At 35.6% G+C, this 63,542-nt stretch overlaps 9 protein-coding genes, 1 non-coding gene and 1 pseudogene across 20 annotated transcripts; 8 read left to right on the top strand and 3 right to left on the bottom strand.

Moving 5' to 3' along the window:
* The first annotated feature begins 7,690 nt into the window (after positions 1 to 7,690).
* On the top strand, positions 7,691 to 10,238 carry LOC102622181 (probable aquaporin PIP2-5). The gene is made up of 3 exons (XM_006485624.4): positions 7,691 to 8,133; positions 8,249 to 8,544; positions 9,632 to 10,238. Exons 1-3 carry the CDS (start codon positions 7,827 to 7,829, stop codon positions 9,890 to 9,892), a joined length of 864 nt encoding a protein of 287 aa, XP_006485687.1. The 5' UTR covers positions 7,691 to 7,826; the 3' UTR covers positions 9,893 to 10,238.
* Positions 10,239 to 14,908: 4,670 nt separating this feature from the next.
* Positions 14,909 to 17,511, top strand: LOC102621893 (uncharacterized). Its single transcript, XM_006485623.4, has 2 exons — positions 14,909 to 15,264; positions 17,164 to 17,511. The coding sequence occupies exons 1-2, from the start codon at positions 14,988 to 14,990 to the stop codon at positions 17,187 to 17,189; spliced, it is 303 nt and encodes a 100-aa protein (XP_006485686.1). The 5' UTR covers positions 14,909 to 14,987; the 3' UTR covers positions 17,190 to 17,511.
* An 843-nt stretch (positions 17,512 to 18,354) lies between these two features.
* On the top strand, positions 18,355 to 35,397 carry LOC102620744 (caffeoylshikimate esterase-like). 2 transcript variants are annotated; one of them, XM_052439267.1, is made up of 2 exons: positions 18,355 to 19,518; positions 35,277 to 35,397. In XM_052439267.1, exon 1 carries the CDS (start codon positions 18,504 to 18,506, stop codon positions 19,512 to 19,514), a length of 1,011 nt encoding a protein of 336 aa, XP_052295227.1. In that variant the 5' UTR covers positions 18,355 to 18,503; the 3' UTR covers positions 19,515 to 19,518; positions 35,277 to 35,397. The 2 variants fall into 2 exon arrangements, with proteins under 2 accessions (XP_052295227.1, XP_052295226.1); XM_052439266.1 differs by lacking the exon at positions 35,277 to 35,397 and adding an exon at positions 20,187 to 20,335.
* Positions 20,195 to 24,020, top strand: LOC102621037 (WPP domain-associated protein). Of its 6 annotated transcripts, none has more exons than XR_008054012.1 (5): positions 20,195 to 22,653; positions 22,815 to 22,941; positions 23,124 to 23,237; positions 23,392 to 23,522; positions 23,873 to 24,020. XR_008054012.1 is itself a non-coding variant. In XM_052439256.1 (5 exons), exons 1-5 carry the CDS (start codon positions 20,195 to 20,197, stop codon positions 23,915 to 23,917), a joined length of 2,910 nt encoding a protein of 969 aa, XP_052295216.1. In that variant the 3' UTR covers positions 23,918 to 24,020. The 6 variants fall into 6 exon arrangements, 5 of the variants coding, with proteins under 5 accessions (XP_052295216.1, XP_052295218.1, XP_052295215.1 ...); XM_052439256.1 differs by having other exon boundaries at positions 23,124 to 23,271; XM_052439258.1 differs by lacking the exon at positions 23,873 to 24,020 and having other exon boundaries at positions 20,195 to 22,406; positions 22,494 to 22,653; positions 23,124 to 23,271; positions 23,392 to 23,641.
* On the top strand, positions 23,983 to 52,547 carry LOC102619136 (protein disulfide isomerase-like 1-4). 5 transcript variants are annotated; one of them, XR_008054014.1, is made up of 7 exons: positions 23,983 to 24,500; positions 24,660 to 25,036; positions 25,129 to 25,244; positions 25,325 to 25,402; positions 25,557 to 25,640; positions 25,749 to 25,823; positions 25,922 to 25,994. XR_008054014.1 is itself a non-coding variant. In XM_052439263.1 (6 exons), the coding sequence occupies exons 1-5, from the start codon at positions 23,983 to 23,985 to the stop codon at positions 25,592 to 25,594; spliced, it is 1,128 nt and encodes a 375-aa protein (XP_052295223.1). In that variant the 3' UTR covers positions 25,595 to 25,640; positions 52,048 to 52,547. The 5 variants fall into 5 exon arrangements, 3 of the variants coding, with proteins under 3 accessions (XP_052295223.1, XP_052295222.1, XP_052295221.1); XR_008054013.1 differs by having other exon boundaries at positions 25,129 to 25,402; XM_052439263.1 differs by lacking the exons at positions 25,749 to 25,823; positions 25,922 to 25,994 and adding an exon at positions 52,048 to 52,547 and having other exon boundaries at positions 25,325 to 25,401; positions 25,555 to 25,640.
* LOC102610871 (caffeic acid 3-O-methyltransferase-like) lies at positions 30,200 to 33,794 on the top strand. Its single transcript, XM_052439264.1, has 4 exons — positions 30,200 to 30,627; positions 30,749 to 31,059; positions 32,938 to 33,002; positions 33,100 to 33,794. Exons 1-4 carry the CDS (start codon positions 30,239 to 30,241, stop codon positions 33,394 to 33,396), a joined length of 1,062 nt encoding a protein of 353 aa, XP_052295224.1. The 5' UTR covers positions 30,200 to 30,238; the 3' UTR covers positions 33,397 to 33,794.
* Positions 34,634 to 35,272, top strand: LOC102618835 (caffeoylshikimate esterase-like; annotated as a pseudogene).
* LOC127901816 (uncharacterized) lies at positions 36,193 to 37,278 on the top strand. Its single transcript, XM_052439817.1, has one exon. It carries the CDS (start codon positions 36,193 to 36,195, stop codon positions 37,276 to 37,278), a length of 1,086 nt encoding a protein of 361 aa, XP_052295777.1.
* Positions 50,335 to 50,471, bottom strand: LOC112499075 (small nucleolar RNA Z247). The gene has a single exon (XR_003066602.1). It is a non-coding gene; the product is annotated as a small nucleolar RNA Z247 (small nucleolar RNA).
* LOC127901774 (uncharacterized) lies at positions 50,379 to 50,975 on the bottom strand. The gene is made up of 2 exons (XM_052439439.1): positions 50,631 to 50,975; positions 50,379 to 50,588 (listed from the first exon to the last, which is right to left on the bottom strand). The coding sequence occupies exons 1-2, from the start codon at positions 50,973 to 50,975 to the stop codon at positions 50,379 to 50,381; spliced, it is 555 nt and encodes a 184-aa protein (XP_052295399.1).
* A 5,828-nt stretch (positions 52,548 to 58,375) lies between the features above and the next one.
* On the bottom strand, positions 58,376 to 59,268 carry LOC127901773 (secreted RxLR effector protein 161-like). Its single transcript, XM_052439438.1, has 2 exons — positions 59,205 to 59,268; positions 58,376 to 59,094 (listed from the first exon to the last, which is right to left on the bottom strand). The coding sequence occupies exons 1-2, from the start codon at positions 59,266 to 59,268 to the stop codon at positions 58,376 to 58,378; spliced, it is 783 nt and encodes a 260-aa protein (XP_052295398.1).
* Between the last annotated feature and the right edge of the window lie 4,274 nt (positions 59,269 to 63,542).

Below are 63,542 nucleotides of genomic sequence, written 5' to 3'. Positions count from 1 at the left end.
TGTTTAAACAAATGAAAGTTGTTAAGACAATCTCACCTAATAATTAAGCTAATCTTTCGAGTCGATAACAAACGAATGGCTCGTGACAAGTGAAATACTATGTATCTTTGGTGATTGTCCATTTGATTCATTCGGCTGCGTGGCGTGCATTTTCATTTGAGATAGCTTTTTATTTTTTTAAACCAAAAACTAGTGAAAGTTGGAACCCACACCCACTGTCAAAGCTCTCTCAATGTAAAAGGAAAATATGGGTGCCAAAGAATTTGACAACTGATCTTTAAAAATTTTGTAAGTGGTCCTATATAGAAGAAACTGAAGTTGATGTTTGTTTACTTTGTGATGGGAATTTGAGTGTCGAACTTTGCTTCTTTTTTTTTTTTTTTTTTTTTTTTTTTTTTCTGTTGTGGACATTTATTCATTAGCATCTTCATTTCTTGCCCTACCATGAATTGTAAAAAATTTATCAGGACCTTATAACGTGGGAGTTGGGGCCCTGTTTATGAGCTTGATTTGAAATTGCCTATTCGGCTTTGTCTTTGTTGTTTTCAAGTTAGGTCTCTTGTGTCCCAAACTCACTCAGAATCCTTTTTTTCTTTTTCTTTTTTTTTTTGGGGTCTTCCTACTAGTTTCAACATTCTAAAGTTTCATCGTCTTCCATTTTAATTTTCTGTAGTTAATTTCGCAGGAGGCGACACCTGCTTTTGGGAATATATTGAAAGTGACAATACCCCTCACAAAAATGCAAGCACTATCGACATTTGTAACAAATAATTTTATTCAATCGAAACCAAATATTGTTAAATTCAATTCTCACTGATACAAATCTTTTCTAAAGTAATATATTACAACAAAAAAGGCTATGGTAAGTTTAAAAGATTTGTATAATTATAACATAATCTGAGATCTTAATGAGCATAGTTTAAAAAAATCTACTACGAGAAAGGCAAAATCTACTCTCAATGTTAGAAGGCAAAGAACTCCAATCAGTCGGGTCACTGGTGATTAAACTGTTGTTGTATTTGAATTCCTTCCTGTTTGATTGTGAAAGTTAACCTATTACAATTATTAATGCCATCATTTTCCTCCAAAAAATCCGATTTCGACTCCGTAGTCCAAGCAACTTTGCATCAAAAAGGACAAGAATAAAACGACAATAACTCAAGCATCTCTCATTTAAGATTCATTTGGACACTAACTAGTAACTAGCAACTAGCATGTTCCATGTCCACCTCACGACACATTTCGTTTAGACAGTCAACAATGGAGGCAGCCGACCATTTTACCGACTTAACTTTCGTTTGGTAATATTTTCTTTAGCTATTTATTGTTTTACATTTTTCCTGAATAAAACTGATGAGCGTAGAGGTCTCGACTCAGATATTGGTACATATTTTTGTTTTTTTTGTTTTTAATTTCTATATATTTATCAAAGTTTTGGGTTATATTTATCAAAGTTTTTTTAATTTCTATATATTTATCAAAGTTTTGATAGATTGCAATTAAGAATAAAATTGATGAAAAAAAATTAATGTAATTGGTTGAATTTCAAAGTAATAATGAACAAAATGAAAAATTTCTTTTCGTTCTTCTATCTTTTATACAAAATTTTGATATTATACATATATATAATTTCCATTTTTCTATTTTTCCTTTAAAATACTGCGACCTTGCAATATATTAATATTTAGAATTTTAAAAAAAAAATTCAAAAACATGCTTAGATGATAGCCTGTGCTTTATTCTAGATGTTCTGAATCAACGCTTTTCTCCTTACCTCTTACTGTGCAAGAACGGCTCGAACTTTAACTAATGGGTGTTTTCCAATTTAGATGCATTTTTTTATTTTTAGAAACATTATTTAATGTCATCAAATTCATTCTCTGAGCTTTAAAAAACTCAAATTTTGTTCCGACATTAACAAAATTTGCTTACTTTGAGATCAAGTGAATGTGAGGACCAAATCTAGCTGATGCGAAATGTTTGGACAAGTGGCAAAATCATAGCCATTACTGCAAAAAATGTGCAAAAATGGGATTGCGGCTGTTCAAAGTCGGTGACACTGATCGTGAGCCGTCCAGTGATTCACTGTCTGTGGGGTCCGATGAATACGTGGCATGCCCCAATTGGTTGGGTGACTCGGGAGTGAGAATTGGGTCGGTGGTCGGTTCGGCTACTTTCACTATCGTTTTGTGCTCCGGCTTTCCAAGATAAGGCGTTTTACAATCCAAAGCGATGCAAAGACTGTTGTGTTCATTGAATTAAATATATAGTGTTTTAAAAAAGAAAAAAACCTCATGCGTAAAGTGGATTCAAGAATAAATTGATAAATAGATTTAGGGCTTGTTTGTGTTGTGCAGATAAAATAAGTCGTTGACTAAAAAAGTAATTTGACGTTTGGTAAACTGTGCAGTTGCAGTTGCTGTGAGTTTGAAAAGTAGAGTGTATGTGTTTGGTAAATTTTATTACAAAAATATTATTTTATTATATAATGACCAAAATAGGTATAAGTTTTAATTACTTTTTATTTTTAGAATATGTTTAATAAAATTGTTTAGACATATCTTTTTTTCTTAAATATGTAAAATTACATTAAAAAAACTCAATTAAAAAACTAAAGAACTTTATAATATGTTACATAAAATATAATAAAGATAAATGTATGATTTATATATCAGGGTTTACGGATAAATAAGATATAATTATTTTTTATTAAAATCTAGGGTTATAATAGGAATTTTTAAAAAATATGGTAGTTTATTAAATAAGCTGCTTATGAAAAGCAACTCCCTACTTGTTTTTTTTTAACTGTTGATAAAATGAAAATAATTATGAAATAAGTTGCTTTTACAAAATGTATCAAACAATATTTTTATCGAAAATTATGAAATAAGCCGCTTATTGAATTTCAACCACAATTCCAAACGGGCCCTTAATTTGATACCATATAAATTCAATATATTAAATTAGTTGATATAATCAATAAAATCTTGAGTTGATATAAAGATTTGATTTTCAGTAATGCTCCGTTAAATATGTATTCGCAAATCAAATTTTTGTGCATTTAAATTTTATTAACCGTTAAAAAAAGAACTTTATTTAAATAAAATGTATAATTTAATTGAATCTGAGTATGTTTCGAATCTATCAAACAAGGTAGAGTTGATTTTTTTTTCTTTTTTTCTTTTCACTAACGTGTGTACTTTATCAAAAAAATTTACTTTCCAAATGTCATCAAATCTATCATTGACATTATTGTTAATTTCAATAATATTTAAAATGTGCGTGATGTTTTTAGTGCGACCAACCCAAGACCTCAAGTAATTTTCCACAAGCTTAGGGTCAAAAGCCACCACCCCATTATCTTCTCCATCTCATTCATTTACAGATTGGCAAGATGGCAGGAAACTTGGTCACTAATCAACGATTGAATTATTGCCAACAGATCAAAGTTGTTCAAGGAAAATTATTGGGATAATCGTGCAATAATTAAAATTTCCAATTAGAAAGATTTTCTTCTTCTTATTGCCTCTAATTAAATCATTGGCATGTTGTCTTCGTTATTCTAAAATGCATATTCTCTCTAAACAGCCTTTTATTCCAATTAGTCCATGTTATGCTATCATATTTTGCTTGTGAAAAAAACTAAATGCAATTATTGACAAAAATTTATTAGATGGCTTACATTAATCATCTAGAAATTACAAAAAAAAAAAAATGATCAAATGAAACTTTAGTGAAATTGGAATATATACATCATGTTGTCGGCCGGTTACAGTAGTTGGTGGCGACAGAAACATGCCTTAACTAATGGGATTAGTATGATTATACAGCAAAGAAAACTATGAAGATAAAAAACCCTTTTATATAAAATAAAATAATAATAATAATAATATGTGGTTCAAGTTATGACCTAAAGAGCCAAGCCAACATCTATCAAATAAGTCACTTGTCTAATAGGGCATAAATGGAGTGTATGATATATATATATATATCATTATAATGAATGATGTTACATTGTAATCTCATGTGTATTTAAAACACACTCTTAATCTCATGTGTATTATAATCTCACGTGTTATTTTGCATAAACAATATCACGACGTGATATCGTATAACATTATATTTACGTGAACAAATACTTTTTAACGTGTATTCCTTTTTATTCAAATACGGTTTTGAAAAAGACTTACCAACCATTTAGAATTTCCAACTTTCAAACTTGGGGTTATGAGGTTACCGTTGCTCGTGAAAGTGAAAGACAACAACAAAAGAAGAAGACCGATGCTTAAATAAAGATCCCATTGGAATCAGTAAAAGGCATGGCCAAATTAAAGAATTATCTAACCACTTTTTTACATTAGAGCTTTTTCTTTTAATCAATTTAACCAACTCGCTCTTTATGCCACAAAAAGAAGGGCAAAAGTATTAGATTGGATTCCCTTTCCCTACGTTAACTTTATGGTTGGCTGAACTGCTAATTGCTGCTTAAATTAGTCATTATCCACTAATTAAGTACGCTTGTTGACAAATTGTGTAACGACTAGCGCTGACTAGACAATTTCCAATGTTAATTCCCCTTTTATGATTGAAACACAAACAAACTCTCGTGACTCGTATAAAAAAAACATTCATATATATATATATATATATGGAAATTATTGACTAATTTAGAAACTACAAAGGTTTTCGGACAATTTTTTTTGAAAAAATTCATATGACTATTTGAATGGGAAAGACTTTAAACTTAGAATTAGACCCATAATTTGTTACTTTCATGACAAGAGACTAAACGACTGTTTTGAGATAATATTGAATTTATATGAATTCTATTGCATGTGCATTATTATAAGTACAAATGAAGTTTAACCATAATTAAACAATTAATCTTTCTCTTTTCGGCAAAATGATCCAAACAGAACGCGGTGGTGGATTGGATTCCCTCCTCTTTTTGTTCAGTTTGTTTATCTTTAACGTTCAAAAATTAAAAAATTAAATAGGTGGCTTCATAAATTTGTCATAATTAGCTGCCACCAGTAAAGAAGAAGAAGAAGAAGCCTAACGACAAACTGTGTAAAACTGTAACGTCTCTCTGATGTGGGTCACCAATTGTGGGCTCCCACGTGCTCGATGCCGTTGCTTCGCTGGCTGACCGACCAATCACCATCGGTCTCCACTGGCGGGACCCTGACGACTCTCTTTTATATTGACTATCAACTGTTAGGGTTCGGCTTAGTTGTGATTAAAACATTCTAATGTAACTAATATTATTATGTACGGTTAATGACGTAATTAGGGTATGTTTTAAAAAAAAAAATGATTTAAATAGGGAAGGCCGGTTAAATTGGATCATGTGAAAAGAGAGTGGGAATTGTTTAGTCAACTTTATGAAGCTATGATGATGCACGATTATTTAGAATTTAAAAAAAAAAAATTAAAATAGCTGTTCCTTCTATTAATTTTGAATTAATAATCTTATTCATCCATTATCCGAACATCAGTCTTGCTTCGATAATCGTAGAACTCATTCACTGACATTTCTCATGTACAAAAATACTTATCAAATCTAAGATTTATTTATTTTATTTTATTTTATAGTTTTTTTATCATAACTATTAATCTTGTTTAATCACTTAGGCTTAGCCCAAGTGGCTAGAGCCACTCTCTCACAAATATGAGGGAGCGGGTTCGAGCCTCCGCAGACGTATTGCAGGGGTTTAATTTAAAATGTTCTTCCTTTGAGCCCAGAGTTTGAGTGAAAACAGCATTTCTCTCAGAATGAGAGTTTGACGTCCTCGAATATTTGAGAGGGTTAAAAAATTTAAGCATTGCCATATTAAAAAATCTGAGCAGTGCCATATCAGCATTAATGTCAACATAACTCAGTATATATATATATATATATATATATATATATATATATATATATATATATATATATAATTTTATATATCAGTTATACTCTCATATAATATGAATTATAATTTAAATTATAATTTGAGCAATAGTATCATGCCATAAAAAAAAAACTTATTAATCTTGTTTTATCATGTGCATATTAATTTTAATCATGTTGACAATAATTTTTTTTTTTAATCCGGAATTGTGTCGCTCCTAATTTCCCACTATGGCGTTTGGTAGGACGTAACACGTGGTTTAATCCTTATTTCTGACCATTATAAAAGCCACCTTTAACAACTCTCTCTCTCTCTCTTTCACTTTCACAGCACGGTGAAGTATCAAATAACGACAATCAAAATTATCAAAATCCAAGATTTTTACTATTTACAGTAATAACGACAATTCGTGATCAGAGTCTTTAATGGCCCCCCAGTCGCTGACGTCATCTCGTTATCCTTCCCATCCAACCAGAAACCAGTGACTACAGCACAGCCGGACCCCACAAACCGAACCGGACAAGACGTACCAGACCACAGGTCTTCGCCACGTGTGGTAGTGTACATACTCCAGAGCAGAGAAACAAACCCCAAAGCCGAGAAACTAGTGAACGGAAATTAGCCACGTGTATGTTTCTTGGAACTCGGGATTTGGTTCCGTTGTGTAGTGTAAAGTAGGGGCTCTATTTTGGGTAAATTTTCGTACTCCATGGTCTTGACTCTTTTCCGTAACCCGGGGGTTAAAAAGGAGGCGAAACGTCAGCGGCTCAGCGGTTTGGCGAAAACGGAAGAACAGTGGGGTGCCACCTGCACCGCCATTTTGACGCGTGTGCTTTGGTTCGCCCAGCCAGCCGCTGACCTAATTCTTCACGTGCTCTAGCCTTCTAGGCACGGCACGGTGCTGTACAGTCTTTTTTCTTTTTCTTTTTTTTTTCCTGATGAATATTTTGCGGTCACAAAATTGACTGACAATACAATATAAAAACACGATAATTTCCTTTGTATAATACCCCTCAAAATTTTATTTTAAGCACATGAAGATATAAAATTATAACAAATAGTTTATAACACTACGTTAGTCAAATTTAGGGTACAAAAGGTTTCCTGTTATTTTTTAGTTATCTTTTCTTACAAAATTAATTTTGATATTGGTTTGATTTAAGATCACTGTTTAAGATTTTTTATTATTTAAATTTTTTTGAGTAAAATTCATATGAATAATTGGTTGTTAATAGATAAATAATATAAAAATATTCAAATCTCAACTATACAAACAATCATTGATGAGTGTATAGGGAGATCGCAAATCGCATTGTATGAGGATTTTCATTCGAATATCACACGTATAATTTATTAAAGAGAGACTTGAAGTAGCTTACAAAGATGGATTTTAAAGATTTAACGCTTAGAAGCAAACGAAAAATTAACTAGTTGGAATCGAAATTTATGTATTTGAAGTAAAGAAAACAAAAGCGAGTAATCTTTAAGAAAAAGTGACAAAAACACAAAGATGAGTAAGTGGCATGCAAATGACTCGCCCAGTAAAATATAGCACAAAAGACATACAGCAAGCCAGCAGAGAATTAGTAAGTGGGCAGGTGGTGGTGGGGAGGTAGTGTCAAGTAGGGTCGGTTGATAGAGAAGCCTAGCCAAATTAACATAGTAATATTTCCTTAATCAACCGCTATTACAAAATCTTAATTATTTTTTTAAATATTAAAAAAAGTAAAAAGAAAAAAGAAACCCCTAGTTAGGGCTAGTATCATCCATTTCTTTGCAATATATATACCCCCAGTTGCATTCATTTCTCATACCAAAAACAACCAAAAAAAAAAAAGAAAAAGAAAAAGGCTTCTCTCTCGTTGTGCTTGTGGCTTTGCAGTGCTCTCAGTTTTCTCTGTTTCTCTCCAAATCATTGTTACTGGTTTTCCAATGGCGAAGGACACTGGGGTGGCAGAGCACGGCTCATATTCAGCCAAGGACTACACGGACCCACCGCCGGAGCCGCTATTCGACGCCGTGGAGCTGACCAAATGGTCATTCTACAGAGCCTTGATAGCTGAGTTCATAGCAACCCTGCTCTTTCTTTACGTCACTGTCTTGACTGTCATTGGCTACAAAAGCCAGACCGATCCCGCCAAGAACGTCGACGGCTGTGCCGGCGTCGGCATCCTCGGTATCGCCTGGGCCTTCGGTGGCATGATCTTTGTCCTCGTTTACTGCACCGCCGGTATCTCAGGTATACCATAAATAAAATATTACAGTCCGTTCAAAAATTAAGCAGAAGCATAACAGCCACAACATTTTTTTTTTTTTAAAATTGTTTATATTTTTTGTTTGATTGCGTACTGCAGGTGGTCACATTAACCCGGCAGTGACGTTCGGACTATTCTTGGCCCGCAAGGTGTCGTTGGTCCGTGCTGTGATGTACATGGTGGCGCAGTGCCTTGGTGCAATCTCCGGTGTTGGGTTGGTCAAGGCTTTCCAAAAATCTTACTACACAAGGTACGGAGGTGGGGCCAACGAGCTGGCCGATGGGTACAGCACAGGCGTTGGATTGGCCGCCGAGATCATCGGCACCTTTGTGTTGGTTTACACTGTCTTCTCGGCCACTGATCCCAAGAGAAGCGCCAGAGACTCCCATGTCCCCGTAAGCCTAACTAATTAGTTAATTAATTAATTAATTAACAACCTTTGACAAAATTATTTATTTATTTATTATTATTATTATTATTATTATAATATCTATTTAAGCTTCAAGTTATGATCTGTTGTTGTTAGTTACCATACACATAACACGTGCCATGATTCATGAATATCTCTTTAAATATTTTTGTGATATTGTGTCTTGTCTTTTCCTTTGAAAAACGGAAATTTGCCACGCTGAATCTTGCATTGATTATGCACCAATCCATTATTAATTACGCACCAATCCATTATTAATTACGTGGGCTATTTTTCCTTGTTCAATTTATTGATCACTTGACTTCATTCATAGGTGGTAGAAATACTAAAAAAGACTTCTATTATTATCATGTCATGTTTGGTTGGTAGTCAGTACTAACACATTAATTTTTAATGAGGTGAGAAAGTGAAATTAAAAATAAGTTTAGGATAGTGGAAAGTGGAATTTATTTCCCTTTTTTCTAACAGATAGACCCGTCAGATAAAAATATGTAGTTTGGTAACGATGTTATGAACAGGAAGGTCCATCAATTTGTGGCCATAAGTAAAGAGCTACAGAGATATAACACGTGCATGGGGGCATGGGGGGCCAAAACTAAAAATTAATTTTGTTGTTTTGCTTCTTCTCAGAAAATCAACAAGTAGATTCTTCTTTTTGAAGTGTCTCTTTTGCTTTTGCGTTTTCCCTTCACTGATAAGATTCTTCAGCTAATAAATAAGCTTTTTTGAGTCCTGGGCGGATGCTGTGGCTGTGATGTGGGTTTATTATTTTGTATTTGACTAAAAGGCGAAACACCTTTTATGTGTCAACAAGGATGCTGCTGTCCTTTTCTTCTTTTTTGGGAAACTCCGTGAAGAATCTAGCTTGCTTCTTTCTTTCTTTCTTTTCTTCATTTTAATTCATTTTTTTTTTCCATTTTTAATAACTTTTTTGAGATTGAATTATGGGCTTCACGTGTGTAGAATGAATGGGGGGTATTTGGTATGTCACAAGTGCATAGTTATTTATTTATTTATTCTGATTTTCTTGTTGTTGGAATTATTTTCTCAAGGTTTTGGCACCGCTCCCCATTGGATTTGCTGTGTTCATGGTACACTTGGCCACAATCCCAATCACTGGCACTGGCATTAACCCAGCAAGGAGTCTCGGGGCCGCTGTTATTTACAACAAGGACAAGGCTTGGGATGATCAATGGCTCTTCTGGGTTGGACCCTTCATCGGTGCAGCAATTGCGGCTTTCTACCACCAATTCATCTTGAGAGCTGGAGCTGTCAAGGCTCTTGGTTCATTCAGGAGCCAATCCCGTGTCTGATTTTAGTTTCGACAAGTGGATTATCCACATCTTCATGGGGTTAATGATTTAAAATTGGAAAGAAAAAACTGGGAAGGAGTAGAGGTGTGTTAAGTTTCAAAAAGTGAATAATGAGGGGGGGTGTGATTTGTGCTTTCAAGGAGTTGTAGGCAAAAAGTCTCTTAGACAATGAGGGGGCTTGCTTTTTTGTAATCCCCTCTGTTGTTTTCAAGCACTTTCCTTAGAATTCACTTCTTCAATGTTTCTGTCTCTTTCTACTTTGTATTATTTTCTCCGTATGTGATTATTATTATTATTGTTGTGCTTTAAGGAAAAAAAAAAAATTATTAGCTATGTTGTCATTTTACTACCTGTTTCTACTAGCACTCATGCCTCGAAGATAAATGCTGCTACCATGGTAAAAGCAATATGGCACGCCAATAAAGTAAATGAGCAAATGCATGAATGATTGTTAAGAGAATAAAAAGTTTTCAAGTTGTAGAAGGTACTACTACTAGATCATCTTCTCTCTGAAAATAATCAAACTGTGGAAAGATTGGATGGAGATTGTGATGGTGGTTGCGGTGGGCTCAGTGTAGGTTGTGCTTTGTGCAGCCAATTAACTTTTCCCATTGCTTCAAAGCCACATTATGGCATTAACCATCAACCAACGATCACATAACCTCCTAGATCGATTTTGTGGTGACAAAAAGACTTACCCCACATGGATAGGATTAGCAGCCGTTAGCAGCTTGTCTTGTGAGAAATGATATCAAGCGCAAATGGCGATCGTAGTGTGGTACAAACAACACCTCCGTGGTGTCGTTCTGTCGCCTCTGTTTCTTTCTTTTTTTTTATTCAATTTAACTTGGCGTCAAAATGGCACCATATAATACCATTTTATGTCGTCTATATGACACGTTTGGGCTTAATGCCATTTTATGACCTCTGTTTCCTTTTTTTTTTTTTTCAATTTTTTTTCCTTAACTGAGGTTATATTTGTTTTTGTAGTAAATACTGATGAAATTAATAGTGAATGAATGTTGAGCTCTCTCGGCAGATGGAACATATTTCTTTCTCCTATGATCGTAGAGCAGATTTTGAAAAAGTGGTCCAGATTGGACCAGGAAAGGCAACATATAAAATTTTCACAAAATGGTCCCTCTGATCGTGGACCTGACCTTAACCTTGAGGGCCGTTAAAACTCGCCCCACAATCCACCCTTCATTCCTGGAAATTCTATTAGACCATTGACCATTCTTTCTTTCGTTAAGCCAAAGCTGAAAAATTAAAGAAATTACACACTTCAATTCATACACATTTGTTACTCAAATCTTTTCCTTCATGAACTCCAACCTTGAACCAAAAACTTTCATGTGAAAACATCATTCTATTATTCTTTCTCGCACACCCAGAACGTCTGAGCCCTGAGGAACTTCAATTTGTTCTCTCTGTGTCAAGCTTCTATGAATGATAACATCGCATGGTCAAAATTTAATGGTTTATTCTGTTAAAAAAAAGTTCATTAGAAGAGAATCTGCTAAAATAATGTAAATAATTGCCAAAAATGCATGCCTACTAACTAGGCTTTGTCTTGATGAGTCCACATTTTATGTAACGTCAATTGAGAGGCTTTTTAAAATGGATTCAAAGGCAAAAAGTATGCACGCCCAGGCCCATGACCCAAGCTAAGGATGCAGATATCGCAACCACTAAAGTTTCCTTCTATTTGAAGGAGAAGATAGGCCTAATCCATTGTATTACTAGAGCATATGGTTACATTCAGGACTAATTAGATAATAGATACAGATAATTAGTAGTAAAACCAGCTTGCTTAAATTGAAACAAACACTCTAAAAAAGGAACCTTGTAGCTTGCTTCCTGCCTTTGAGGAGAATCATGGAACCACCCTTTTGTCTTTTTTTTTGTTAATGTCAAAGCTCGTGTACTCTCTCTCTCACAAGTTACGTTTCAGATAAATGCAACATCTGGGTTTGCAAAACTGAATCCCAAAGGTGAGAACATGAGAGAGTCATCAGAAGCAAAAATGTGTAAAGTCAAAACCCAAGGGCTTGATGTGAGAAAACACAAGGAAGAGAGAAGGAAGAAGAGAGTAGTGATTGGAGCCATATTTTTTCCCCCCCAGCTTGTGGCTGTTATTATGTGTTTTTTTTTTTTTTTTAAATTTTTTAATTAACTAAGCTCTTTGTTTGCTTCTATATATAATAAATGAGCTAAAGGATTATAGCGAGAGCTAGTTGCTTGAGTTTGAAGCCTTGAGGCATGTAATAATAACGTTGTGGACAAAATGATGGGACCTGTCAAGCGTGCACGCTAGTTGTTGCTTGTCACAACTCACAATGATTCAAAATTAATAATAGCTTCCCAAGATTTTCAATATTTGTGATTTTATTTCATCTAAATTGAACGCTTCAGATAAATTAATTATCCTCAAATCCTGATCAAATTATCTTGAAAGGATCTTCAAGGATTGAAATATCTGACCTCCTGATGGGGCATCAATTTTGTCCCCTATCTTGGGCTATAGAGTTTCATGCCCCATACATGCGTGTATAAACACTAGTAGAGGCCCAAGCTCATTCTAAGGAAAGCATAAGAGTTGGGCTTAGTCTTTCATTTTTTAAATTTTTTGTAATTATTATAAATTTGAAATGAGTTAATAATCAATGAGTTACTATAATCAATGTTGAATTAAAAATAAATATTTCAAATAAAGTAATAAATAAAGAAAATGAAGCAAATAAAAGTTGAAAGATTTAATTTTTTAATACGGAACTCTCTAATTCAAGCACCCTCTTAAGTAATTAATGCTTAATATAGTGTTTAGTCTTATAATGAATTAGAAATTTAATTTTTTTCTATTATTTTTTATTTTAATTTATTACTTTAATTTATTAATTTTTTTTTTTTAAACATAGAAGATCAGACTTGTTCCAGACTTCTTTTCTTACACGTTTATCCAGTTCTCGCCCAAAACTCACAGGCCTGGGCCAACCTAGCCGGGCTTTTTTGACCACCATGAAACATGCTATTTTAGTTTAAAAAAATCTCGCAACAATTTACCATGCATACAAGGTGTAGGCGATGACTACCAAGAACACATAATTAAATGACAAAAGGCTGTATATACCTTCTTGGTAGGGAAAAAAATGTAGGTCGCACTTGCATTCGACCCATTAATTCAACTAATAATTTTAGCAATTAGCATTACTATCACCCCATAAAACTAAAAGGAAATTACGCTTTTAAGTAAAAAAGATTAAGATAGTAGAAGAGCTGAAATATTGAAAAAGAAGTAATATACAATAGTAGAATATTGATAAATTAATATACTTAAGACCATGGAAAGTCTATTAATTGAGTGAATATTACCATGGAAAGTCTATTAATTGAGTGAATATTACTATCTCAATAGACAATAATTAATTTATCTATGAAGTAATAATTTATTAATTTATAAAGATAATATCATGTTCGTAATAAGAGCTTTTATAAAGTGTAGAGATAATATAATTAGACAATGCAGTGATTTTGTCAAGTTATATGATATGATTCCAATTTGATCTTGATTGAATGAATCATTCACTTAATAATCTTTTGGCCAGATTACATTGCAGTAATACCATTATATTGTAACACATCATAGAAGACTTTTTGGGGTAGTATATTAAGCCGATCTCTCTCTTATTTTTCTTAATATGGCAATTTACATATTGATTGGACCCTAAAAAATAATATTTTTCAAAAATATATTGTCTAATAAATTTATCGAATTATTAATATACTATATTAACTTTAAGTTGGGACCGATAAAAATCATTATTTAGTCGAATATTAATTTATTGAGTGATTAATTTGTTGAGGTTGTATTTTATATGGAGGGTTGTAAGACAAATATATAAATGATCCTAATAATTTTCTCTATGTGCTCAGATTTTTGTCACTGAGGCTCTTATCCGGTTCAATTATATGCACTGTGACAATTAGGGGTGAGCACGGTTCGGTTCGGATCGAAATTAAGTAAAATCGATTTAAATCGGTTATTTTATAAAAAGAACCAAAACTCAATAAAAACCGAACATAAACGGATCTTTTCGGATCGATTTGGTTCAGTTCGGTTTTTTCAGTTTTGGGCCTATTGGACCTATTTTGAATTTTTAAATTTTTAGCCCATTAGGCCTCATGAATGTAATAATTTTTTTTCAATAATTAATTTATCCTAATTTCATTACAAATATTAACAATAAATACAAAGTATTCAAAACACATTTTATCACTAATATCTTACTAACTACTAATAAGGTACTTACAAAATATGAAATACTAAGATTTCAAAATACATAATCAAACTCTAATATTCCATCTACATAAACATAATGTTGTAGAGATAAATAAAAATAACAACAATTAAAACTTACAACACAAAATAAAAAGAAAATTTGGAAACAAAAACCAACAACAATTTTTAAATATATATATACCCGTAATCGTGTGTGTGCATGCCTATTTTAGTTATCTTACGCAACTAATTAAAATTTAACACGTATCTATTTAAATAAAATTTCAAGAATAATCCGGTTTTTCGGTTCAGCTGAGTGAACCGAATACCGAACCTGCATTTCGGTTTTTTTTACAAACCATATATTTCGGTTTTTTTAAAAATTAAAACCGATCCGAACGGAACGGTTCGCATCGGTTCGGTTTGGTTTTCTCTAGTGCACGATTTTTTTGCCCACCCCTAGTGACAATAAGCATGGCTCCATTCACAAATCTATTGAAACCTGGAACAAAATGGGCGTAGATCTATGTAATGGAAACTGGGGATCCAGTGTACTCAAGAAGTATATATTGAGTATGACAACATAATTTGTGTATGGGTAGTGATTAATTAAATATTGCAATCACAATTAATTCTACTCTCTCAAGCAACAATGCCTGGTAACAATTTTTTCTATAATAAACTATATATATATATAACGACGTCGTTGCACGCTCTGCGTTACGTCCTAAGATTATCTTGTCTATTTGCCAGCATCTGAAACATTATTTATAACCAAACAGTCTCCTCTCTGCAAATATTCTGCGTCACACAGAGATGCATCTATGGCCATCAATGAGAATAAGGGACTCATTCAAAATATCATATCTAAAGAAACTGGAATGGAATCTCAGCAGAATGAACAGCGAGAAGAAGCAGCAGTCTCAAAGCAACGATCAGCAGCAGACTCTCTTGGTCGATGATAATAACCAAAGAAATGATATTTCAGAGACACCCAGTTCAAAAAAATCTCATTTTGGATCTGGGTTTGTTGCTGTTTGTGGAGAGATACTCATGGTTCTTTCTTGCTGTTACTGTTGTTTCTGCTGTGGAGGTACTTTTGATTTCTTTTACTAAAACTTAAAATATTTATGGGTTGGTTGTCAATTTGTGTTAAATTTGAAGTTTTGACGAAATGGAATTATATTAAAGGTGACATTATTTTGTTGAGTGATCTTATTTTGTGTAGTTTTTGTTTCATCTTTACAAGCATGTCGATTTGGTGATTCAAAATTTACTCATCTTTTACAAAATAAACTTAATTAGTAGCTAAACTTGAAACTAATAATAGTCATGAAATGAATTGGGAATTGGATGGTGTTGGGGCGTTACATATATTGCTAATACCAGCTTCAGCCAGGGTCTAGATTTTAATTTTGGTTGACTAAAGATTTTGAACTCCTAATTTGGGGCATCGCTAGTGTGAAACCTTAGACTTTTGTAGCCCAAGCGGAAAAAAAACGTACATTTGATGTAATGCTTGCTTCTTAGGATTTTTGGATAAAGAACTGGTAAATTAGCATATGGAGCCTTTCCAAAAGGGCAAGAGATCGAGTACTGTGACTTTCCAAGTACATAATCGAAGACAAGGGCACAGGGTCTACTCAGGAGGTGTTATATGTTGTTTTTTTTTTTTAAAATCTCAAATCTGATTCTTAATGTTCTTAGAGCTGTTGTACTTGCTTTTAATTTATCATAGGTTTGGGTTTAGGCAAGACTTGAATTTAACACCAAGCCAACGTGATGCAATACCTCGCTACCTAATCCCCAACCCAACGTGTGCTATTGAGGATAATACAAGTGATTGAGAATTGATATTTTACATGAAATGCTTTCATTTCTTTCTGGATATGGAAAATGAAGTTATTGTTTGTTTTCATCATTGCTTTATCTTGCATGTAGTAATTTGAACTGCTTCTATTATACCTTACAGAAAATATAAAAAATTCTCACTTACTAAGCTAGATATACGGCTTGCATAAGTTCTAATGATATGGTTTATGGTTGAGTACAACGTCTCAGTTAGAGCTGGCAAAATAGGTCACTGGATTGTGTCAGCATCTTGTCAGCTTCGTGTCATGTCAAATTTAGGTCGACCAAATTACGACCCATTTAATAATCGTGTCAAAATATTGAGACCTAACCCGACACGAAAAATAAACACCCAATAACCCACTTAATATCTGTATATATAGATATATGTATACATATAGGTATAGATATATGTATACGTGTATAAATATATACACACACACACACACGTATATACACCAAAATATTACACATTTACGTTATTGAAGTTCTAAATTTATATAAAATTATAAATAAAATATTGTGTATATATCCATCCTTAAAAAAAAAAAAAAAGAGAGAATCATGTCCAATATTTGAGTTTTAATGACAAGAACCTAGAAATTAATTTAAAATAGAAAATATAATCGTGTCATTGGTCGGGTGAATGGGTCAAGAACTTTAACCCTAGCCCGGCATGAAAAAAAATTGTGTCGACTTGGACCCAACCATTTAATAATCGTGTCAAATTTGTGTCGTGTTCGTGTCGGGTAATCGGGTCGTGTCAAATTTGTGTCGTGTTCGTGTCGGGTAATCGGGTCGTGTCAAATTTTGTCAGCTCTAGTCCCATTAATTGAGAATTTAGGTATGTTTATGCTCTGTTGTTAATTGAAGATGATGTCATGAAGTTCTTAAATGGTGTTCTGAGTAAAGTTCTGATATTTTGGTTAGGTTTGTGATGAATACCATTCATGTGCTCATATTAACATCAAGCAAATTTCTTCTGGATTACATGACTTTCAATTTGTATACATGCACATTCTTTCTTTCTTAACACTGAACCCAAGCCATGCTACCATCGAGTGTGAACAATCATACAGAAAGCATTAAAATGACTAGTGGTGGATTTTGTCATCTGATACGATATACTTTATCCTTTCAGCTTGCATTGATCATGAAGAGAACTGAGGCAGTGTCTGTTGGGGCGTGTGATCAGTACAACAATGTGTACACATGACAAGATTGTACATATCGAAGGAATATCAAAGCCTTAAGGTTTAAGTGTTGAGAAGAAGAAAGTGAGAGAAGAAATGTGCTAGCTAAAGTAATAGTTCCAGCTAGTGGTGTGTTTGTTAGACTGATTTGCTTTAGTTTCCAATGTACACAGTATGTATTTGATCTAATAGGTAAGAGAAAACCATTCGTAGTATTTCATATCTCTGCGATATATATCCTGATGGCTATTTTCTTCATCAGCTTTTTTGGCAATAGATCCTTATTGTATAAGTTTGCCCACTCTTTGTATTTCTTATGCGTTTGGGCTCATTTTGGGTTGGGCTTGCATCCGAATGTGGATAGTGGTTTTGACTCTTGAAAATGGAATAACATGCTCAACCAATTCCTATGCCCCACAGCAAATACTAATAAAAAGTATGACGTGCCCTTGCGGGAATGACTACATCTCAAAGATATGGTTGATTGAGTTAGCTTTATCCGTGAGTCTTCTTGTTTTAATTTGAATCATATGTTCATATATGATAGTCACAGATAATAAGAGATTCTACAGTACGTATGTGTTTGGTACTTATTGGACAATACAATGCACAGCTAGATTAATTTGGAAACCAATTTGGTGGGGGGAAAGCAGAAAATATCCAATTCTACCAATTCGCTGGTTGGTACTGATCGACTATGCCAACGACCTCCTTTATCCCCCAACCTCCTTATTTATTTTCAAGGACATCTCTATTCACTGATTCACTCATACATGACCGAGCAGCTCGCTACATGATGGGTTCCACCCCCACTCTATTCTTTGGTTTCTTCTTAGTTCTTACCAGAAAATAATGGCACTGCATTTATTGAGCATTTAGTGTTACATTAACATGAAAACGAAAAAGAAAGCGAAAAAGAAAACGATTAATTTTTAATTAACTTTTTAAGTAAATTATTCGAGTTGAAATAGAGACTAATTAGTGTATTACCAAATAATTTTAAAAACATTTTTTGTTTTAACTCATCATTAGAATTCAAAATCAATTTAAGTTTTACCCAAGCCATTATATATTTTAATGAAAAAAAAGGGAAAAAAGAATTACATTAATTGGCCACCCATTACCCATATAATGCCGCACCATAGAGAACGCAATCCCAGAAACATCAGAATCCTGCCTGCCTAGACCAATTGAGTACTGAAACCGGTCGCTCAACAGAAACTAACCTACTAACTGAAACTGAAAGCTTGTCTTCTCAGTTCTCAAAGGCAAAAATCAAATTTCAAAAATGCCCATACACCCGGTTGCCGAAGCCAACGAGCAGAGCCTATTCGGCTCATTGACTCCGGACGAGTTCTACGCCCGCCACTCAGTGAGTCACTCCTCCGAGTACATCACCAACTCGCGCGGCCTCAGGCTCTTCACCCAGTGGTGGACCCCACTCCCTCCCGCCAAAACCCTCGGCGTCCTCTGCGTCGTCCACGGCTTCACCGGCGAGACCAGCTGGATTGTCCAGCTCACCGCCGTCCTCTTCGCCAAATCGGGCTTCGCCACGTGCGCTATCGATCACCAGGGCCACGGCTTCTCTGATGGACTTGTCGCTCACATTCCCGACCTCAACCCCGTCGTCGAAGACGCGATTTCCTTCTTCGATTCATTCCGTGCGAGACACGCGCCGGATTTGCCCGCGTTTTTGTACTCCGAGTCCTTAGGTGGGGCCATTGCTCTTTACATCACGCTCCGTCAGAAGGGCGCGTGGGATGGTTTGATTTTGAATGGGGCCATGTGCGGGATTAGCCAGAAATTCAAGCCGCCGTGGCCCTTGGAGCACCTTCTTTTCACAGTCGCGTGGCTGGTGCCTACCTGGCGCGTGGTTCCCACCCGCGGTTCGCTCCCGATGGTCTCGTTCAAGGAGGAGTGGAAGAGGAAGCTGGCGCTGTCGAGCCCGAGGAGGCCGGTGGCGAGGCCGCGTGCGGCGACCGCGCTGGAGTTGCTGCGCGTATCGAGGGATTTGCAAGGGAGGTTCGAGGAAGTCGAGGTGCCGATGCTGATATGCCACGGCGGAGACGACGTCGTTTGCGATCCCGCCTGCGTTGAGGAGTTGTATAAACGTGCAGCGAGTAAGGATAAGACGCTGAGCATTTATCCAGGCATGTGGCATCAGCTGATTGGCGAGCCTGAGGAGAATGTTGAGTTGGTTTTCGGAGAGATGGTGGAATGGCTGAGAGAAAGAGCCTCGAGCGCTGCCAAGGGCGGTGATGGTTCGCGCCCTGCCGCTGAGTTAGATTCTGGCGCTTAATGAGGTCTGTAGTGGCTGCTGTAGCAAACAACCAATTATAGTATGCCAAGTGGATGCTTTATTTGAAATAACTAATAAATTAATGTTGGGCACGTTCGTTGGCAATGTTAATTACACTTTTTTAATGTTCCTTTGCTCCTTAATCAAATCATGCATAATTAACCTGTAATTTTCCTCTCAAATTAATTGAGGACATCCTAGCCGTCTGTGTTGGCTTGAGCGTTGAGCGTTTAGAAGTTTTCGAGCTCTTGAAGGAAACGAAGGATAAATTAGTCATTTCAAATAATGAAGGTATCATGACCTTTCAATTTCTAACAAATTCCATTGAATTAATGGTAAAAAATTCTATTTAAAAAAAAAGTAAAAAATTAACGTGAGTTCTCTAAAATTGTCAATTCCTTGTTATCTTTGCATATACGCTAATATGCATTAGTATTTAAATGAAATATAGGAATAACTCTGGTCACATCTTCAACGTATGTGTAACAAGTAACAAGTTAGAACAAGTCAATTAGATCTCCAATTTTCAAGGAAACATAAAAACAGGAGATCTCATTCACATTTCTATTGCTTCATAGCCTTCATTTTCAATAGATGAACCAAACAAAAAGAAAAAAAAAATGGATGGTCTTTTTGGATTGCTAGAAGGCACACTAAGAATTTCTTTAACAGATGCAACAATGATGTGGATTGTGCACTACGCAATGGACAGAGCACACGGCAAAGTGAAGTCCAAAGATGGCGTCATTCAGCGCTTGAATGAGATATCGAAATTCTATGAACTTGCAGTAATTCAGCTAGAAGGGTGCATGAAATTTGTCCAGGAGGATGCAGACAACAACATGTTTGAAAGCTGCCATGAAAAAGTACTGGCAGACTTGGAAGAAATTAAAGACCGTCTCCAGGGTCGTCTTCAGGATTCAGAAATGGCTCTCCGCGAAAAGGATAAGGAATTGACGGAGAGGTTTGAAAATGAGTTGAAGCTTAGGCAAGCATTAGATGCGAAGGAAAAAGAATTGGTTGCTTTGCAAAATGCTAGCGTGGAGCTTGAAAGAACAAAGAGTGATGCTGACGCAGAGCTCAGTATGAGCAGTCCTGGAAGTCGGGATGAGGATAGAGACAGTGAAATTTCTGAGTTGATGCATTCAGTTGATCAACAAGTCTTGCATATCGAGCATGAAGTTATTGATGAGGAAAGGAATGGCGGTATTGATCACACAAAGATTGAGCAGATGGGTTCTGATATTAATATTTTGAAAGAAACTTTGCATCAGGCTTTTGGGAAAATGCAGAATGCTATTTTTTTGTCTGAGCTGGGGCCTCAGGAGCGGCAATGGAGGTGGACTGTTGAGAAGGATGCAATTTGTACATTGATTAATGGTTTTGTTAACGACTTTAAGGAGAATTTTGAGATGGAAGTGAGGAAGCAAGAGAAGCAAGTTTTCATGAGCTTGAGTGAGCATTTGTCAGATTTGATGACCGAGGTTACATGCTTGCGTAATGAGCTTGAGAGCTTTATTAATCAGAACGAGGCTCAACTGAAAGCTTCAAAAGGGAATGAGAATTTACAATCTTCAACCAAAACTAATATTGAGAGCAGGATTCCTCCAAGGCCAAGAAGATCTTTAGCAGAAGGTGACAGTTGTGCGAATTTTTCCTCAAAGGTTGAAGAAGTAGAATCAGAAGAGGGTGTTGGTCAATCTGTTGCTAAGATCATAAAGAGTCACGAGTCTATTATCCGGAGAAAATTTGACGATGTTAAGTGGTTGAAGCGAGAAATGTTTCCAGAAAAAGGGTGTTCAAATTTAAGAAGAGAAAAGGATCCGGTTAGCCTAAACAGAAGAATCCAAGAAGTTATTGTAAGATTGGATAGTTTAATGAACTGCAATGCTAGGTTGGTTGAGACTTTTGGAGACTATGGAGGTGATCAAGGGGATGAATCCTCAGCAGCAAAAATACTATTGAAATCTGATGTGAGAAAAGAAACGAACTCGGACATTGACAATTTGGATGGCGTCTGGAAGAAAATGAATAACGTGTCAGTCGCTGATGCAGCCAATGAAGAACTACAAATTGAAATAAGGATGTTGAAAGAGGAAGTTGAAAGTAACAGGTTTGAGGCTCAGATGAGAGAGGAAATACATTACACTGTATGCAGTGAGGCAGTTAAGGGGTTTTGCTCTGCACTTGATAGGAAATTAGAACATTTTCAAGATGAATGCTCTTTAAGTGAGGATATATGCTCGGTCTTGTACCAGGAAATTTGCAAGGATTGGAATGCGAAAATTGGAAACTATAGAATTGACAGGCTTCTAACAGAAGAGGTTTCTCATGCTGTCTTTGATGAGACCATCAGAGATATTGTGAATACTGCGAATTACACATTTACCAAACTCCAAGAGGTTGAGGTTCCTGACAAGTCACTGGAAATAGCGGAATTTTTTGTGAAGGAGAATGTGTATATGGTTTTATTCAGGGAAACTATTGATGAGTGGAAGAAAGAGATAGATGCTTGCAACATTGAGTATCTCTTTAGACAGGAGATACAGGAATTTGTTTTTCGTGAGGCGATGAAAGATGCTTGCCAAGAAGAAGCCCGGAAGCAAGACAAAAGTTCCTCCAACAATAGAGACGGAAGTTTTGAGGGAAATGGAGAGGAGAGTTTTATCGAAAAACTAGATATGTTATTGAAGTGTTTGGAAGAAGATGGAGATCTAATGGTAAGTGCAAGTTCTGAAGTAAATGAACACAAGAAACAACTTGACTGGGTGGAAATGGAAACTGGACTGCTGAACGAGCATGAGATCTTTCAAGAACTGATGAATGAGGATGAGTCCACTTTTACTTCGGTGAGAAGCAAACTTGAGAAAGCTCTAGATCGGTTAGCTACAAGTAAGACAATAATGAGTGAGTTGGAATCTAGTTTTGGCACAGCAGATTATGGTCAAGAAAGAGTTGATGATCAGATGATTCCTGCAGATAATGTGCACGACAAAAATTCCATAACTTTCCAACAACAAAATGAAGAGATTCCTAGAAACCAATTGGATTCCATGTTTACACCTATACTGGAGTTTTCACAAGTATTTGGAAATTTTGAGCTCCAAGCACAAGAAAAATTAGCAGACAAAGTTTTGAGGTACTTCAGTTTACATTTATATACAGTTCCCCTTTAATTTATTCTAACTGTGAACATTGATTATGGCTATTTGTGTTACGACATTCATGTTCCATCAAAATTAATTGTTTAAACAAGTGATTGACCTTTACTAAGCATAATGCTGCGCTACTTTTGTGCAGGTTGGAAGAGATGAAGCATCAATTAGATTTGCTTGTTGAGCTTGTTTCCTCAATACAAAAACGGGAATTGCTCTACAGAACAGCATTTATCAGAAGAAGCAAGAATCTCCAAATGGCTGAAACTGAGGTTTTGAGCTGCAATTTCAGTTTTATTCACCTTAGTGTTTTTTTTCTTTTTAATTTAATTTAATTTTTTAATTTTTATTTTTAGGATAAACAAACTGAATTTAACTTGGGTTTGATGAATATACATTTTAAGAGCATTTCAAGCAAATTTTCTTAAGATTTGTTACGCGGCTTGGATTCCAGGTGGATCTGCTGGGCGATCAAGTGGATGCGCTCATAGGCTTACTTGATAAGATATACACAACACTGCATCAACATTCACCTGTATTGCAACAGCATTTTGAGATGAGCAATGATGTATTTTCTCAAAATTCTTTCATATTATATCTTGGTTTGTGATGCAACTACAACTCTATCATGTCACATTATATGCTTGTATATGTGATACTTGTAATACATATGTCTTCAGTATTGTTGTTCTAATTGGCGGTAAATTTGTGCAACTCTGTAGGTCTCAGTGATACTGAAGTTGATCCAGAAAGGACTAAATGGAGAAATTCATTAAGTTTCTCAACAAATGTTGGTAATCCATTCACATACAACAGGTTTATAAAGAGAGATGACCAAGCATGTCACATTATGGTAAGGCGTTGCGAATACAAATTAACGCCATATAGGAAGCGTGTTTATATGGCTGCAAAAGAATATTCCATTCAATTCGTTGCTTTCAAGATTCAGTGTAATCCTGTTGCATAGTGATGTTCGCAGGAACATTGGTTTCATCTGCTAGAGATTTGGATCTTGTCATTGTTGATTGTGCTTTATAAAGCTAGTGGTGGATAGAGGGTTTCTTTCTGTCAACTGGATGTTAATAGTGTAATTTCTGAATAGAAATCAAAATACATTTTATTATTTATTAGCCTGTCGTCTGCTCTGTGAAAATGCATACAAAAAAGGAGGCATTTAATTATAATTATCTTGTCATTGGCCAGCAATTCAGGGTAAAATTTGCATTGCGGACAGGATCACTGCTATAAAACAACTATTTTGAAGATGTCAAGTACAAATTGCAGAGCGCCTACTCAAGGCCGGCTGCTCAACAATGTCAACTAAAGCTCATCTCCTTGCGCTCTCCACTACGATTTTTCTTTTGTTCATTGTGTTTCGGCTTTCGCCTTTCTGTGTTTACAAAATAGATTATGATGGAGGCTATGTATTATGTGTTTCTGTATTCAAGAAATTTCCTCCAATCTCTTCCAGAGACACCGTTGCATCATTAGATTCTTATGAAAGTTTCAAAGATCGAAAGTACAACTTGCCTCCGGCTATTGATGAAAAAGAAGATGCAGTGAATTTAAGTGACAAGAATTTTAGTGATGTTCTAGCCAAGAATCAGCATGTGATGGTGGCTTTTTACGCACCATGGTGCTTCTGGAGCAAGAAACTGGCTCCAGAATATGAAGCCGCTGCCACTGAGCTGAAGGGCAAAGCGGTGCTAGCAAAAGTTAATGCTATCAACGAGATCGAGTTGGCAAAAAGATGGGGAATTCAAGGATATCCAACCATTTATTTCTTTGTTAATGGAGTACATGTGGATACTTACTACCATGACAGGAAGAAGTGAGTTTTTTTGGAACAGGTGTTTTCTTTTGTTGGATCTTTTTGTTCAATATGACCCTTTTAAATCTGTTTAGCTGTTAAGAAGTAAGAAAAGCGAAAAGGGGCAAGTCTATTATATGCTTGTGCATTGTTTATAACAAGATCTTTTTTATTTTGAAGGGATGCTATTGCGAATTACATAAAGACCAAGATGGCTGGTGATCTTTACACTGTGATGACAACAGAGAATGCAGAGCACTTATTGACAGCTCAATCTACAATTGCTTTGGGATTCCTTAACTCTTTAAAGGTCCATACTCACTCATATGATTTGAGCAATTGCCTTAGTGTTTCCCTTAACATCTGTTACTGCTATGACAAAAAATTTTATGGCCTGGAAGGTGAAGTGCTTGCGGCTGCATCAAAACTGCATCCTGATGTTTTATTCTTCCAAACTACTAGAGCTGATGTTGCAAAGATGTTTCTGATTGACCCAGAAATCAAACGCCCTACTCTAGTCTTGCTGGAAAAGGAGTCTAAACAGCTTAGCCACTTTGGTTCGTAAAACAAATAATCTCTCCAATGATTTTGAGTGCTTCAAATGGAAGATTTATACATGCCCTGTCCGTTTTTTGCTTCATTTTCTAAGATGGTCCTTTTACTATATCAGTAATTGATGATTTCATATCATTGAATAAGATTCCTCTGATGATTACTTACTCCAGGGAAACTACTCCATTGATTTTAAATTCCCCCTTGAAATTGGTAATTATCAATTTTGCATCTTTTCCTCTGGAAAATGTGAAAGATTTATGGTTTGAACATGTTCCTGAATTTGTTCTCAGTTATGGCTTTTTGCGGCTGTGCATGATTCTGAGGCTAAATCAATATTTCAAGAGACAGCTAGAGCTTTCAAAGGCAAGGTAAATGCAGAGACTTGTATTTGGTAGATTAATCTCTGTAGCGAGCTCAAGCAAAAATTGTTGAAACTTGATAACTGAAAGCCATTTAAATTAATTGTCTGTCAACATAATTTTATCATTATGATTTTATATTATCTTGATCACTGTTTGCCAGCTTCTCTTTGTGTATTCGCAAATGTACCCGAAACTTAAGGGATAAATTTCTGACTATTTCAGTGTCACAGGTCATACTTCAAGAGTGAGTTTCCTGCTTTACCTTGATTCTGTGAAATCTTTATGATTGCGGTGTAGCTTTTGTATTATACATCAATATGAAAAAATGGTTACTGTACAAATTTACTTGCAGGTAATTGCTGTCGCTAGCATTGGCAAAAGCAAGAAGTATGTATTGAATGGTGAACTGACCCTGAGCAATGTAAAGGTTTGCATTCTTTTCACCGTAATTGTTATTACATTTTTTTCCTAATGCAGAAAAATGGCTTAAGATTCACAATTCTGTCATGATCTGAGATCCTGCAGTCATTTGCATTGGATTTCTTGGGAGACAAGTTGAGGAACCAACAGTCAAAAACAGCTCTTTCTCAAATACAACTTCAGCAAAAGTTATTAGCTAGACTTCCAGTACCAGATATGATGACTAAAGAAGCAATTTAGTGTATCTGATTCAAAATTCCTTTCCCACAAAATGACTGGATGCAATAAGAAGTGCTGTTTAACTTAGATATTCTAGTTAATCACTATTCGTGCCGTCATATTTGATCCTTTACATTAGCAGGGGTTTCTTTTGCTGACTACTTTTAACTGCGACCGAGGTCACATTAAATAATGGCATATGTTCTATATATAAAAATGTCTATCAGACCTTTAATTATATTCATTTAACTCATTGATAACCGCATTCCATAGATAAACATCAATTGATAACCAAAATGATCAAGCACCTTGTTCGATTGGAAGAAAAGTAAGAGCAATTTTTTTTTTTTTCTCATGAAACACGTCGTACGTTCTAATACAAAGAACAAACTACTAAAATCAAGAACTTTTGGGTTATATTTTTCTATTAAGAGAACGTGACACAAACGGTACACAGAGATGTTTTCCATTTTTGAACTCAAAAGAAATGTCACTCTAGTCCCAATTGAAATGAGAAAGCAAGAGACGCAAGAAATGTCACTCTAGTCCCAATTGAAATGAGAAAGTAAGAGACGCAAGTTTTCGTTAGTATGTGATATTTATAACAATATGTCTTTGACATTGTTGTTCCAATTGGTAGTGAATTTGTGTAACTGTGCATACGTCTTAGAAATACTGAAGTTGATCCAGAAAGAAATAATTGGAGAAGTTAATTAAATTTGTGAACAAATATAGGTATTCCATTCACATACAGAAAGTTTCGAATACAAATTCCAAGCAGATGTTTTTTAAAGATTATAATAAGAGATGATCAAGATTCGGTGACGGTACTGTTCCATAGTGATGTTTACAGAAACACTGGTTTTATGAGATAGAGATGTGGATCTTGTCTTTATCGATTCTGCTTTGTCAGGCTAGAGGGTTCCTTTCTATCCACAATGTGTTAATAATGTAATTTCTGAATAGAAATCAAAATACTTTTAAAAATATATATATATTTTTAGCCTTTTGTCCGCATCTTTGACAATAAATAACACGAGGAGCATTTAATTACTTTTCTCTTGTCATTGGCCACTTTGGTTAGTATTAGAAGTTATCTCTCTGCAAATGATTTTGAGTGCTTCAAAATGGAAAATTTACACAAGTCTTGTGCAATTTTTGCTCCATTTTCTCAGATGGTCCATTTACTGATGCAAGAATTTATGACTTCATATCATTGAATAAGATTCCTCCGATGATTACTTACACCAGGGAAACTGCTGCATTGATTTTAGATTCCCGCTTGCAAGAGGTAATTATTATTTTACATCATCTTTACCTTGGAAAAATTAAAAACTTTTCAGGTCTTAACGAGTTCATAAATTTGTTCTCAGTTATGGCTTTTTGCGACTGTTCATGGTTCTGAGACTAAATCAATATTTCAAGAGGCAGCCAACATTTTTTCTTCAATTAATTTTATATTGAACGTGAAAAAATTTGAGGACCATGCACACATTCAAAAAAATTATTGGGATTCGAATCAAGTCTCTAAAACCACTAAATAACACATGTACCATTGGACTATAAGTGTTTTATTATTTAAAAAATATTTCTGAATGCTTTTTATTTAACTCATTCAGAAGGTGCTAAGGACACACTTAAAAAAAAAATAATGATTTAGAGGGCTAAAGCCCCTTTTAAGCGTTAACTGGGTCCATCCACAGTTATATTGTTAATTAAGTTGTTAAAAAATAAAAAAATATAAACTTTAATATATTATAAGATAAAACATTCTGAATATGCATTTTTCTTAATTATTAGTTTGATACTCATTTTAATAAAATGAGAAGTCCCTCATTAAAAGCTCTCTCTCTCTCTCTTTATATATATAAAAGACTATACATTTATATGTATATAATTTTGGTGGTCTTAAAATATAGCCATCAACACAACGAAGCAAATGGTCTAATATGGCCTGAACAAACAATTCTTTTTCTTTGAAGTCAACAAGCCCTTTGCTTTTGGGTTTGGCAAGCGATGATAATAATACAGCCAATGGTTAGGTCCCATTTGGGATTGCAATTGAAACGACAAAAGTCCCATAATCTCAATATCACTGATTGCAATTAAAGGTTGTTTGTTGTTACTACCCATCAACAGCTGATTGATGGTGAGCACTATCAGCTCCAGCTGGTCTTTGTGATCAATATTTTCCGCTAAATCATAAGAAGTCGTATTTAATTAATGTTTTTGAATTTCTTATGTGTTTAACACCTTCACGTAATTGCAAGTGCCTTCAGAGTCTAAAAAGACTTTTATGGCATCTTCTGTCCTTTTTGCGTTGCAGGCCTAACTTTTTGAAATTAACAACTAGTAAACATGTTGTGAAAAATTTTATTATACTCGCAAGTGCATAAATTTAGAGATAGAATAGTGGTAACGAGGTTGATTCCACATGAATTATTATAAATTGAAAAGTTTAATTTAAATCTAAAATTAATATTAATTCTAACCTAATTGAGCAAATTGAATTTTTAAGAGAAATTAAACTAATTAAACTAAGAAAACAATTAAAGCAAATGAGAAATCAATAAGACAAAAGTTACCAATGTTTCAAAATCTACCACTATTCAACTAATAATTATCTAATTATTAATTAATCTTCAATTTTAAAGTGACAACTCGAAATCAATCTATGTCATCTCATTAATATAACAATTAAGCCCAAATAATTAAATCTAATGTAGGTTCTTTTTCTGCTTAATAATATGACATCTAAGCATCTCATGCAAACATATTGAATAACAAAGAGTCAAAATTTTCCTAAGCACTCTATGTAAACAATTTAAAGAAAGACATAGAATAAAAAATAATCATGTATAAACTTTATAGATCCAAGTATAGATTTAATCGAATATTAATCCTAACAATTAATAATGCATGACAGAATTAATGAAAAGATTTTAATAACATCTAATTAATTATGTGAAATAAAAACTATAATTATTAAAGCACACATGTAGGAAATTAATTAAATAAAAAGATAATTATTTCATTGAATAAAGTTTCATTCTTAACCTTAGTATAAAAAAATTAACTAGACATACTTAAATTGAGAGTAACAAAAAAATAAAATCAGCCATGAAAGCCGAACTACTGCAGCCGGTTTTCTCCCCAATCGCGTCTGTTCTTTTTTTCCTTCCTCAAAATTTTTTTTCTTCTCCTCTGGCGGCTACTTTTCATTCAAAAGTTTTTTTGCTTCTCCTCTGGCGGCCACTGGCAGTCAAAGGCTTGTTTATATAGTCTTCAAAATGGGCCCCATCTTGTCAATTTTAAAGCCAAAAGGCTTTGCCTTTTATTTGTTTTGCTTCACTCACGTGATGTGCACTTAGAATTGCAATAGGATTTCTTTTTCCATTTATGAAAAGTCAAGTGCGGGTCTTTTTTAAAGCTAAAATCAATTTCTCTCCTTTGTCTGCATGTGTATGATGAATTAACTTATTGATTTCGGTTCCTTGGCTTGATTTCCACATGCATGTATGTCTAATTACTTCCAAAAATCAATTAATTTTTAATGCTTCAAAAATTAAGCTCTTTTATGTCCTTTTTATCCATAATCTCAAATTAATTCCCTATTCAATAAAACAATTCAATTAATTAAAAATAAGAAATAAAATAACTAATAAATATATAATAAAGGATAAAATATATATACAAATTATGTTCATCAAATACCCCTAAACTTAGATTTTGTTAGTCCTCGAGCAAAACTAAAACTTAAAACAAAAATAAAAACAATAAAACAAAAAGTAAATCCTAACTAAACTACTTTCGCAGGTAATCGCGATTGCATTTAGTGTTTGCAACAAACTTTTAAACCCTTAGGCGACCCTAGTGGACGAGTTATAGTCTCGTGATGGCTTTCGTGACGATACCCACAAACATCATTTTTTTAAAATAAATAAATAAAAAGAACAACAAACTTTAAATAAAACATAAAAATAACCTCAAAGATTGCATAAATTATATAGCTCAAAGAAAATTTCAAATATTGGCAAAGTTCTAACTTTAATTCATTAGTCAATCCCATCTCTTTTTTGATAGTTTTGAATGACCAAGTCTATATTGGCAAACTCTTGATAGTTTTGAATGACCAGTCTATATATAACCCTCTGGCCAAGCAAGAAACCCCGCAAAGCGTAGCAGAAATTCAAGAAACTTAAAATGGATTCTATAGTTGATGGAGAAAGAGACCAAAGCTTTGCATATGCTGATCAATTGGCGACAGGTGTAGTGCTACCCATGGCCATTCAAGCGGTGTATGAGCTAGGCATTTTCGAGATCCTAGACAAAGCTGGTCCTGGTACAAAGCTCTCTGCTTCAGATATTGCAGCCCAGTTGCTCACCAAGAACAAAGATGCACCCATGATGCTGGATCGGATTCTCAGGCTTTTGGCTAGCTACAGTGTTGTTGAATGCTCACTTGATGCTTCTGGTGCCCGGAGACTATATAGTTTGAATTCTGTCTCCAAATACTATGTGCCTAACAAAGATGGCGTCTTACTAGGCCCCCTAATACAAATAATTCAGGACAAGGTCATTCTGGAGAGCTGGTAATTAATTAATTTCTATTTCTCTCTTTTTCTCAGTAAATGATCAGCTAGACCATGCATGCATGCATGGAGCATATATATAGACAATGCATGATAAATTGGTTTTTCGGAATTTATATAGGTCCCAACTCAAAGATGCTATTCTTGAAGGAGGAATTCCATTTAATCGAGCCCATGGAGTGCATATATTTGAGTACGCAGGATTGAACCCTAGGTTCAATAAACATTTTAACGCAGCAATGTATAACTATACCTCCCTGGTTATGAGCAACATTCTTGAATCTTACAAGGGCTTCGACAACATCAAGCAGCTGGTCGATGTTGGTGGCAGTCTCGGCGTTACTCTTCAAGCCATCACTACCAAGTACCCCTATATTAAGGGCATCAATTTCGACCAACCTCATGTTATTGACCATGCCCCACCACATCCACGTATGATTATTAATCTCATGTTATATATACGAGTACTTGTCAGGACATTACACTATTATACCATATGCGGTAACAATTTTCTTGCACTTTATTAAAGTGCAAGAACTCTCATAAATATATATATAGTCATTCGCTAGGGCGGGCACCCTCATTTTGTTTTTAGTGCAAACACTTTGTTGTACCGTGTGATTTAATAGAATCAATGAAGAACGCCATTAAATCGCACGGTTTAATAGCGTGTCCTCATTTAAAAAAAAAAAATAAGGGCACCTACCTTAGAGAAAGACTATATATATATATATATGTTTCACTTTGTTAAATTGAGAATGCTACTAATAAAAAAAAACAGTTTCTAATGTATTGAAATATGTGTTTTTATTTTATTTTAGTAAAATTCTCATTTTAAAAAAGTGAAGATTTCCTTACTAGAGAAGGACTCTCTCTTTCTCTCTCACTCTCTCTCGCGACACAAATTTTGTTAAAGTCCAAAAAATCTAGTAAGCCATATGATTTAATAGTATAATGGACTATTGAACCATTTGAAATTATGATTTTTTTCGGTTTTTAACAAAACCCAAAATTTTGGATTAGATCATTACTATCTATCTCTCTCTCTCTCTCTCTCTCTATATATATATATATATATAAGGGTTCCTTACTTTATTAAAATAAAAGATAAACTAAGGATAATACTCAGAATGTTTGTTTTCTTTTTTCTTTTTTTAGAAGATTCCTTATTCTGGGGGCAAGTTTAAAAAAGATACTTTTAGAAACAAATTTCTTTCTAATAGAGTTCATCCAAGGATTAATATTAAAGCTCACGTGTAATTTTGTTATTTTAAAAAACTAATTAATTCGCGTAGGTGTCATATTATTAAATTTAATAGTAAAAGTAAAATACTTTTCTCTCACCTTTGTATTACCCTTTATTTCTCCCTCTAAATTACCAGTGAACTAAGGTACACATCCATGTAGCCATAAAAAAAGATGTTATCTACATAAATTTGTTTATTAAACCAAATGTAAATATTGGAAAAAAATGTTCGCAATTGTTTCTACATATATTTTTTTAAAGATTAACAAAGCATAGTCATCTAATCACGTTTCGATTTACTGGATAACTAAAGTAAACATACAGAGAACTAGGGAAGTACTATATTTTAATTTTTAGCAGTAAAATCCATCCAACAGCCATCGGAAAAAAAATGTTTTATAATGAGTAGAGGGAGGATTGAAGGAGATGAGCATATAAGTTAAAAAGAGAAATATATGAATGTCCTAAACATGATGTCAAGCAAAGGAAATCTTTTAAGTGTTGTTGGACATTCAAGAGGAAATTAAGGACAATGCTGATTTAGAATTCAGTTCATCCGAAGAGCCTGCAACACGCATACTCGTGTTAGCTAAGGCAGTTTTTAATTTTAAGTTGCCTGTAATTTGATTGTAAGATCTTCCTCCGAAATGAAGTGTAATTTCAATCTTTGAATGAAATTACTTAGTTTAAATAAATTTAGATGATAAGAGAGAGGAAAGAGTGTCGTGCTTCACGTTTATTGTTTGACGTAAGGACTTGCGCCTAGTTAATTAATTTTTAGAATTATAAAACTGCATGCAGTTTTAATATTAACCATGTGATAAACTTTAACCTAATTGTTAGAAATTTATATGTAAAATTGTATTAAAAAAAATCCCTTGAACCTGCTCTCATATATGTGTGTGTATAATTCTTCTGTTGTGTGTGCCTGTATATTAGGAACTTCCATAACATTGGCATAATTAAGTTTGATCAAACAGTTCTTGATGTAATACATCTTGCTAATGAAAATAGAGTGGCATAATTCTAATTGTCTGATTTCTTAATTGTATAATATTTTACAGGTATTGAGCATGTACGGGGTGATATGTTCCAAAGTGTTCCAAAAGGTGATGCCATTTTTATGAAGGTAAGTTTTTAATTTAATTTGCGGACATATTATGAGGAGTTTCTTAAATTAAATTTTTACAAACAATAGTTTGATTAATATGAGAATTTTTAAATAGTCGGTACTGCACGATTGGAATGATGAACATTGCTTGAAGTTGTTGAAGAATTGCTACAAAAGCATCCCAGAAGATGGAAAGGTAATCGTTGTGGAGTCAATGCTTCCAGAAGTTCCTAATACAAGCATTGAATCAAAATCAAATTCCCATTTTGACGTGCTTATGATGATTCAAAGTCCCGGTGGAAAGGAGAGAACAAGGCATGAATTCATGACCCTGGCTACTGGCGCTGGTTTTGGTGGGATCAGTTGTGAACTTGCTATTGGTAATCTCTGGGTTATGGAGTTCTATAAGTAGAGTGCATGCCCATGCATCCTAGAAATAAAGCAAATCTTGTGTTGATTGTCTTGCGTGTATCTCTTTCCAAGCATGCTGATATGTCTCCCAAAGACGAGCAAGAACCCATGCATTTGACAAACTTCCCACGTACCTGATAGCCATGCTTGATAGGAGGAGTCTAGGACTTAATAATAAGTGCTTTGAAATAAATGGGTGCTTGACACGTGGTCTATCAACTATGTGTGCAATATTATTACCCATATTTCCTATTATTTCTAGTATTTCATGTGTTATTGTCTAGGGTGTCTTTTGTTGTTCCAAGGGCAGTTACTAGCGTAGATTGCGTGTTTCCAATTGGCTCTTATAAAAAGCCTAAAGCTGTCTGAATAAAGGATGCAGAAAAATTATTTCATAAAGCAATTCGCTTTTTTAAAATTCTTTTGTTTCCTCTGCTTCTGTAAATTCAAATCCTCACAAATTACATATCACATGCATTTTTTATTTTCTAGAAATAAAAAAAAATTCTGTTAGACTTGTTTTAGGTATTAGCCCTACTTAATTATTTTTGGAAAGTATAGCTTTTAAATTCCAATACTAATGTGCTTAATAAATACTTACGGCTATAATCTAAAAATTAAGTTTATTTTATTTATACAATAAAAAGTCATAATAACTTTTAAAATTATTACATATTACCATACTTTCTCATTTTTTTTAATCACAACACCTCAGTACCAAATATAGTGATAATTTATATTTAATAATTGAATATTGACTTATTTTTTTGTCACATGTCTCATCATAACTTTATCATATTTCTACTATGTTACTGATACTCAGTAAATTCCTTACACATGTTTAGTTTTTCTAATTGGTGTGTTGATTGTCAATTAATTGCTCATATATGCATTTGATTATGTTAGAATTCTCAATATATAGCTTTAAAATTGATATAATATGATATGTGTTGTACATCAAGTGCAAAGAAATCAATTAGCAAGTAATTATCGCGATAAAACTTGTCATATATTCGTTGCAATGGTTGTTGCCAAGGTCTCCTTGAGCCAACACTAGGGAGTAGAGATCCCCAGCAGTTGCAAATTAAATGTTATTATTGATAAAACAAAAGTATATTTGTAAATTAAATTATTAGATCCAAAATAACCCTACAAAAAAAAGAAGGTTTTATGCAAAAGCAAGCATACTAAATTTATTTATTTTCAGTTTCATCCCAAATAATTAATATAACATGTGATATGTCATTGTGAGACACGCACCGAATTTGTTCGCGTTTTTGTATTCCGAGTCCTTGGGTGGGGCCATAGCTCTTTACTTCACGCTCCGTCGGAAGGGCGCGTGGGATGGTTTGATTTTGAATGGGGCCATGTGCGGGATTAGCCAGAAATTCAAGCCTCCGTGGCCCTTCGAGCACCTTCTCTTCACAGTAGTATGGCTGGTGGCTTCCTGGCGCGTGGGTCCCACCCACGGTTCTCTCCCGATGGTCTCCTTCAAGGAGGAGTGGAAGAGGAAGCTGGCGTTGTCGAGCCCCAGGAGGTCGGTGCCAAGGCTGCGTGCGGCGACCGTGCTGGAGTTGCTGCGCGTGTCGAGGGATTTGCAAGGGATTTGAGTATAAAAAATACTCAATGAGCCCCAAGAGGAAGACGACGTCGTTTGCGATCCCGCCTGCGTTGAAGAGTAGTATAAACATGCAGCCAGTAAGGATAAGACGCTGAGGATTTATCCAGGCACGTGGCATCAGCTGATTGGCGAGCCTGGGCAGAACGTTGAGTTGGTTTCTGGAGAGGTGGTGGAGTGGCTGAGAGAAAGAGCCTCACGCGCCGCCAAGGGCAGTGGTGGTTCGCGCCCCGCCGCTGAGTTAGATTCTGGCGCTTAATGAGATCTGTAGTGGCTGCTGTAGGAAACAACCAATTATAGTATGCCAAGTGGATGCTTTATTTGAAACAACTAATAAATTAATGTTGGGCACGTTCGTTGGCAATGTTAATTACACCTTTTTAATGTTCCTTTGCTCCTTCATCAAACCATACATATTATCTGTAATTTTCCTCTCAAATTAATTGAGGAGGACATTCTAACCGTCTATATTAGTTTGAGCGTTACTAATAAAGTGTTGGCTCTACTGGTAATGAAGTCACCCTTAAGTGATTTGATTGTGTTTGCTTCTCAGTTTGAGTCGTAGAAAAATCATTTTTGTTGGGAGAATTTGTACCTCTCGATTCAAGCGGGGACTTCTAGTCTAAGTTATGGTACGAACTTAAAAGTATCTCCCATAATTGGGGCCCTCCCCAGAATATATCGTGGTTAAAACAAAAAAAAAAAAATATTGGCTTGAGCGTTGAACGTTTAGAACTTTTCGGGCTCTCGAAGGAAACGAAGGACAAACCAGTTATTTCAAGTAATAAAGGTCTCATAACTTTCAAATTTACAACAAATCCATTTGATTTAATGATAAAAAATTCTATTAAAAAAAGATAAAAAATTACCGTGAGTTCCCTAAAATTATCAATTCCTTGTTATCTTTGCATAAATGGTAATATGCATTAGTATTTAAATGAAATATAGGAATAATTCTAGTCACATTTTCAACATATATGTAACAAGTAACAAGTTAGAATAAGTCAATTAGATCACCAATTTTCAAGGAAACATAAAAACAGAAGATCTCATTCACATTTCTATTGCTTCATTTTCAATAGATGAACCAAACAAAAAGAAAAAAAAAATGGCTGGTCTTTTTGGATTGCTTGAAGGCACACTAAGAATTTCTTTAACAGATGCAACAATGATGGCGACATGGAAAGAGCACACGGCAAAGTAAAGTCCAGAGATGGCGTCATTCAGCGCTTGAATGAGATATCGAAATTCTATGAACTTGCAGTAATTCAGCTAGAAGGGTGCATGAAATTTGTCCAGGAGGATGCAGACAACAACATGTTTGAAAGCTGCCATGAAAAAGTCCTGGCAGACTTGGAAGAAATCAAAGACCGTCTCCAGTGTCGCCTTCAGGATTCAGAAATGGCTCTCCGCGAAAAGGATAAGGAATTGACGGAGAGGTTCGAAAATGAGTTGAAGTTTAGGCTAGCATTGGATGCGAAGGAAAAAGAATTGGTTGCTTTGCAAAATGCTAACGTGGAGATTGAAAGAACAAAGAGTGATGAGGATAGAGATAGTGAAATTTCTGAGTTGATGCATTCAGTTGATCAAGAAGTCTTGCATATCGAGCATGAAGTTATTGATGAGGAAAGGAATGGCGGTATTGATCACAAAAAGATTGAGCAGATGGGTTCTGATATTAATATTTTGAAAGAGACTTTGCATCAGGCTTTTGGGAAAATGCAGAATGCGATTTTTTTGTCTGAGCTGGGGCCCCAGGAGCAGCAATGGAGGTGGACTATTGAGAAGGATGCAATTTGTACATTGATTAATGGTTTTGTTAACGATTTTAAGGAGAACTTTGAGATGGAAATGAGGAAGCAAGAGAAGCAAGTTTTCATGAGCTTGAGTGAGCATTCGTCAGATTTGATGACGGAGGTTACGTGCTTGCGTAATGAGCTTGAGAGCTTTATCAATCAGAACGAGGCTCAACTGAAAGCTGCAAAAGGGAATGAGAATTTAAAATCTTCAACCAAAACTAATATTGAGAGGAATATTCCTCCGAGGCTGCGAAGATCTTTATCAGAAGGAGACAGTTGTGCCAATTTTTCCTCAAAGGTTGAAGAAGTAGAATCAGAAGAGGGTGTTGGTCAATCTGTTGCTAAGATCATAAAGAGTCACGAGTTTATAATTCGGAGAAAAAGTGAAGAGGTTAAATGGTTGAAGCGAGAAATGCTTCCAGAAAAAAGGGTGTTCAAACTTAAGAGGAGAGAAGGATCCGGTTAGCCTAAAAAGAAGAATCCAAGAAGTTATTGTAAGATTGGATAATTTAATGAACTGCAATGCCAGGTTGGTTGAGACTTTTGGAGAATATGGAGGTGATCAATGGGACGAATCCTCAGCAGCAAAAAACCTATTGAAATCTGATGTGAGAAAAGAAATGAACTTGGACATTGACAATTTGGATGGCGTCTGGAAGAAAATGAATAACGCGTCAGTCGCTGATGCAGCCGATGAAGAACTACAAATTGAAATAAGGATGTTGAAAGAGGAAGTTGAAAGTAACAAGTTTGAGGCTCAGATGAGAGAGGAAATATATTATACTGTATGCAGTGAGGCAGTTAAGGGGTTTTGCTCTGCACTGGATAGGAAATTAAAACATTTTCGAGATGAATGCTCTTTAAGTGAGGATATATGCTCAGTCTTGTACCGGGAAATTTGCAAGGATTGGAATGAGAAAATTGGAAACTATAGAATTGGCAGGCTTATAACAGAAGAGGTTTCTCGTCTGTCTTTGATGAGACCTTCAGAGATGTTGTGAATACTGCGAACTACACATTTACAAAACTCCAAGAGGTTGAGGTTCCTGACAAGTCACTTAAAATAGCGGAATATTTTGTGAAGGAGAATGTGTATATGGTTTTATTCGGGGAAACTATTGATGAGTGGAAGAAAGAGATAGATGCTTGCAACATTGAGTATCTCTTTAGATAGGAGATACAGGAATTTGTTTTTCGTGAGACGATGAAAGATGCTTGCCTATGTTTCACGGAAGGAGAAGCCCGGAAGCAAGACAAAAGTTCCGCCAACAATATAGACGGAAATTTTGAGGGAAATGGAGAGGATAGTTTTATCGAAAAACTAGATATGTTATTGAAGTGTTTGGAAGAAGATGGAGATCTAATGGTAAGTGCAAGTTCTGAAGTAAATGAACACAAGAAACAACTTGACTGGGTGGAAATGGAAACTGAACAGCTGAACGAGCATGAGATCTTTCAAGAACTGATGAATGAGGATGAGGCCACTTTTACTTCGGTGAGAAGCAAACTTGAGAAAGCCTAGATCGGTTAGCCACAAGTAAGACAATAATGAGTGAGTTGGAATCTAGTTTAGGCACAGCGGACTATGATCAAGAAAGAGTTGATGATCAAATGATTCTTGCAGATAATGTGCACGACAAAAATTCCATAACTTTCCAACAACAAAATGAAGAGATTCCTAGAAACCAATTGGATTCCATGTTTACACCTATACTGGAGTTTTCACAAGTATTTGGAAATTGTGAGCTCCAAGCACAAGAAAAATTAGCAGACAAAGTTTTGAGGTACTTCAGTTTACATTTATATATAGTTCCCCTCAAATGCTTTAATTTAATCTTTCTGTGAACATTGACTATGGCTATTTGTGTTACGATATTTATGTTCCATCAAAATTAGTTGTTTGAACAAGTGATTGACCTTTACTGCGCTACTTTTGTACAGGTTGGAAGAGATGAAGCATCAATTAGATTTGCTTGTTGAGCTTGTGTAGTGTTTAAGAGTGACTAATTATCCAATCAACTCGAAACACTTCTCCAAGATCACAATCAAACAAACAAGATGCACCAAGAATCAATCTAGCAGAATACACAAAGAGTCTAGAACTAAAAAGAATTAAGAAAAGAACAAGAGTTAACGTGGTTCAGCTAGCTTCAATCTAGCTTACATCCACGGGAGAAACAGAACCCAATTCTATTGATTGTTCACAGAAGTTACAGAGAGCTTTTCAAGCTGATTACAGAGTCTTTCAAGAAGCCTTTGTTTCAATCTCCTCAACTCACAATAGCTCTCACTCTCACTTTCTTTCTGTTGGCAGAATCAGCTGTATATAACAGCCTGTTAATGAATCAGTAACGAACCCAGAAACCCACGTGACTGGCATGTGAATTAACTGATTCTAACGAACCAAGAAAGCAACTTATCCGTGCACGTGAAACTCTCGTGCATCACTTAAACCAAAACGACCTTCATTCATGTCGTTCAAAAGAGTAAGTTTGTTGCTTTCCAAAACGAGACATCAACTGGTCGTTTTACCAACTGATTTGCTTCATAATACAACAATTCTCCACCTTGAACAAATCACTCCCTGATCCTGGTTTCTCCAACCTGAGTATTTTAGAAATCACTCAGCCCAGCTTTGTCCAAGCAACTTTTGAACTTAGCTGTAGTTACGACCTTAGTAAGCATGTCAGTAGGATTATCATCTGTATGCACTTTCACCATACTAATCACACCTTTTGAGATTACATTTATGATGAAATGTAACTTTATATCTATGTGTTTAGTTTTTCATGGTGGGCTGGGTTCTTACTCAAGTAAATTGCACTTGAGCTGTCACAATGAACTTCAACAGTCTCCTGCTTCATTCCCAGTTCTGTTATCAACCCTCTCAGCCACAGAGCTTCCTTGACAGCTTCTGTTGCAGCAGTGTATTCAGCCTCTGTTGTTGACAAGGCAACAATATGCTGCAAACTTGCTTTCCAGTTAACAAGGCAGCCATCCAAGAAAAACATATAGCCAGTTAGAGATCTCCTTCTGTCTAAGTCCCCAGCATAGTCTGAGTTAACATAACCACAGAGACCTACAACCTTTCTAGCTAATTTTCCATATACCAGGCCATACTCTTGTGTACCTTTCAGATACCCCAGCACCCATTTAACAGCCTTCCAGTGATCCTTTCCAGGTGTAGCCATAAACATACTTACAACACTTAAAGCATGAGCTAAATCTGGTCTTGTAAGTACCATTGCATACATCATGCAACCAACAACATTTGCATAAGGAACTTTTGTCATTTCACTTCTCTCTTCATCTGTACTGGGACATTGTGAACAAGACATCTTGAAGTGAGATGCTAGAGGGGTTACTACTGACTTGCTGCTTGACATCTCAGAAGCTCCAAGTACCTTCTCTAGATACTTCATTTGAGACAGAATCATAGTACCTTTATTCCTGTTCCTTATTATTTCCATTCCCAAAATCTTCTTAGCTGGACCCAAGTCTTTTATATCAAATTCTGAATTGAGCAGCTGCTTCAAAGCCTCAATCTCTTCTCTTTCACTACAAGCAATCAACATATCATCTACATATAACAGCAGATATATGTAGTTACCTGATTGTATGATCTTGTAGTAAACACATACATCATAGCTGCACCTTAGATATCCATGAGTGACTATAAACTCATCAAATCTAAGGTACCACTGTCTGGGTCATTGTTTCAGCCCATACAGTGACCTCCTCAGCAGACGCACACAGTCAGCAGATTCAGGACTTGTGTACCCTTCAGGTTGTGTCATCAAGATGTCCTTATTTAGTCTTCCATGCAGAAAGACTGTCTTGACATCGAGTTGATCAAGCTCCATGTCTTTTATAGCAGTTAAAGCCAGTAGCACTCTGATTGATGTATGTCTGACTATTGGTGAGAACACAACTTTGAAATCCACTCCAGCCCTCTGTGTGTAACCTTTAGCTACTAACCTAGCTTTGAATCTTCTAGGTTCAGTAGCTGTTAGTCCATCTTTGACTTTGTAGATCCATTTACATCCTACTGTTCTGCTGTTGGCAGGTCTTTTAACCAACTCCCATGTATTGTTCTTCTTCAGTGAATCGATTTCTTCATCCATGGCCTTTTTCCACTCATCTTTGTATGGTCCGTGGATAGCCTCTTTGTAGTTCTTGGGTTCATCATCATCAATTTGATGAGATGCTGTCAATGCATAGGCTATCAGATATGCATATCCATATCTGACAGGTGCTTTTGCTTTCCTTCTTTCTCTGTCTCTTGTCAGCTGGTACTCCTGATGCTGAGCTTCAGTCTGCTTTACATGATCAGTTTCTTGATCAACAGCTCCTTGATAAGATTCATCTTTATCTTCTGAAGCTTCTCTGGTGAAGGGCTCCACCTCAAACTGAATCTTGGTTCTCTCCTTATCCTTTTGTGCATCTGTGTCAGTAGGTTTCTTCATTTCCAGTGCAGCTTTCTCATTGAATATTACATCTCTACTGATTATGCACTTGGGGGGATTAAGGTCTGTACACCACAGTTTGAATCCCTTAACACCTTCAGGATACCCAATGAACTTTCCTTTAAGGGCTTTTGGAGCTAACTTCCCTTGACTCACATGTGCATAAGCTGGACATCCAAATACTTTGAGGTTGTTATAGTCTGCTGGTTTTCCATGCCATTTCTCAAATGGGGTTTTGAAGTCAAGTGCTGCAGAGGGACTTAGATTTACCAGATAGCTTGCTGTTAACAGAGTCTCAGCCCACAATCCTTTGAGAAGTTGTGACTGGATCATCATGCTTCTTACTTTGTCCATCAGGGTTCTGTTCATTCTTTCGGCTAACCCATTTTGTTGAGGAGTCAGCCTTACAGTTCTATGCCTTGCAATGCCATGATATGCACAGTAGCTATCAAACTCCTGATTGCAAAACTCAAGACCATTGTCAGTTCTGAGTTTCTTCACCTTCAATCCAGTTTGATTTTCAACCAGGGATTTCCACTCTCTGAATTTGCCAAATACCTGATCCTTATGTTTTAAGACATAAACCCATACTCTCCTTGAATAATCATCTATTAAAGACAAGAAATAGGTGTTGCCACTTAGTGAAATTGTCTGTGCTGGTCCCCATAAATCTGAGTGTATGTATTCAAGGATGCCTTTGGTTGAATGAACTGATTTTCCAAAGCTATTTCTTGTAGCTTTGCCTAGTACACAGTCTTCATAAAAATCCAGTTCTGAGATTTGACTGCTACCTAGAACCCCTTGCTTCTGTAATTCTTTCAAACCTCTCAAGCTCATATGTCCTAATCTAAGGTTCCACAGCAAAGTGTTATCACAGCTCGAATTGATTGACACTCCTGACACACCAGTTATAGCTTCCCCATTCAAAACATAAACCCCATTTCTTTTGTAACCTTTCATAACTACCCCATCTCCATTTGAAATTCTCAGCTCACCAGATTCAAGCTTAATGCTAAGCCCCATTTGGTCAAGCATACCTAGAGATATTAAGTTCCTTTTAAGTTCAGAAACATACCTAACTTTCCTTAACTCTCTTATTGTTCCATCATGCAATTTTAGGTTTACATTTCCTATCCCCACAATCTTACAAACAACATTGTTACCTATCATAACTTTTCCTCCATCAGTTTTATGATAGTTTAATAGGTAATCTTTAAAGGGGCACATATGAAATGTACAACCTGAGTCTAGAATCCAGGTACCTTTTTGCACATGCTCTGTAGCCACACATACTCCTGCTGACTCATACCCCTCTTTCTCAGCAGTAGCAGCAGCTCCATTTTATTCTCTTTTCTTGTTCTTGAGTTCTGGGCAATCTCTCTTGAAATGCCATTCTTTCTGGCATTGAAAACATTTCTTGCTTTTAGTCTTTTGTTTATTGTTCCCTTGCTTCTTTTTCTTCCCATCATACTTATCAGTTCTTGCTTTTACTGCCAACACTTCTCCAGAGTTCATATTCCCTGACTTTTCTTGCAGCCCTCTAGTATTCAAGGCAGCCTTAACTTCATCCAATGATAAAGTCTGTCTCCCATACATGAGTGCATCAACAAAGTTTGAATATGAGGATAGAAGTGAACGAACCAGAAGCAATGCTTTACCTTTATCATCTAAACCTCATCAATTATTTCTAGTGTATCACAGACTTGGTTAAATTCATCAATGTGGTCTTCGAGAGATGATCCTTCAGCCATCTTTAGTGTGAGCATCATTTTCTTGATGTAAAGTCTGTTGGCTAATGATTTAGTAATATACACCCTTTCAAGCTTTGCCCACAGATCAACCACTGTTCTTTCTCTTGCAACTTCCCTGATCACCGAGTCTCCAAGACTCAAGTTTATGGTACTCCTTGCCTTTTTGTCAATCTCAGTAGCTTGTTGTAGTGTTAGTGATGATGATGATGTGGAGGCTTCTAATCCTTCTTTCTTGATGATAGGTTCTAAGGCATCACCTAGCCCTTGAGTGATCAGTAGTGCCTCCATCTTAACCTTCCAATTGTTGAAGTCATTCTTCCCTGTAAACTTCTCTAGATCAATCTTTGAACCAGCCATACTTGTGTTTGATTTGGAATCCAGGCTCTGATACCAATTGTAGTGTTTAAGAGTGACTAATTATCCAATCAACTCGAAACACTTCTCTAAGATCACAATCAAACAAACAAGATACACCAAGAATCAATCCTGCAGAATACACAAAGAGTCTAGAACTAAAAAGAATTAAGAAAAGAACAAGAGTTAACGTGGTTCAGCTAGCTTCAATCTAGCTTACATCCACGAGAGAAACAGAACCCAATTTTATTGATTGTTCACAGAAGTTACAGAGAGCTTTTCAAGCTGATTACAGAGTCTTTCAAGAAGCATTTGTTTCAATCTCCTCAACTCACAATAGCTCTCACTCTCACTTTTTTTTCTGTTGGCAGAATCAACTGTATATAACAGCCTGTTAATGAATCAGTAACGAACCCAGAAACCAACGTGACTGGCATGTGAACTAACTGATTCTAACGAACCAAGAAAGTAACTTATCCGTGCACGTGAAACTCTCGTGCATCACTTAAACCAAAACGACCTTCATTCATGTCGTTCAAAAGAGTAAGTGTGTTGCTTTCCAAAACGCGACATCAGCTGGTCGTTTTACCAACTGATTTGCTTCATAAAACAACAGCTTGTTTCCTCAATACAAACACGGGAATTACTCTACAAAACAGCATTTATCAGAAGAAGCAAGAATCTCCAGAAGGCTGAAACTAAGGTTTTGAGCTGCAATTTCAGTTTTATTCACCTTTGTTTCTTTTTTTTTGGTTAAACAAGCTAAATTTAACTTGGATTTGATGAATGTACATTTTAAGTGTGTTTCAAGCAAATTTTCTTAAGATTCATTACGTGGCTTGGATTCCAGGTGGATCTGCTGGGCGATCAAGTGGATGCACTCATAGGCTTACTTGAGAAGATATACACAACACTGCATCAACGTTCACCTGTATTGCAACAGCATTTCGAGGTGAGCAATGATATATTTTCTTAAAATTCTTTCATAATATATCTCAGTTTGTGATGCAACTACAACTCTATCATGTCACATTATATGCTAGTATATGTGATATTTGTAATACATATGTCTTCAACATTGTTGTTCTAATTGACGGTAAATTTGTAGGTCTAATTGAAGATACTGAAGCTGTAGGTCTCAGAGATACTGAAGCTGATCCATAAAGAACTAATTGGAGAAATTCATTAAGTTTATCAACAAATGTAGGTAATCCATTCACATACAAAAGGATTATAATACGAAGTTCAAGCAGACACTTTTTAAAGATTATAAAGAGAGATGACCAAGCATGTCACATTATGGTAAGGAGTTGAGAATACAAATTAACGCCATATAGGAATGGCTGCAAAAGAATATTCCATTCAATTCGTTGCTTTCAAGATTCAGTGTAATCTTGTTGCATAGTGATGTTCGTAGGAACATTGGTTTCATCTGCTAGAGATTTGGATCTTGTCTTTGTCGATTGTACTTTATAAAGCTAGTGGTGGATATAGGGTTTCTTTCTGTCAATGGGATGTTAATAGTGTAATTTCTGAATAGAAATCAAAATAAATTTTATTATTTATTAGCTTGTTGTCTACTCTGTGAAACTACATGTCAAAAAGGAGGCATTTAATTATAATTATCTTGTCACTGGCCAGCAATTCGTGGTAAAATTTGCATTGCTGACAGGATCATTGTTATAAAATAACTATTTGACGACGTCAAGTAGAAATTGCAGAGCACCTACTTAAGGTCGGCTGCTCAACAATGTCAACTAAAGCTCATCTTCTTGCGCTCTTCACTATGATTTTTGTTTTGTTCATTGTGTTTTGGCTTTCGCCTTTCTGTGTTTACAAAATAGATTTTGATGGAGGCTATGTATTATGTGTTTTTGTATTCAAGAAATTTCCTCCAATCTCTTCCAGAGACACCGTTGCACCATTAAATTATTATGAAAGTTTCAAAGATCGAAAGTACAACTTGCCTTTGGCTATTGATGAAAAAGAAGATCAGTGAATTTAAGTGACAAGAATTTTAGTGATGTTCTAGCCAAGAATCAGCATGTGATGGTGGCTTTTTACGCACCATGGTGCTTCTAGAGCAAAAACCTGGCTCCAGAATATGAAGCCGCTACCACTGAGCTGAAGGGCAAAGCGGTGCTAGCAAAAGTTAATGCTATCAACGAGATCGAGTTGGCAAAAAGATGGGGAATTCAAGGATATACAACCATTTATTTCTTTGTTAATGGAGTACATATGGATACTTACTACCATAACAGGAAGAAGTGAGTTTTTTTGGAACAGGTGTTTTCTTTTGTTGGATCTTTTTGTTCAATATGATCCTTTTTAATCTGTTATAGTTGTTGAGAAGTGGGAAAAGTTAAAAGGGGCAAGTCTATTATATGCTTGTGCATTTGTTAATAACGAGATCCTTTTTATTTTGAAGGGATGATATTGTGAATTATATAAAGACGAAGATGGCCGGTGATCTTTACACTGTGATGACAACGGAGAATGCAGAGCACTTATTGACAGCTCAATCTACCATTGGTTTGGGATTCCTTAACTCTTTAAAGGTCCATACTCACTTATTTGATTTGAGCAATTGCTTTAGTGTTTCCCTTAATATTTGTTACTGCTATGACAAAAAATTTTAGGGCCTAAAAGGTGAAGCGCTTGCGGCTGCATCAAAACTGCATCCTGATGTTTTATTCTTCCAAACTACTAGAGTTGATGTTGCAAATATGTTTCTGATTGACCCAGAAATCAAATGCCCTGCTCTAGTCTTGCTGGAAAAGGAGTCTAAACAGCTTAGCCACTTTGGTTCGAGTTAGAAATCAGAATAAGGATGTTTGGAAGCTAAGAAAGTAAAAGAAAATTTAAGGATTAGAAAACTCTAGCTCACATGATTTTATTCATTCAACTGAATTAGTAAAACTGTATACAGAGATTGTTTATATACATAGCTGATGCTCAGCTCAATTAGTTAACTAATTATGAAACTAATTCTAACCAGCTATAACAACTTTTAACTAATCACCACGTGAACAAGTGATTACATAACCACCAGGTGCCAGCTGGCATGCCATGTCATCAACTCTCAATTGTAAGCTGGAGCTGATGCTGTCCTCTGCTTTCTTAATATCCCCTCTCAAGCTCAAAGGTCTGCTGACGACATTGAGCTTGGATCTAAAGAAACTAAATTTAGAGAAAGACAAGGGCTTAGTAAGAACATAAGCTACTTGTTCTTCAGTGGGAATGTATCTGATCTCCAATTCTTTTCCAAGCACCTTATCTCTAACATAATGAATATCCAACTCTATGTGCTTAGATTTTGAGTGAAATACAGGGTTGCGAGCTAGCTCCCCTGCACTTTGGTTATCACACCAAAGAATTAGAGTAGGTAATTTAACAATATTAAGTTCTGAAAATAAAGACTGCAACCAAGAGATTTCTGAGCTTGCTGCTGACAGGGCTCTGTATTCACTTTCAGTGCTTGACTTTGCTACAATTGCTTACTTTTTAGAAGACCATGAAATCAGATTGTTACCTAGGTATATACAATAAGCTCCAATTGATTTTCTATCGTCAAGATCACCAGCCCAGTCTGCATCTGAATAGCCTGTTAACCTAATTTCCAGAGTTGTATCATTTCTAAGATAAAGGCCATAAGTGATAGTTGACTGGAGATATCGAAGAACTTTTTTGCGAGCTAACCAGTGCTGTACAGTAGGAGAACTAAGGTACTGATTGAGTTTATGAACTAAATAAGCTATATCAGGCCTGGTGAGAATTAGATACTGTAATCCTCCAACAAAACTTCTGTAGAGTGTTGGATTTTTGAATTCCTGACCCAATGGACCCCTGACATTTCTTTTTAGCTTCAAACCAGTATTAAGTGGAGTATCAGACCCTTTACAATTCTCCATAGAAGCTTTACTCAGCAAGTCTTTAACATATTTTGTTTGAGATAGATGCATTCCTTCATCTAAGTAACTAACTTCAATACCTAGGAAGTATGCAACTAATCCCAGGTCTTTCAAGGCAAAGGCTTGACTGAGTTTAACAATAAAATCCTCTAGTAGAGCAGAATCTGGTCTAGTGACTAGGATATTATCCACATAAATCAATACTATGATTAAGCCCTTTGTATCATGTCTAATGAACAGAGATGTATCAGCTCTTGAATTAAGAAATTGCCAAGTTGTAAGACAGCTCTTCAATTTTTCATACCAGGCTCGTGGAGCTTGTTTTAGACCATAGAGAGCTTTATTGAGTTTGCATATATATCATTCCCTAGTTACAAAGCCTTCTGGTTGTGTCATATATACATCCTCAGAAAGATCTCCATTGAGGAATGCATTATTGACATCGATTTGTCTGACCTTCCACCCTTTAATAACTGCCAAGCTAAGTATTACTCTTACTGTTGAAGATTTCACCACTGGACTGAAAGTTTCTGAATAATTTATCCCTGCTGTTTGGTGAAATCCCTTTGCAACTAATCTGGCCTTATGCTTGCTAACAGTTCCATCTGTGTTATACTTTGTTCTGAATACCCACTTACAGCCTACTAGCTTGTAGGTTGAAGACATTGGCACAAGAGTCCAAGTGTTGTTGTGAATAAGTGCATCATACTCAATTTGCATTGCTACTTTCCATTTTGGATCTGATAATGCCTCAGGAACAGTAGATGGTTCTAAGCTGTTGTGAGTAGTCAGATAAGCCTTTGGTTTAAAGATTCCAGCCTTAGCTTTGGTTGTCATATGATGAGTGGAAATTGAAGGTTTAGGCTGAGATGTATGTGTTGTACAGGGTATTTGTGGTGCTGGTATTTCTGGTGATTGTGATGTAGGTGAAGACAAAAATGTGGAGGTCTGATTTGTAAGTGACTGACATTGAGGTGTATTTGATGACAAAGAATGATTGACAGGGAAGATATCATTTTGATCTACTGCAGTAGCTTTAAGACTATTCGGATTACTATTAGGAACTGACAGGGTAAATTTTTGAGAAAGATTATATTGAAAGTCAGAGGAAGTGTGTTTAGAAGTGGAAGAAAAATTAGGATATGAAGTGTAAGGAAAAGTGGTTTCATTAAACAATACATGACTGGCAATATAAATCTTGCCTGATGAATGAAGACACTTATAGCCCTTATGTGAGGGGCTGTATCCTAAGAAAACGCACTTTGAAGTATGGAAATGGAATTTATGATGATTGTATTCCCTAAGAAAAGGAAAGCAAGAACATCCAAATGTTCTTAGAAAGTTATAATCTGGTTTGTGATGAAAAATTGATTCATATGGAGTTTTCATTGATAGGATAGGTGTTGGTAATCTGTTAATGAGATAGGTTGCTGTATGAAAGGAATCCCACCAGAATTTGATAGGTAATTTAGCTTGTGCAAGAAGAGTGAGGCCTGATTCAGTAATATGTCTATGTTTCCTTTCTACCAAACTATTTTGGTTATGTGTATAAGGATAAGAGTGTCTAAATTCTATCCCCTCTTCTTGAAGATATTTGGTAAAAAGTCTGAATTCCCCTCCCCAGTCAGATTGAAGACATTTAATGGGCTATTCTAATTGCTTTTCAACTTGTGCTTTGAAAATTTTGAACACATGAAGTGTTTCATCTTTGGTTTTCAGGGGAAATATCCAAGTGAATCTAGTAAAATCATCCACAAAACTCACATAATATTTATAACCTTGTATGGAAACCACTAGAGCTGGTCCCCATAAATCAGTATGTAAAATGGCTAAAGGTTGGTTTGTTTTTGTTTCAGTTGCTGGAAAGTGTAATCTATGCATTTTCCCAAGTTTACAAGCATCACATGAATCAAAATCTTTATTTCCATTGATAGGTTTGAAAGAGGAACAAGACTGTATTATATGATTTAAGACCTTAGAGTTAGGATGACCTAGCCTCTGATGTAAAACAGAAGTGCTTAGAAGACACTTAGAGTTCATACAAGACTCTGCTGCTACATTTTGCAAGCAATGATTTGTTTTATTTGAATGACTGAAATTGACAGCTGAAAGCATTGAAAGAGGAACATTTAAGGCATTAGACTCAACACTAGCAATATGACCTTGAAAGGAAGACTGAGGAGAAACTAATAGCAATCTGTACAAGCCTTTTTCAGCCTTGCCCTGCAGTATGATCAAATTCTTCACCCTGTCCTTCATAAAAAAAAGTTTATCAGTAAACTCAACTATGATATTGTTGTCTTTGGTTAGTTGGGAAATGCTTATGAGGTTTTTGGTTATTTGTGGAACTAAAAGTATATTGTTTAGTTTAATCACAGTAGAATCAGTGCAGTTGTGCATTCTCAGAATAGCTTTTCCAATATGTGTAATATTTAGGCCAATACCATTACCAATAATGAGTTTAGATGTACCTGCAAATGATTCAGAAATCTGCATATTGTTCATGTCATTTGTGAGGTGATAAGTGGCACCACTGTCAAGGTACCAATTTGCATCAGATGATCCTTCCATGTTTGACAGATATGCTGATTTCGGATTCCTATTTGGAGGTGGTCTATAAGCTCCAGAGGTAATAAACTCTTCCAGCTTCCAGCATACATTGGCTATGTGACTTATTTTGAAGCAAACTTGACAGGTAGGCTTAGAAGGATTCCACTGAGATTTAGGATTTCCAGGTGCTTTGCCATTATTGACAGCATTATTATTATTCCAGTTTCCTCCTCCTCCTCCTCCATAATTTCCTCTGTAACCATTATTTCCAGCACTTCCAATAGCAAAACCATTTCCTCTGTAACCACTGTTTCCAGAATTTCCAGCAGCATTACTATAGCCTGAATTATATCCAAGGTTACCAAAACATTTTCCTCTTAAGAAGTTTCCTCTCTTAGGTCCTCTATTTTGTGCAAAGTTAGCTTCTAAATTGTGTTTAACATCCATATTAGCAAGCATATGAGTTTGTTGATCAATCCTAGCCTCTTGAGTTAACAGCATAGCATAAGCCTTATTAACATTCATTTTCCTAGTTCATACTTGTCCAGTAATGTAAGTAGCAACAGAATTATAATCAGGACCTAGACCAGAGAGTACATGTAAAATCAAATCATCATTGCTTAGTGCACTTCCTGCTGCAGCCATGTTATCAGCAATAGATTTCATTTTAATGAAGCATTCAGTCATTTTAAGATCATCATTTCTAGTTGAATTCATCAAATATCTCAGATTTAAGAGTCTAGACTTTGATTAAGATCCAAAATGAGTTTCAATAGCTTTCCATACCTCCAATGAAGTCTCAAGGTTGAATACCAGACTGATGATACCTTCACTCATAGATAAAAGAAGCCAATCGAGAAGTATTTGATCTTGTGCTCTCCAGGTTGCAAACTCTGGATTCTCCACATATCCAAGATCATCACCACATCTCTGAGAAGTATGAGAAGGAGGTGGAGTGATTGACTCATCGATGAATTTCTCAAGTCTATTTCCTCGAATTGAAGCAAGAACTTGAGATTTCCAGATCAAATAGTTGGATTGATCAAGCTTAACAGGAGTATTGAAAGTGAAATTGACGGTTGTTGAATTAGTAGTAGTATTTAAAGAAGAGGCAAGATTCACGGATGCCATTTTTGGCTCTGATACCAAGTTAGAAATCAGAATAAGGATGTTTGGAAGCTAAGAAAGTAAAAGAAAATTTAAGGATAGAAAACTCTAGCTCACAGGATTTTATTCATTCAACTGAATTAGTAAAACTGTATACAGAGATTGTTTATATACACAGCTGATGCTTAGCTCAATTAGTTAACTAATTATAAAACTAATTCTAACCAGCTATAACAACTTTTAACTAATCACCACGCGAACAAGTGATTACATAACCACCAGGTGCCAGTTGGCATGCCATGTCATTAACTCTCAATTGTAAGCTGGAGCTGCTGCTATCCTCTGCTTTAAAGTCTAGGCTACTAATGTGAGCTTCCTTAATAGTTCGTAAAACAAATAATCTCTGTAATGATTTTAAGTGCTTCAAATGGAAGATTTATACATGCCCTGTCCGTTTTTTGCTTCATTTTCTCAGATGTTTCTTTTACTATATCAGTAATTGATGATTTCATATCATTGAATAAAATTCCTCCGATGATTACTTACTCTAGGGAAACTACTCCATTGATTTTAAATTCCCCCTTGAAATTGGTAATTATCATTTTACATCTTTTCCTCGGGAAAATGTGAAAGATTTATGGTTTGAACATGTTCCTAAATTTGTTCTCAGTTATGGCTTTTTGCGGCTGTGCATGATTCTGAGGCTAAATCAATATTTCAAGAGACAGCTAGAGCTTTCAAAGGCAAGGTAAATGCAGAGACTTGTATTTGGTAGATTAATCTCTATAGCGAGCTCAAGCAAAAATTGTTGAAACTTGATAATTGAAAGCTATTTAAATTAATTGTCTGTCAAAATAATTTTATCATTATGATTTTATATTATCTTGATCATTGTTTGCCAGCTTCTCTTTGTGTATTCACAAATTTACCCGAAACTTAAGGGACAAATTTTTGACTATTTCGGTGTCACATGTTATACTTCAAGAGTGAGTTTCCTGCTTTACCTTGATTATGTGAAATCTTTATGATTGTGGTGTAGCTTTTTTTTTATACATCAATATGAAAAAAATGGGTTACTGTACAAATTTACTTGCAGGTAATTGCTGTCGCTAGCATTCGCAAACGCAAGAAGTATGTATTGAATGGTGAACTGACCCTGAGCAATGTCAAGGTTTGCATTCTTTTCACCATAATTGTTATTATATTTTTTTTCCTAATGCAGAAAATGGCTTAAGATTCACAATTCTGTCATGATTTGAGATCCTGCAGTCATTTGCATTGGATTTCTTAGGAGACAAGTTGAGGAACCAAAAGTGAAAAACAACTCTTTCTCAAATACAACTTCAGCAAAAGTTATTAGCTAGACTTCCAGTACCAGATATGATGACTAAAGAAGCAATTTAGTGTATCTGATTCAAAATTCCTTTCCCACAAAATGACTGGATGCAATAAGAAGTGCTGTTTAACTTAGATATTCCAGTTAATCACTATTCATGCCTTCATATTTGATCCTTTACATTAGCAGGGGTTTCTTTTGCTGACTACTTTTAACTGCGGCGGAGGTCACATTAAATAATGGCATATGTTCTATATATAAAAATATCTATCAGACCTTTAATTATATTCATTTAACTCATTGATAACCGCATTCAATAGATAAACATCAATTGATAACCAAAATGATCAAGCACCTTGTTAGATTGCAAGAAAAATAAGAGCAAATTTTTATTATTTTTTCTCATGAAACACGTCGCAAGTTCTAATACAAAGACCAAACTACCAAAATCAAGAACTTTTGGGTTATATTTTTCTTTTAAGAGAACGTGACACAAACGGTACACAGAGATGTTTCCCGTTTTTGAACTAAGAAGAAATGTCACTCTAGTCCCAATTGAAATGAGAAAGCAAGAGACGCAAGTTTTCGTTAGTATGTGATATTTATAACAATATGTCTTTGACATTGTTGTTCCAATTGGTAGTGAATTTGTGTAACTCTGCATACGTCTCAGAAATACTAAAGTTGATCTAGAAAGAAATAATTGGAGAAGTTAATTAAATTTGTGAACAAATATAGGTATTCCATTCACATACAAAAAGTTTCTAATACAAATTCCTAGCAGATGTTTTTTAAAGATTATAATAAGAGATGATCAAGATTCAGTGCCGGTACTGTTCCATAGTGATGTTCACAGAAACAATGGTTTTATGAGATATAGACATGGATCTTGTCTGTATCGATTGTGCTTTGTCAGGCTAGAGGGTTCCTTTCTATCAACAATGTGTTAATAATGTAATTTCTGAATAGAAATCAAAATACTTTAAAAAAATATTTTTAGCCTTTTGTCCGCATCTTTGACAATAAATAACACGAGGGGCATTTAATTACTGTTGAGTTGTGTCCCATATTGGCTAGTAAAGGGGAGATGGTTGGGTTTATAAGGTGGTAGGTCACTTCACCTAAAAGGCTAGTCTTTTGGGTTGGATACCTAGAAAGCTTATGCTAAGTCCCCCCAACAAGTGGTATCAGAGCTAGACCGTAGTAGCCGGAATGTGGTGGTGGAACAACTCAGGTGTGTCGTACGAAAGGACCGGAGTCCAGCGGTGGTTTCGTCCGAGGAGGGGATTGTTGAGTTGTGTCCCACATTGGCTAGTAAAGGGGAGATGCTTGGGTTTATAAGGTGGTAGGTCACTTCACCTAAAAAGCTAGTATTTTGGATTGGATACCTAGAAATCTTATGCTAAATCCCCCCAACATGTTTTATCTTTGTTCATTTGTATCAATGGGTTAAGAGAATTAATAGTTTTCTAGATATTTTATACCCATAAAATAATGCCATAATTGAATTTGCCCATGGCCATGCACATAAAAGTACTCAAAGCAAAAGAATCCACATTCTAATTTAAAAGATCAAATCTAATGCCACGAATAAATATATAGAGTCATAACTAAAATTTTGTACTTCTGATGTCTAAGTTTCAGAGGACAACATTTGTTTTTGTGCCCAGCCACTTTTAAAGTAATCATTTTGTGGGAAGTGGGAAATGGAAATTGGATCAGATACCCCAAAATGCTTCTTTAATAACCTTTCTTATTTTGCAGTAGAGTTGTATCTGACTGCTGGTTCATTAACTTGTCCTCCAAGAAATCCAATGCCAATGACTGCAAGAACAAGTAAAAAGCTCATATCACGACAGAATCTTGAATTTTCATCTATTATTATTCAGCATTAGGAAAGATATACATATAATAATAATGAAGGGGGAAAAATATGCACACCTTTATATTGCTTACGGTTAATTCTCCGTGCAATACGTACTTCTCGCCATTGAAAAAGCCATTGACAGTAATTACCTGCGTTGAAATTTGCAAAGCAACCCAATTTTTCGTATTTAATTATGGAGGAAAAAAAAAGCAGTCATAAAGATTTAACAGAATCTGAAGATAAAGCAAGGAACTCACTCTTGGAGCGTGACCTGTGATACCAAAATAATCAGAAATTTGTCTCCTATCAGTTTGCAACAAGTCCATTTAAAAATACACAAAGAGAAGCTCGCAAACAATTAATTTCATCAATTATTATTTAAGATCATAATGATAATTATTTTGATAGGCTATTAATTTCAGTGGGTTTCTGTTAACCAAGTTTCGACAAAATTTTGCTTACATCTCTATATTTACCTTTCCTTTAAAAGCTTTGGCTGCCTCTTGAAATATTGATTTAGTCTCAGAATCATGAACAGTCGCAAAAAGCCATAACTGAGAACCAATTTATGAACTCGTTAAGACCTGAAATTTTTTTAATTTTTCCAAGGTAAAGATGATGTAAACTAATAATTACCACTTGCAAGTGGGAATCTAAAATCAATGCAGCAGTTTCCCTGGTGTAAGTAATCATCGGAGGAATCTTATTCAATGATATGAAGTCATAAATTCTTGCATCAGTAAATGGACCATTTGAGAAAATGGAGCAAAAAATGCACAAGGCTTGTAAATTTTCCATTTTGAAGCACTCAAAATCATTTGCAGAGAGATAACTTCTAATACTAACCAAAGTGGCTAAGCTGTTTAGATTCCTTTTCCAGTAAGACTAGAGCAGGGCGTTTGATTTCTGGGTCAATCAGAAACATCTTTGCAACATTAGCTCTAGTAGTTTTAAAGAATATAACATCAGGATGCAGCTTTGATGCGGCCGCAGGCTTTTCACTTTCCATGCCTTAACAAACAGAATTGAGTCTTTTGTAACATTTATGATTCAATACGAGATGTTTAAATAGAAACAGTCTAAGAAATTGCTCATATTATGTGAGTGGGTATGGACCTTTAAAGAGTCAAGGAATCCCAAAGCAATTGTAGATTCAGCTGTTAGAAAGTGCTTCGCTTTCTCTATTTTTATCAAGTTGTAAAGATCACCAGACATCTTAGTCTTTATATAATTCACAACAGCATCCCTTCAAAACCAAAATTTGTGTTAGGTTAGGTTATTCATTTTGCACACTTTCTCAACAACCAAACATATTTAGAAGGGTTTTATTGAACAAAAAAAAAATCCAACAAAAGAAAAGAAATGTTCAAAGAACAAAAAGAAAACTCACTTTGTTCTGTTATAATAATAAGTATCCACATGCACTCCATTAACAAAGAAATAAACAGTTGGGTATGCTCGAATTCTCCATTTTTTCGCCAACTCTATCTCGCTCATAGCATTAACTTTTGCTAGCATTGATTTTCCCTTCAACTCAGTGGCAGCGGCTTCATATTCTGGAGCAAGTTTTTTGCTCTAAGGGGACCATGGTGCATAAAAAAGCACCATCACATGCTGATTCTTGGCTATAACATGACTAAAGTTCTTGTCACTTAGTTTCACCACATCTTCTTTTTCATCGATTACCGATGGCAACTTGTGCTTTTGATCATTAAAACTGTTGTAAGAATTTGAAACTTTAACCATGTTTCCGTAAGAGATTGGAGGAAGTTTCTTGAATACAGAAACACACAATACATAGTCTCCATCGTAATCTATTTTGTAAACACAGAAGGGCGAAAGCCAAAAAAGAACGAACAAAAGAAAAATTGTAGTGGAGAGCATAAGGAGATAAGCTTTTGTTGACATTGTTGAGAAGCCGGCCTTGAGTAGGTGTTCTGTAATTTGTATTTGAAATCGTCAAATAATTATTGGCCAATGACAAGAGAAAAGTAATTGTTAGACCTTGATCGAATTGAACCAATCAAGACTCCCCAAGATTTATCTAAACACTCTGATGCTTGACTAAGAAATATTTAAACAACCACAAAAGATACACAGAAGAAGCAAGAAACAGCAACCAAAGGAAAAACAGATTTAAGTGGTTCAGCCTGGAGATGGCTTACATCCACTGAAGAACAGAGCAACAATCTTTATTCAATCACCGGGAATAAGATACAAGATTATAGATGAAGTTACAAGAATCACACGCACTGATTTCTTATCTCTTAAGGCTATATATATGCGCTTAAGAGTGCCCAGAAATCTCCCCTCACAGTCAGCTATCCTCTGTAACCCAAAACCCAGATTTTTTCCCGCTCTTGTAACAGACCATAACAATCTCTGAGCCACGTGTTTGCTTTAGGGGTGGTAATATGGGTCAGGATTCATTTATTCGATTCGATTCGATGCGAATTAAATGGGTTTGGGTTTGAAAAAATTGATTCGTTTAATAAATGGGTGAATTCGATTCGATTCGTTAATTAAACGAATCGAATGCGGGTTTAAAAATTTAGATTCGTTTATTCGTTTAATAAATGGGTCATAAACGAATCGAATACGGGTCGATTCGTTTAAAATTCGTTTATTATTTGTTTAATTAAATTATTTTTTTATCCTTAAATTTATTTGAAAGCTTTTTAAAATTTGAAGGTTAATATTGTAATTTTAAGTAAATAACAAAAAAAAAAAAAAACAAAGTAGCGGAAACCTAAAGCTAAATCCCTAAAAATTCTCCCCTCACTCAGCCGCCGCTCTCGTTGCTCTCTACCTCTCTCACACGAATCACACTCACCCACCCATACCAAGTGAAGCAATCAAGCAACAAAAACAGCCGCCGGTAGCCACTGTCATTAACTCACAGCGAACCGACGATTACAACCACCATCGTTCATCTATCATCGATTGAGCTTGAGGGACGCAGCCACGCGAGTGCAGTCCGCAACTCGGCAGCAACCCAGGAGCATCAGCCGCGCAACGTATTAGCAGCCACTCGAACCCACAGCAGTAGCTAACTCGTGCGGCGGTGCAGCAAACCCAGGCGAGCGCGACCCGAACCAGTGCCCAGGCGAGCACGACCCTCGGAGCTTTGGATTGCAACTAGATCATATAACATGGAATAATTGTTGCTTTCATCTCCTTCTTGTTCTTGCTTTGGGGCTGTGCAATTTTCATTTTCTAAGTACTTGAGTGTAACTTGCAGCACAATCTCACCAGCAGACTGGAAATGCTGGGACATCGGCATCCAAAGAATCATCCATTGAGACTTCCAAACAGTCTAGAGGCCGTGGTGACAGCGTGCAGCTCAAGGGAAAAACACATTTGCAGTGCCAAGAAACGTCAGGCCACTTGGTTTTCCTGCAATTAAACCAAAAACTGAGGAAGGGGAAGATTTGAAGCCCAAATCCAATGATGAGTTCAGAAAAATGTTTATTAAGAAGCCCCCTCAAATATTGGATTAATTTTTTTTTTGTATTAGAATTTATAATTTATTATGTTGTATTGTTAATATTTTGTGTATTGGATTATTGTGCATTAAGAATATTGCTGGGTTAGAATTTGGCATACATGATGAATAGATTTGATTAATTTTGTTTATTAATTATATTTTCTAAATGAATTGTAAACGAATCGTAAACGAATCCTGATTTGATTTGATTCGTTATGGATTCGTATAGGATAAACGAATAATAAACGAATCCGGATTTGGTTCGATTCGTTTATCAATTTTATTAAATGAATTAAACGAATCGAACCGAATATTCGTTTAATAAACGAATCGAATCCGAATCCTGAAATTTCAATTCGTTTAATAAACGAATCGAATCCGAATCCATAGAATTTTGACCCAATTCGTTTACGATTCGATTCGTTTATTCGTTTTGCCACCCCTAGTTTGCTTCACGTTAAATGAAGGCTCCAAAACGGCACTCAGCAAAGTCGCATTGTTAAGTGTAAGCATGTGATGGCCACGTGCTTCACTTACTCACAGATGGATGAACAAACAACTTTGTCATACAGCTTTGCATGACCTTAACCGACCAGTCGTATTCTGTTCCAATCACGAATTGACATGTCGTATGAATTTCTGGAAACCAGTTTCATAGCTCACACTTAAACATTCTCCACCTTGAGCTTGAAACCCTCATGAATCTACTACTATTCTCTTCAACTATCTGTCACTTATTTTTGACAGATTCTTGCTAATTCTAAGCAAAGCTTGAACTTAGCAGTTGTCACTGGTTTAGTCAGTATATCTGCAACATTTTTATCTGTATGAATTTTCTGCAGCTTCACGGTTGCTCTTAACACTTCTAGCCTTATGAAATGAAGCTTGATATCAATATGCTTGGTCATTTCATGGTGTGTTTGATTTTTACTTAAACATATAGCACTTTGGCTATCACAGTTTATCATTATTGACCTCTGATCAACACCAAGCTCTTTAAGCATTCCTTTCAGCCATATGGCTTCTTTAACTGCTTCTGCAGCAACTATGCATTTAGCTTCTATTGTTGAAAGTGCCCCAACACTCTGCAGTTGAGCTTTCCAATTGACAGTGCAGTTGTTGGATGTGAAAAGGTATCCTGTAAGTGATCTTCTTCTGTCCAGGTCCCCAGCATATTTAGAGTCTACATAACCAACAATCTGACTGTCATCTTGTCTTTGTCCTACATACATTAATCCATATGTTGCTGTCCCATTTAGGTACCTGAGAATCCATTTTACAGCCCTCCAGTGTTCCTTTCCAGGGTTTGCCATATACCTGTGTACAACACTCACAACATAGGATAAATCAGGCCTAGTTAAGACCATAGCATACATCAGGCAGCCTACAGCACTTGTATAAGGTATATTCATCATCTCAGATATTTCAGCTTCTGTTTTTGGACACAACTGACCTGATAATCTGAAATGAGGAGCTAAGGGTGTTTGAACAGGCTTTGAGTTTGCTATTCCAAACTTGTCAATTACCCTTATGATGTATTCTCCCTAACTGGAAACAAAGTACCAGTTTTTCTATCTCCATGTAACTGCATTCCCAGAATTTTCTTTGCTGGACCAAGATCCTTCATGTCAAACTCTCCTTTAAGCTTCTCTTAGAGTGTAATTTATGCACTAGTTTTGCATTGTTTACTTCCCTTAATATCGATGTTTTGCATTTAATAATAATGATTTACTTGTGTTTTACTTTTGTAGGTGCAATTCTATTGATTTGTGATAAAATTGAGCTATAAGATGATGTTTAAAGATGATTGTTCTTTTGGAGAAATTTAGAGCGTCAGAAGAACTTTGTTGATAAGGCGTGGGCACGTGCTGTCAATTGCGGACCTACAACTTTTAGTTTAACGTGTTTTGTATTTTTGGTTATTTTTATAATTACAAATTTAATATTTCAGATATTAGTATTTTATTTGAAATAGAACTCTAAAAGAGAATAGAGAGAGAGGATTTAAGGGAGGAATCTATTGTGAAAAAAAGGGGATTGGAGAAAAAGAAAGAAACACTAGATCTAAACTTTTCTCTTCTCTCTATGAAGAACTAAACCTATTTTTCTAGTTGAAGGTTAATGAATCTTTGATTCATCACTACTATGAGATCTTTCTTATGCTTTAATTGTTTTATTACTTTTTGGGTATTTGTTTATTCTCTGAATTAATTTCATGATTATGTTTGTTAATTAGGTAATTGGCCACTATTTAATTATCAACTTAATCTATTGTTAATTAAAGGATTCATCGTATGAAGATTTTAATGTTTGTGACAAATAACATAGCAATGAGTTTTGTTATGAGAATAAATAATTTAATTTAAATGAATTATCGTATGTGTTGATTAAGATTTGGGTCTCTCTGGTCTTTCAGGCTGTCAATTGATTAAATCCTATGATCGTATCTAGGGTTGTCTATTGATTAGGGAAATAACCAACGGTCATACCTTGGTTATCGACTAGTTAAGGAGAGATTGGCTATTAGAGGGTCTCAGTAGCTATAACCGGTCTATTCATAAGTAATAATAATCTATATTTGAATCAATGATCAGTAGTCGAATCAAGCTGAGTTAATTCCTTCAACCAGAGCTTTCTCTAATTTGAATTACAACTTTAATTTGCATTCTTGTTATTTTAATTTGATTTTTATTATTGTCAACAATTCCCCCATTTTACGTTTTACGTTTCAAAAGGATTTAAATAATTACCAATCTCTGTGGACACGATCCTGCTCAATCACTATACACAATTTATTTAGAGTAGGTATTTATTTTTGTTGGCTTCGACAACCATCAGCTTCTGTTTTAGGTTTTCAATTAAGCTCATGCTTACACTGGCAATAAGCATGTCATCTACATACAATACCAGGTAAATCATCATGCCTGAATCCTCTCTGAAGTAAACACAACAATCCAAGTTGCACCTCTGAAATTTCTACTCTAACATAAAGCTATCAAATCTGAGATACCACTGCCTTGGGGACTGTTTAAGTCCATACAGAGACTTCTTCAGATGACAAACCCAGTCAACCTTTGATTTATCTGTGAAACCTTCAGGCTGAGCCATTACTATATACTCTTGTAATTCCCCATGTAAGAATACTGTTTTTACATCCATTTGTTCTAAATGCATGTTGTTTACAGCCACCAGTGACAAGATGATTCTTATAGAGGCATGTCTTACTACAGGTGAAAATACCTCAGTAAAGTCAATGCCCTTCTTTTGAGTGAAGCCCTTTGCAACAAGTCTGGCTTTGAATCTTACTGGTTCCACTCCTGTGATACCCTGCTTGAGTTTATACACCCATTTGCATCTTACCACTTTTTTCTTGTCTGGTTTTCTCACAAGTGTCCAGGTGTCATTCTTATACAAAGAATCCATTTCTTCCTTCATGGCTTCCAACCACTGGTCTGCATTCTTCCCTGAAACAACTTCCTTGTAGGATTTAGGTTCATCATAGTCCAGTTCATGAGCTGCTGTCAATGCATATGCAATCAGATCTGCATATGCATACTTCTTTGGTGCCTTTATAACTCTTCTTTCTCTATCCCTGGCTAGTTGATAATCATGCAATGTTGTCTGTTTTTCTGAAGTTTCATCAGAATTTTTTGTATTTCTTTCCTCATCTTCTGATGTCTCATATGAGGTTGTATCTTAAGATTTTCCAATAAGCTCCACCTTAATCTGATTTCTCAGTAAACCAGTGTCATTGTTTGAATCTTCAAGCTTCTGTACATAGCTCTTAAGCATTTCTTGTTCATTGAAAACCACATCTCTACTAACTATGCACCTGGGTGGTTTTAGATCAGTACACTAGAGCCTATAGCCCTTCACACCCTCTGGATATCCAAGAAAGACACATTTCAGAGCCCTAGGCTCAAGCTTTCCTTACTTTATATGTGCAAATGCTGGGCAGCCAAATATCTTCAAATCAGAATAGTTAGCAGCTCTGCCTGACCACATTTCTATAGGTGTTTTAAAGTCTATAGCACTGGATGGACTTCTATTTACTAAATAGCAAGCTTTCATCAGTGTTTCAGCCCATAAGGACTGAGGAAGTTTTGAGTGAATTAGCAGACATCTTACTTTGTCCATGAGAGTTATATTCATCCTCTCAGCAAGTCCATTTTGCTGTGGAGTGTGCCTTACTGTCTTGTGTCTTACAACTCTATTCTGAGCACATAATTTATTAAACTGTTGATTGCAGAATTCTAAACCATTATCAGTCCTTAGCCTCTTGACTTTTCTACCTGTTTGTGTTTCTACCAGTGCTTTCCACTGCTTAAACTTCTCAAAGACTTCATCCTTACCCTTTAAGAGATACACCCAAACCATTCTAGAATAGTCATCAATTAAGGATATGAAGTATTTAGCTCCACCTAAAGAAGTTGTCTGTGCTGGTCCCCACAGATCAGAGTGGATGTAATCTAAGGTCCCTTTGGTCTTATGCACTGCAGTTTTGAAGCTAGTTCTAGAGGATTTACATAGGACACATACCTCACAGAACTTAACAGGACCTATCTTATCATCCCCCAAGACTCTATGTTTTTCTAATATCTTCATCCCTCTTTCACTCATATGCCCCAATCTCATGTGCCACATTAGTGTTTTGTTTGGATTCTTACTAGTTGAGACACTAACATCCCCTGTAATGGCTGTCCCTTGCAGCACATACAAGCCATTATTTTTGGCTCCCTTCATTATCACCACGGACCCTCTAATTATCTTCATAACCCCAGATTCTATTTTAATGATACAACCCATTTGATCAAGGATTCATAGGGATATTAAGTTTCTTTTTAGCTCAGGAACATGCCTTACTTCACTTAATTCCCTAATCACCCCATCAAACATCTTAAGCCTAATGGTTCCAAGTCCAACTACTTTACAAAGTGAGTTGTTTCCCATCATAACTTTCATACCATTAAAAGGTCTATAGCTGGAAAAAAAGATTTTTATTAGGGCACATGTGATAAGTGCATCCAGAATCCAACACCCACTTACCATTGGTTTGAGTTCTAGTGACTAGAAGAACACCAGTTGAGTTATAGCCTTCATAATCCTTTTCTTCTGATGCAACAACATCATCACCATTCTTTTTGGGTCCATCTTTTTCTTTGTTCTTTCTCTCTGGACAGTCTTTCTTGAAATGTCCCTCCTTGTGGCATTGGAACCATTTCAGATTTTTATTCTTTGACTTTGATTTGCTGCGTTTTCTGTTCTTGTTACTGTAATCCTTCTTCTATAGTCTACCCCTTGTTGTTAGGCCTTCTTCATCCTTTGCTTCTGACTTCCTTGTAACCTCTTTTGAATTGAGAGAATCTTTCACATCAGCCATGGTTATTGATTGTCTTCCATATAGCAATGTGTCCACAAAATGTTTATAGGAAGGTAGGAAAGATGATAACAAGATTATTGCCTTGTCTTCATCTTCCAGTTTCACATTGATATCTTCAAGATCAAGAATGATTTTGTTGAAATTATCAATGTGATTTGCCAGAGAGCTACCCTCCTCTATCTGCAATGTATACAACCTTTTCTTGGTGCATAGTCTCTTGGTTAGAGACTTTTTCGTATATAGATCTTCTAATTTCTTCCAGAGGCCTGCAGCAGTTGTTTGATCTCCCACTTCCCTCAGAACTCCATCACCCAAACTCAAGATTAAGGTGCTATAAGCCTTATCTAAAGCATCTTGCATTTCTTCTTCACTGAGCTTTTTGGGCTTCTTTTCAGATCTTGGATCCCCCAATGTTTCTTCAAGCCCTTGGTGAACTAATAATGCTCTCATCTTGAGCTGCCATAAATGGAAGTCATTCTCTCCATTAAATTTTTCTACTTGAAACTTAGAGGTTGCCATTT

The sequence above is a fragment of the Citrus sinensis genome, chromosome 4 (assembly GCF_022201045.2).
Source record: "Citrus sinensis cultivar Valencia sweet orange chromosome 4, DVS_A1.0, whole genome shotgun sequence".
Taxonomy (NCBI): Eukaryota; Viridiplantae; Streptophyta; class Magnoliopsida; order Sapindales; family Rutaceae; genus Citrus; species Citrus sinensis.
This window is presented reverse-complemented; position numbering and strand designations above follow the sequence as displayed.

Excerpts from the sequence above, each read along its gene's own strand:
- LOC102622181 (XM_006485624.4), top strand. The coding sequence starts at position 7,827 with ATGGCGAAGGACACTGGGGTGGCAGAGCACGGCTCATATTCAGCCAAG. Across the intron at positions 8,134-8,248 it reads CTGCACCGCCGGTATCTCAG|GTGGTCACATTAACCCGGCA; the intron begins GTATACCATAAA and ends TGCGTACTGCAG. Across the intron at positions 8,545-9,631 it reads CCAGAGACTCCCATGTCCCC|GTTTTGGCACCGCTCCCCAT; the intron begins GTAAGCCTAACT and ends TATTTTCTCAAG.
- LOC102621893 (XM_006485623.4), top strand. The coding sequence starts at position 14,988 with ATGCATCTATGGCCATCAATGAGAATAAGGGACTCATTCAAAATATCA. Across the intron at positions 15,265-17,163 it reads CTGTTGTTTCTGCTGTGGAG|CTTGCATTGATCATGAAGAG; the intron begins GTACTTTTGATT and ends TTATCCTTTCAG.
- LOC102620744 (XM_052439267.1), top strand. The coding sequence starts at position 18,504 with ATGCCCATACACCCGGTTGCCGAAGCCAACGAGCAGAGCCTATTCGGC.
- LOC102621037 (XM_052439255.1), top strand. The coding sequence starts at position 20,195 with ATGATGTGGATTGTGCACTACGCAATGGACAGAGCACACGGCAAAGTG. Across the intron at positions 22,942-23,123 it reads TCCAAATGGCTGAAACTGAG|GTGGATCTGCTGGGCGATCA; the intron begins GTTTTGAGCTGC and ends CTTGGATTCCAG. Across the intron at positions 23,272-23,391 it reads TTCTTTCATATTATATCTTG|GTCTCAGTGATACTGAAGTT; the intron begins GTTTGTGATGCA and ends GCAACTCTGTAG.
- LOC102619136 (XM_052439261.1), top strand. The coding sequence starts at position 23,983 with ATGTCAACTAAAGCTCATCTCCTTGCGCTCTCCACTACGATTTTTCTT. Across the intron at positions 25,037-25,128 it reads TAAACAGCTTAGCCACTTTG|ATGGTCCTTTTACTATATCA; the intron begins GTTCGTAAAACA and ends TCATTTTCTAAG. Across the intron at positions 25,403-25,748 it reads CTAGAGCTTTCAAAGGCAAG|GTAATTGCTGTCGCTAGCAT; the intron begins GTAAATGCAGAG and ends ATTTACTTGCAG.
- LOC102610871 (XM_052439264.1), top strand. The coding sequence starts at position 30,239 with ATGGATTCTATAGTTGATGGAGAAAGAGACCAAAGCTTTGCATATGCT. Across the intron at positions 31,060-32,937 it reads CCATGCCCCACCACATCCAC|GTATTGAGCATGTACGGGGT; the intron begins GTATGATTATTA and ends AATATTTTACAG. Across the intron at positions 33,003-33,099 it reads GTGATGCCATTTTTATGAAG|TCGGTACTGCACGATTGGAA; the intron begins GTAAGTTTTTAA and ends ATTTTTAAATAG.
- LOC127901816 (XM_052439817.1), top strand. The coding sequence starts at position 36,193 with ATGGAAAGAGCACACGGCAAAGTAAAGTCCAGAGATGGCGTCATTCAG.
- LOC127901774 (XM_052439439.1), bottom strand. The coding sequence starts at position 50,975 with ATGGCATCCGTGAATCTTGCCTCTTCTTTAAATACTACTACTAATTCA. Across the intron at positions 50,589-50,630 it reads ACCTTGAGACTTCATTGGAG|TCTAGACTCTTAAATCTGAG; the intron begins GTATGGAAAGCT and ends TCTTAATCAAAG.
- LOC127901773 (XM_052439438.1), bottom strand. The coding sequence starts at position 59,268 with ATGAAGGATCTTGGTCCAGCAAAGAAAATTCTGGGAATGCAGTTACAT. Across the intron at positions 59,095-59,204 it reads ACATGGAGATAGAAAAACTG|GTCAGTTGTGTCCAAAAACA; the intron begins GTACTTTGTTTC and ends TCAGATTATCAG.